The sequence below is a fragment of the Lolium rigidum genome, chromosome 3 (genome assembly GCF_022539505.1).
Source record: "Lolium rigidum isolate FL_2022 chromosome 3, APGP_CSIRO_Lrig_0.1, whole genome shotgun sequence".
NCBI classification, from domain to species: domain Eukaryota; kingdom Viridiplantae; phylum Streptophyta; class Magnoliopsida; order Poales; family Poaceae; genus Lolium; species Lolium rigidum.
Genome location: NC_061510.1, coordinates 3010786 through 3082874, shown reverse-complemented (window position 1 = coordinate 3082874; position 72089 = coordinate 3010786). Strand labels below are relative to the sequence as shown.

The window sequence follows — 72089 nt, the reverse complement described above, 5'->3', positions numbered from 1 at the left end:
TCGATGAAGGATTCACTGTAAATGCTCACAGACAAGTTTTCAGGGGGTTTTGATATAGCAGATAAATAAAGTACAAGTAAGTAAAATGTGAGAGTAACAATTGCAGCGAGTGGCACAATCCTTTTTAGCACAAAGGACAGGCCGGTTTGTTTACTTATAAAGACCAAACGTTCTTGAGGACACACGGGAATTTAGTCTAGTGCTTTCGCTTCATATAGTTGATTAATTTTCATTGTTTTGATAAGTGTTGTGTGGGTGAACCTATGCTAATGCACCGCCCTTCCTAGGACTAATACATACTTGTGATTAAACCCCTTGCAAGCGTCCGCAAATACAAGAAAGTAATTAAGATAAATCTAACCACAACCTTAAACTCTGAGATCATGCTATCCCTCCTGCATCGATATACCAACGGGGGTTCAGGTTGCTGTCACTCCGGCAACCCCACAATTAGCAAACGAATACAAGATGTATTCCCCTAGGCCCATAAAGGTGAAGTATCATGTAGTCGACGTTCACATGACACCACTAGAAGAATAACACCACAACTTAAATATCAAACCATTAAATATTACTCAACATAGTTCACTACTAACATTTAGACTTCACCCATGTCCTCAAGAACTAAACGAACTACTCACGAGACATCATATGGAACATGATCAGAGGTGATATAATGATGGATAACAATCTGAACATAAACCTTGATCCAATGGTTTCACTCAATAGCATCAATAACAAGGAGTAGTCAACACCGGGAGAGTTTCCCCTATGAAATAACCAAGATTCAACCCAAAATGTTACAGCGGAGACGAGGTGCAGCGGTGGAGATGGCGGTGTTGATGGTGGATATGATGATGATGATGGTCCCAATGAAGTCCAGCTCGATGACGGTGACGATGGCGACGATTTCCCCCTCCGGGAGGGAATTTCCCCGGCGGATTCCTGCCCGCCGGAGAGCTCTTTTCTCTCTGGTGTTTTTCCGCCCCGCAGAGGCGCTTGTGTCTATTCTCGATGCCTCCCCGTACCTTAGGTTTTCGGGTAGATGAAGTACGCGAAAGAGAGACAGCCGAGGGGGGTCGTGGGCCCCCTCCCCACATGGCGGCCCTCCTCGGCCTCCCCTCTTGGTTGGCTCCGTCATCTGGGAAAATAAGAACTTTATTGTATTTTTCGTCAATTGTTGATCTTCAGAAATATGGTATCCTGACGGTGCTTTTTACAGCAGAATTCTGACTTAGGTGAATAATTCTCCAATAATCATGAAACATGCAAAATAACTGAAATAACATAAGTATCATCTCTAAATATGAAATATATCAATGAATAACAGTAAATTATGATATAAAATAGTGATGCAAAATGGACGTAACAGACATCAATGTAATTTTCCCTCTCATGGAACATTTGTTCTTAAGTAAGGCATATGGCACTTCGACTATCACAAAACAAGTTAATGCAAGGATCATTTCCACAAAGCGCTCAGCATACAAACCTTTCAATCAAACACACTCTTTGCAAGCTTCAGCAATAGCCATATACTCCGCTTCGGTTGTAGATTGGGAAACAACAGGTAGTAATGTTTCCTTCGAACTCACAGCACGTCCACAAATAGTGAACACATAACCTGTGAGGAACCTCCTCTTATCCAAATTGGGATGAAAATCTGAATCCACACAGCCAACAAGTCCCTCGTCGGTCTTGCCAAATTTCAAGCAAGCTTTCGATGTGCTACGAAGGTAACTGAAAATCCACTTAACAACTTTCCAATATTCTTTACAGGATTAACCATGTATCGACTAAACAAACTCATATCATATGATAAATCAAGACCGGAACAAACCACTGGATACATAAAGGAACCAACAACACTAGAATATAAAACTCATGACATGTACTCAATATCTCCATCATTAGTAGGATATTGCAATGATGACAACTTGAAATGTGGAGCAATAGGTGTACTAATAGACTTTTACTCATGTATATTAAAACGGTGAAGAACTTTCTTAATGTAATTTTGTTGACTAAGAAATAACACACTAGATTTTCCGTCTCTTGTTATTTTCATACCTAGTATTTTCGTAGCAGCATCAAGATCCTTCATCTCAAACTCACTACTTAATTGTTACTTTAAAGTAGTGATCACTTTCTTGCTCTTGGCAGAAATCACCATATAACAACAAGTATATAGGTGATCCATTAACAAACTTGATGTAAACGCAGCTATCATACTGAGATCTCTTAAAATCATGTGCAAGCATAAATGAATCAAACCTTTTGTACCACTGTATTGGAGACTATTTCCGACCATAAAGGGTCATTTTAAACTTGCAGACAAGATCCTCCTTACCAGGCACACCAAAACCTTCAGGTTGGTCCATGTATATCTCCCTCCTCAAGCTCACCATGCAGAAAAGTTGTCATTACATCAAGTTGCTCAAGCTCAAGATCATGCATAGCCAGAATACCAAAGAATGCACGAATGGAACTATGCTTCACAACCAGAGAGAATACATTATTGTAATAAATACATGAAATTTGGCTAAACCTTTTGCTATTAACCTTGCGTTAAACCTTGGAGGCTCATTAGAAGTCTCACCTTCCTTTCTCTTGAAAATAAATTTACAGCGGACAACCTTCTTCTGTTTAGGAAAGCACACAATATCACATGTGTCATTCTTCTCAAGCGATTGCATCTCTTCTTACATAGAAAAAATCCACTTCTCGTGGTCAACGTATGTAACAGCCTCAGTATAGGTAGCAGGTTTAGAACATGCTCCACCTGTTTAGTGATACGTCGCAAACGTATCTATAATTTTTTATTCTCTATGCTTGTTTTACACCAAATGCTATATGTTTTGTTTACACTTCGTGGCACTTTTTTGTATTTTTCGGAACTAACCTATTGACAAGATGCCATAGTGGCAGTTCCTTGTTTTCTGCTTTTTTGTATTTCAGAAAAATTGTACAAGAAATATTCTCGGAATTGGACGAAACAAAAGCCAGACCTCCTATTTTTCCCGCGGCAAAGATGGAGTCCAGAGCAGAGACGGAGGGGGCACCGAGGCGGCCAAACCACCCCTAGGTGCGACCTGGCCTTGGCCCGCACCTAGGCATGGTGTGGGCCCCTCGTGCGCCCACCGACCTCGCCCTTTCGCCTATATAAAGCCCTTGACGCAAAAACCCTAAAACATCCAGGCTCCGTCCACGAAAAGTTCTGTCACCGCCGCCATCGTCCACATAAGTTTCGGGGTCAGAAGTTCCTGTTCCGGCACCCTGCCAGGATGGGGATTCACCCCCAGAGCCATCTCCATCGACTCCACAGCCTCCACTTTGACTCCATGATGGTTCGTGAGTAGTTCCCCCCTGGACTATGGGTTCTCGGATGTAGCTAGTTGGTACTCTCTCTCCCATGTACTGCAATACAATGATCTCATGAACTGCCTTACATGATTGAGATCCATATGATGTAATCGGTGTTGTGTTTGTTGGAATCCGATAAATTGTGGAATTGTGATTAGATTGTTCATCATATTGTCATGCTACTGTTATTTAAGATCTTGCATGATCTCCGGTACTTGTAGTTACCTTGATCAAGTAGTTGTCTGTATCTCCAAGAGGGAGTACTTATGCTCGATAGTGGGTTCATGCCTCTAGTTTTATAGAAGAGTGGCAATAACTTCTAAGATTGTATATGTGTTGTTGCTACTAGGGAGAAAACAACAATGTTTTGTCTAAGGATGATTCTATTGATTACTTTACACACATTGCTTAATGCGATAGTCTATTGCTTGCAACCTAATACTGGAAGGGGTTCGGATGATAAGCTAAAGGTGGATTATTAGTCATAGACGCAGTTGGATTACGGTCTATGTATTATTTTGTAATGCCCAATTAAATACTACAGTAACATTTATCTTATCATATCATGCATTGGTATGCCCTCACAATTATCAATTGCCCAACTGTAATTTGTTCACCCAACACATGTTATTTGGAGAGTTACCACTAGTGTAGATAGCTGGGAACCCTGGTCCTTCTTTCATCATCATTGCTCTAAAGACAACTCCGCACTGGAATACTTTCTGGTGCCATCTCCTCTGTGTTACTGCTACTGCTGCTGTGTTACTATTACCAATGCTCTCATATTACTGCTGCTTTCACATCACCCCCGTTACTAGTGTTTTTCCAGATGCAGCTGAATTGACAACTCCATTTTTAAGGCTTATAAGTATTCTTTGCCTCACCTTGTGCCCAATCAATAAATTTGGGTTTTACTTCCCTCGAAGACTGTTGCGATCCCCTATACTTGTGGGTCATCAAGACAATTTTCTGGCGCCGTTGCCGGGGAGGCATAGCTCTACTCATAAGTTCACCTGGGGAGTACACTTTACATGTCTCTCTATTGTTATTTTATTTTATTTTGTCTTGTCTAGTTTATTTTTGCTTAGTTTATTTATGTTTAGTTGTGTTTTTTTAGTTTACTTTTGTCTAGTTTATTTTCATCTTGTTTTATTTTTCTTATATACCCAAAAATCCATAAAAGTTTGAAAAACCGAAAATCTAAAAAACTGTTGTTATGGAAGAACATGCTAGACCCTCTATGGAACATTTTATAAAATATAGAGAGTCATATAAGGTTAAAGTCATGAGAGCCGTGTTAAAAAAAAGTTGGATCTAACTGCTAAAATTTTGCTTAAACGCCATGATATAAATTGTTGCTCTGAACAGGATACTAAACATCTTAAATTCCAATGTGGCTTTAGTAAAGAAGTTTTAATTGTAAACTATCATTGAAATAACTATATTCATCTTGGATTTGAAGAAGTAGAACAATTTTTTGTTTATGGGAGCTTCTGAAATAGAATTCTTCATGTCTGAAAATTATGAAACATGATTATTGCAGGAACCTGTGGAAGAAGAAATTGTTGAACCTGAAAGCTCATTAGATGAAAAAGAGGAGGAGAGTGATGAACAAAAGGAGGAAGAATGGATAAGCTACCCATGCCTACCTTCTAATAAGAGTAACTCTTTATCCCTTACATTATTTTATTGTCCCCCATGCTTACCAAAGGAAGATGAATGTTATGTTCCCGTGGATTCTCTTGAAATATATACTATGAGTAAAACGTGTGATAATAATTATGCTCCTGTTATATATGATAATCCATGTTATTTTGATAAATCCTATGATAATCCTTTATTTGTGCCTAACTTCGAAATGCATGGTACTAAAGAGTTTTGCTTAGAAAATATTTATGATAAAGCTCTAGATGATGGTCCTATATTGGTTGACAATATTAATTAAAATACTATTGAAAATGAGATTGGAGGGGTCTTGACTTTATCTTGGAGGCCCAAACCTCTTGAGAATGATCAATCATCCTATTATAAAATTGCTAAAATTGGGTTTGAATGTTTAATCCCACTATTTTTAAGCTTGATACAAATTCTTGTAGATCATGAAAAACATGATTTATGTGATAGTTATATTGTTGAGTTTATTCATGAGGCTACTGAAAATTATTATGAGAGAGGAAAACATGGTTGTAGAAGTTTTCATGGTACTAAAAAACATCTCTATATGCTGAAAGTTTTGAAGTTATTCTTGTTTTATCTTCCTATGCTTGTCACTTCGTTCTTTGAGAATTTATTTGCATACAATATTCCTATGCATATGAAGTGGGTTAGACTTAAATGTGTTCCATATTTTCTCCTTGATGCTCTCTTTTATTTCAATTCATATTTCTTATGTGAGCATATTCTCAAACTATCAAGCCTAGTTAAAAGGCATTAAAGAAAAGCGCTTATGGGAGACAACCCATTGTATTATTTCTGTAATTTTTATTTTTTGTTGAGTCTTGGAAGTTGTTACCTCTGTAATAACCTCTCCTTATCCTTTTTATTACGTTTTTGCGCCAAAAATAGCCTCTAATAGGAAGAAAGTAAGATTTGGGAAAGTTGTTGTCCTGAAAATAGTGTGTTGTCATCATAAACATTCATAAAAATAGCCAGAGAGGAATTTTGAGCTGCCAGTTTTTGTGCATATGCCCAGGTTATTATCCAACTTTCGTTAGTTGACCACTTTGCGAGCTAAGCAACAGAAGATTTTTGGAAAAATCGATCTTTACCTGTTGTTCTGCTTTGACAGATTTCTGTCACCATTTGCATTTGCCGCTTGATCTCTTTTTTATTTTTTTGAGTTCTTTTGAGAGAAGGAGATTTTCAAAGAAATTGCTACAGTAGATAAATGTTTAAGTGGATGTTTGATTTATTTTAGAACTGAACCAAGTGGATTTCTTATTTTGATTGTACTAATGCTGCTAATAAGAATTGTGTGAAGTTTCGTATGAAGGAAGTTTTGACGTGTAGGGAGAGAAGAATGATGTGATGAGATGAAGAATGGACAAATACTCAAGCTTGGGATGCCCATGTCACCCCAAGAAATATCCAAGAGGTACAAGCGTCAAAGCTTGGGGATGCCCAAGTCATCCCCTTCTTCATCAATAAAATATCAGGTCATCTTTCTATACGCTAAATTGTTATTGCTTCATATGCAGAGACGAAGTCCAAAGCAGAGACGGAGATGGGCGCCGAGGCAGCACCCCTAGGCACGACCTGGCCTTGGCCCGCGCCTAGGCATGGTGTGGGGCCCTCGGGCGCCCACCGACCTTGCCCTTCTGCCTATATAAAGCCCTCAACGCAAAAACCCTAAAACATCCAGCCTCCAGTTTAGACAAGTTTTGGGGGTCAGAAGTTCCTGTTCCAGCGCCCTGCCGGGACGGGGATTGACCCCCGGAGCCATCTCCATCGACTCCACCGCCTCCACTTCGACTCCATGATGGTTCGTGAGTATTTCCCCCCTGTACTATGGGTTCTCGGTTGTATCTAGTTGGTACTCTCTCTCCCAGGTACTTTAATACAATGATCTCATGAGCTGCCTTACATGATTGAGATCCATATGATGTAATCGGTGTTGTGTTTGATGGGATCCGATAAATTGTGGAACTGTGATTAGATTGTTCATCATATTGTCATCAAGGTAGTCAGAATCCCGATCCTACTACCGGAATCCTATGATTTGACGATCTTACATCACCGTATCGATCCAAATCCCACTATGAATCCCAATCGCGTAGAATCCATGTTGAGTCCCGATCCAAATCATAGAATCCTTTAGAATAATGTAGAATCTCGATCCCTTTTATGGATTTTTCCGATTCTACTAACTCATTATTTTTCCCATCCGCAAAACCATACAATGATACTACTTAAACATCCCAAGCCCTTTTCACTTGCTTTACTAACCTTTATTTACCTACCAAATCTCAAATGATCTATCGCTAGAACATTATTTCTAGAAACTTTATGTATTATAATTTTTTTATCTCAGTTATACTATTACAAAAACTTTCTCTATGATAAAAAGATCTTCTCTGAGTAAGTATGGTAGGATCCCAGATTCTACGACTCGATTCTGGCAGAAGAAAATCGATCCGACTCCGAATCCCGACTCTGACTACCTTGATTGTCATACTACTGTTATTTAAGATCTTGCATGCTCTCCAGTACTTGTAGTTAACTTGATCAAGTAGTTGCATGTATGTCCAAGAGGGAGTATTTATGCTCGATAGTGGTTCATGCCTCTAATTTTCTAAAAAGAGTGAACAAACTTCTAAGATTGTAGATGTGCTTTTTCTACGAGGGAGAAAACAACAATGTTTTGTCTAAGGATGATTCTATTGTTTACTTTACACACATTGCTTAATGCGATAGTTTGTTGCTTGCAACTTAATATTGGAAGAGGTTCAGATGATAACCTGAAGGTGGATTATTAATCAGAGCCGCAGTTGGATTACGGTCTATGTATTATGTTGTAATGCCCAATTAAATACTATAGTAACCTTTATCTTATCATAGCATGCATTGTCATGACATCACAATTATCAATTTCCCAACTGTAATTTGTTCACCAACACATGTTATTTGGAGAGTTACCACTAGTGTAGATAGTTGGGAACCCCGGTCCTTCTGTCATCATCATTGCTCTAAAGTCAAGTCCGCACTAGAATACATTCTAGTGCCATCTCCTCTATGTTACTGCTACTGCTGCTGTGTTACTATTGCCATTACTCTCATGTTACTGTTGCTTTCACATCATCCCCGTTACTCGATAAAGCAACAAGAGGAACCCTTAAGGGTGACTCGATCCAACAAGAGGAACTCAAAAGAGTGACTCGATCTTAGGTCAGTCTATTCCTTAGATGAAGGCAGGTGGTATCCCTTTTAAGGGATATCCACCGATCATATTGGTAAGTAGATGCTTGCAGCGTCTAGCCAAATAATGAAATGAGTTATATTAAGTGCTTTTCCAGGTGCAGTTGAACTGACAACTCCACTGTTAAGACTTATAAGTATTCTTTACTTCCCCTTGTGTCGAATCAATAAATTTGGGATTTACTTCCCTCGAAGACTGTTGCGATCCCCTATACTTATGGGTCATCGTTCAGCACAATTAAAGCATAATGAAAAGATTACATTCTTCAATTAAACGAGGACATGGACCTTTGTTATGTCTCGATCTATCAGCATGAATGGAATTATTTGTTTGCTGCAAAACAATGAGTGTTGAACAACTGTATTTTCATTTTTAGCAATTTCATTTTCTTTCTCCTCCATGTGCTCCACCTGCACGCTAATCTTATGTTGCTCATCATCAGATGCATTAGAAAAATCAATAGCATCAGAAATATCTGTAGAGGAACTCTTATGAAACATGACAATCTCATTAAAAACAACAGTCCTGCTATGCAAAACCTTCTTAGTTTCAAGATTCCATAACTTATATGCCCTAACTCCTGAACCATAACCAAGAAACACGCACTTAACAGCTCCAGTCTCTAACATTTCATTATCAACATGGGCATAAGCACTGCAACCGAAAACTCTCAACTGTGAATAATCAGCAAGTGAACCGGACCATACCTCAATGGGAGTTTTCTTATCAAGCGGAATGCAAGGTGAACTGTTTATCAAGTAACAGGGAGTGGAGGTTGCTTCAGCCCAAAAACATCTACGCATACTAGCATTAGAAAACATGCAACGAGCTTTGGAGATGATGGTTGATGAGTGCATTTTTAGCATGTTTTCACATCGTTATTTCATTAAGTTATCACTAAGTAGTAGTAGGATTTTTGTATTTACCGTGCTACCACACCCTTTTATGCTCGTCTACACATAATCTTGAACTAATAAGGCAATGATAAAATATCAATGAAAACTGGCATTTTCTGGCATTTTGACGTGGTATAAATCATTTTAGAACTTAATTATACACCTTGGTGAAAGGAGGATGCGAGGACAACTTCCAGTAAGTTTAGCGGGCATCGGTACAGGGGGAGGCTTCCCGTACCGTCCGCTTGTACAACATGTGATAACTGCAAGAACACATATCAACTGTAGCTAGTTTGGAAATAAGAGTATCGAACCATGAGGAGCTACTGGTTAGGGTCTTAATGCCCCTTGCTACTTTCCACTAAAGATTACTTATAAATTGTTTTCTAACCTCAAAATGTTTACGGGGGGTGTTGTAAATGGTTGAAAATAAAGTAAATAAAGAAGTAAAAAACGTTATAGGAAATGGGTTGAAACTTAATAAGACAAAGTGTTCTCAAGGATAATTGGATCCACCTATAGCATTAGGATTCATGTTAATCAAGATAAAGTATGATTTTAACCATATTGAGTGTGGGAGAGCTCCGTAATAAGATGCGCCCAGAAAGCCATCGGTCATCGCATCTCTCAATAACCACATCAGCCAGTCTTCTGCAAGCCACATAAGGCAAACCGCTGATACGATAATGTCACTTCCCGTCGTTCACTATTTCTATTAAGGGTTTTACCCCGTGGTTATTGATATGAGCTTAGTGAATCCCTCTTATCCCCCTCATTCATGTGTCAAAACACCGATACGGTAATGTCACTTCCCGTCGTTCACTTTACCACACTTCAAAGGGTAGTTCGTTCTCGAGACCATAAAGCAAATATTACATGGTGCACACCACATAATATCAAGAGAGAGAACTAAAACACATTAATATATACTTAAAACCAAAGATCATCTTAGATTCATCTCATATTCATGCTAGGGTTACTCAATCTCCCCAAGAACTAATAGGACTACTCACACAGGCATGGAAGGAATCAAGAACATCATCATAATCTTATGGAGGGGATTAAAGGAATGGAACGAATTCGAATAGAAATCCACAATTGCAATCAAGATTACAACTATGGTTGGAGGATGATGATGGTGATGGTGCAGCTTGATGATGATGAAGGGGGTGATGCCTTGTCCTCCGAGGATCCACGTAGCAGTCCGGATGTGTTGTCTTCTCCAAAGTTCCTTCTTGAGATCTGATCTGGAGCGGTGTTCTCTATTTCGTGGAGCTGTGTGTCTCTGATCTCTGATCCGTCTGCGGGGATGAAAGTATTTGACGAGGTGGTGCTTCTAGAGGGTGCTACGAGCGGACGGTACGGGCATGACTTGCCCGTACTGATGCCCGTTAAAGTTACTGGAAGTTGTCCTCGTGTTGTCCTTTCTCCCAAGTGCATAATTAATTACTCAAAGGATTTCTATCACGTCAAAATGCCAGAAAATGATAGTTTTTGGTGATATTTCATCATTGACTTATTATCTCAAGATCTGGAGTAGACAAGCATAGAAGGTCACGGTAGCGCGGTGAAATACACGAATCCTACTACTACTCAATGATAACTTGATAAAATAATGATATAAAAACATGCTAAAAATGCACTCATCAACTTCCTTAAGCTAGATCTTTCTCATCCCCGAGCAAGATAGAAGCTTAATGGACATAGTCATCTTTGTTCATGAAGCGAGAGTCATTAAAAAAAATGAGGTATTTTCAAGAACAAGGATTTTACAACATCAAATGTAAAACTAGATCATGAATGACACCATACTATTCTCATACTCAAATGACATAGAGGCCTCCAAACCTTTCAAGGTTTGATAGTACACACGAAGACTATTTAATCTAAATATCATAAAATCATGAAGTTAGCTTTTCTTCATGAAATCTACGAGCAACTCTTTTTCATTTTGTACTTTCTTATTATTATTATTATTATTATTATTATTTTACTTTTCTCTTTCGTTCTTTATTTCTTTCTTTCTTCCTTTCTTTTTCACATGAAGGAACCAATGATCATAAAATAATTTGTAAATAATGTTGTTATATTCTATCAAGGCTTTCTGGGGTGGAGGACCATAAAATCATTATCATGATGCAAGTATAATTATACTCATCCTAATTCATACATCTAATGCAATAATCATAATTAAATCACATTTCAGATAAAATAACGGCTTAAGATTCATTGGATAAAAATCCTTCACTCTCCAAGGGAAATAAAACAAGTGCTAATGTAATCCTTATCGAATTTCGAACTAAATGCATGCTCGAAAGTAAATGCAAACTAAAGGGGGATAGATTACATGGTGTTATAGATCTCCCCAAGCTTGGAATCAAGCTAGGTGTGGGATCAAATAATCCTTGCGATTATTTGATAACGTAATTTGTCCTTCTATTTCAAAGGGGTTTCTCCTTAAAGTTTACGGATCTTGGTCTGCAGCGCGACGATGAATGCTTCAAGGTAGATGATGCGGGCGGAACGCTCTTTAGCCAATTTCTCTAGAAGAGAAATGTAGTTGTTGCTCACTTCAAGTGTCTTTTTCTGCGTATCAAGAGAACAAAGACAAATATGAACGTTAGCCTCCAGCTCTTTAATGATCTTTTCGTCCATCTGATCCATGTAGCGTCGCAGAAGCCGAATATGCTGTGCGGACCCAGTGGGTTTCTCTTCGATTCTCTTGGTGCGCCTGTCCAGCTTATCCGGGGATTCCTGCATGTCCTGGTCTTCCATCTTCACCTTGTTGATGAGCCACAACCCCTCATCTTCTTCGATGCTCATATCGATTTCATCATAGTAATCATCCTTACCTACAACCAAACCAAAAGTTATCCGACTTCCAATGATCTTCTCTCCATCGTTTCGCATCCTTCTCCCTTGTAGCGTCCTTCCTCCAGACATCAGGGGTAGCTTGCTTCCCAAAAGCTGAAGACGTGATGCTCCAAGGATGAGACATGGCGGTCGTGGTCGGGATTGTGGTAAGCTTGGATGAAATCTGTTAGGATAGAAGAAAAGACTCGTCTAGGAGTTATGAGGGGTTATGAAGAGGAAAAACTCGTCAAATTAAAGTGACGGTCGCACAGAAAAAGAATCCCAACAATATGGAAAGATATACACTTAAAAAGGAAATTTTGGGCGGTTCTCGGTATGGCGCAGACCGTACCATCCGCCAGTACCCGACGTCCTGCCAAAAATCGAGACAAATGGAAGTCGGTTTGAGAGTTTGGTACGGGCGGGTTTGCACCATACCGTCCGTCCATACCGATTTACCGACATAAGAAAGGCGGCAGAAAATGTCTATTTTTACCTAGAGAACTTAAAATCAAACGAGGAAGAAGCTGATGTAACTTTTGCGACTGGCTGTACATGCATATATTTCCATACCACCCACCCGTGCGGGAAACGAAGTTAAAAACTTATTTCGACAAAGGTTTCCTGTAATATTAGCGACCACTAGTACGAGCAGAGTCGGTCGTACCGCCCGCCTGTACCGAGGTCGGAAAAACTCTATACAGCTTAGAAAATTGTAAGGACCTTGAAAATGTGTACAAAGGAATGGGAAACAAAAACTTCAAACTAATAAAATTAAATAAAACTCTCTTGCAATAGTTATGAGTAAAAGGTACCGTACTTTTTTGACCATCATAATGTTCCTCCCATTCTTCCATATACTCGCACCATCACAAAGAATAGGAGAAACATCTTCACAGAAATATAGTGTACATGGTGGGACAAAGACTGTGGATACGTTGCATGGTGATACTCCTTTGGTCAAAGATTCTCATTCTTCTAGTCATTCTTCACTTCTTTGTGTAGGGGTTCATATCATAGAAAACTTTTTTTTTTATATGTGTCACAAATTGTTTTTTTTGGATTTTAAATTCTAGATTTTTCAAAATTTAGTTTTTTTTCTTCAAAATTTTAGAGTTTTAGAATCTTTTCCAATTTTTGAACTTCTAGGATTTTTTTGATTTATTAAATTAGTTATTTTTCTAAAAAAGTAAAAATATATTTTATATTTTATATTTTTCTGATTTTATAATTTTTTGAACTGGTCTTTTTATTTTTAAATTTAGACTTTTTTTGAAGTATCATAATTTTTTAGAATCTTTTCCATTTTTTGAACTTTAAGGATTGTCTTGTTTTTTGGAAACAATTTAGTTTCTTTGAAATTTTCTAAAACATTATATTTTTTGAAATTTGATTTTTTTTTGGAATTCTATGAAATTTGTAAATTTTTGAAATTTGTTTTATTTGTAAATTTTGTAATGTTTTGAAAATTTTGAATTTCCTTTTGAAAATTTTGAAGTTTTTGATCTTTTAAGATATTTTAAAACACACATAAACACACATATATATATACATACCACACATAAACTACACACACATACACAAACAAGCCTTAAGAGGGTTGATATATTTTTTGAGATAATGGGCAGCACCCTTCTCATTCATTCATAATTTGTTCAGTACAAACAATGGTCCTAATGATAGCAGGTACCTCAATGAACCAGCACGAACCAACATCATGTTCTGCAGATTTTGCCAGGACATGGGCTGCCGCATTACAACTCCGATTTACATGAACGAAACTACATGAAACAAACTTTGTAGCTCTAGATTTAATCTCCTGGACAATAGCGCTTATAGCAGATCTACTAAATTCAGAGCCATTTACTTTGTTTATCAAGGAAATACAATCCGAGGAGACCTGTATCTTCTGAAAACCTGTACTCCCAGCAAAGATTAAGGTCTGCCGCATTGCAAGGGCTTCAGCCACTTCTGGTGTATGCACATGCTCAAGAGCGCCCCGATTTGCTGCTAGCATTGTCCCCTTATGATCGCGGGCAACGACGCCAAAACCAGCTTGTCCTGATTGGGCAAAAGTCGCAGCATCAACATTTGTCCGCACAACACCTTCCGGAGGCGGAGACCATTTCTGGATTGAAGGTGAAGTGTCACGCCGGTTGGAAATAGATGAACCACATAGAGTTTCTTTCCCAGCCCTTGACAATGGACGATCACTCCACCCCTTAAGGTGTTTCCATAGCCATCCAGTGAGAAAATTGAAGTTACTCGTTGGAGAGCGTCCCACCCATGTTGGCATGCCAAGGTATGTTGTCTGAAGCGTCTCATCCAGCACCCCCCAATTTTTGTTTTACCATATCCTTAACTTGTTTCTGACAATTTTTACTAAAGAAAATACAAGATTTTTGAAGATTTACCATCTGAGCTGAAGCCTCACAGAAGGTTTGCAAGGCAGAATTAAGAGCATGGATGATTTTATTGTCTCCCCTTGTAAAGAACACACTGTCGTCAGCGAATAGGAGATGGGAGATGGAAGGGCCATTTCTACCATTTTGAATACCCTTCAATTCACCAACGGCTTCTTTTTGCTGCATTAGACAAGACAAACCTTCAGCGCACAATAAGAAATATGGGCTAATTGGATCACCTTGTCTAATGCCCCTTGTTGGGAGGAAAGAGTCAGTTAATTCACCATTTACTTTGACTGCATATTTTACAGATGTGACACACCTCATAACATATTCACCCATTCAGCCTGAAAGCCCAACTTTAATAAAACCCCTCTAAGGCAACACCACTCTACCCTGTCATAGGCTTTTACCATGTCGATTTTCAGGACAAAGGAAGGAATCTTAGCCCTTTGTTTTCGAATTGTATGAAGGCACTCATAAGCAATAAGCACGTTATCAGCGATTAGCCGACCCGGCACAAAGCAGGCAGTTTGTTGTTCTGAGATAATTGCCGGAAAGAACAGTCTAAGACGATTAGCAATAACTTTGGAAGATATTTTATAAATCGCATTACAGAGACTTATTGTCCGGAAATTAGACAGTAAATCAGGTTTACTAACTTTTGGGATGGGGACGATTACCGAATCGGAGAAACCTTATGGTATTTCTGATCCCAAAAGAAAACCTTTTACTGCAGCACATACGTCTTCTCCAATCAGATCCTAGTGTTTCTGATAAAATAAGGCTGGAAATCCATCAGGCCCCGGAGCCTTTGTTGGTCCCATATGAAATAATGCCGTCCTAATTTTCTCATTGGTGTATTTCATGCACAATTTCTCATTCATCTCTTGTGATACCTTGCATGGTACAACATTAAGAGCAGTCTCCAGGGAAGCACAAGGTTCAGAAGTAAATAAGCTAGAGTAGAAATTGTGTACCATACTCCTGATCCCCTCGGGATACACGCAAAAAAGACCCATCATCTCTCCTTAAATGTTTTATTTTGTTAGTCCTTCTTCTTGCGTGGAAAAAGGAAGTATTTCGATCGCCCTCACGCAGCCAATCAACTCTTGAACACTGTCTAGCCATGATTTCCTCCCATTCGAATAACGTGCACACCCGTCTTTCAATCTCCTTTTCTTCTTTGGATCTGCTATTGTTCACATAATTCTTCCGGATTGTAGTTAGCTTTTTTTCCAGTTTTCTGATTTCCTTTTTAACTGATCCAAAGGACTCTCTGCTCCAGTTATGTAAGGCAATGGACACCTTATTCAGCGTTGTCCAAGTATTAAGCAACGAGGGAGGAAAACAACAAAAGGGTCAGAGGAGGTGGTGATGATATTCTCCACTGAACAGTCATCGTAGATTTGCATAAAATTCCAATTTGCGACGGCTCGGTCTAGCCTCACTCTAATATTGTGCCCATCTTCTTGTCTATTTGACCAAATGTATTTAGGTCCAGTATAACCCATATCTATGAGCCCACAGTCATCAAGGAATTTGCGGAATAGGCTCATTTGATTGTCATCTCTATCCCTCACTCCCATGTGTTTATCTCCACTTAGAACTTCATTAAAGTCTCCAGCGCATATCCATGGTCCATTCCACTGCGACTTCCATAAACGGAGTCGATCCCAAAATATGTTCCTTTGCTCCCTTCTCGGCTCTCCATATACCATAGTATTACGCCATTCTACACCATCATCTGATTTGACAAATATTTTAATTAATTGTGTGGAAAAGGCTTTCACAAAGACTGAAATAGAGGATGACCAATAGAGCGCCAGTCCCCCACTAAGACCTTCGCTGCTCACCACGAACGAGCAACTATATCCCAAAGACCACATTAAGTTTCGAGCTCTTGTATCCCTCATCTTCGTTTCAGATAAGAAGAGGAGGTAGGGACGAAATCTGCTCACGAGCCATTTTAGCTCGCCAACTGTCGCGTCCCTAGGCCGCGACAGTTCCAAACAAGGAACCGCATTGCGTGTGGCGGGGCTGCCCTGCTGCAGCCTCCGCCTGCTCCACCGCGTGTGGCGGGGCTGCCCTGCTGCAGCCTCCGCCTGCTCCACCGATCTTGAGAAGCATGTAGAGGTTTCCGTCTTCATTTTCTTGTATGAGTCGCTTTGTTCTTCTTCGCATTGAGTTAGAGCTAGTGTGTGTTTAGCAGGCATCAAGTCCATACTATGTGTGTTATGCGTCAATTTAACCTCTGTATTCTGAACTTGCCCCTTTGGCCTGCATACTTTGACTTGCTTTCTTTTCTGCACCATTGTCCGTGCAGCATTATTCTGCAGTGGAAAGAGTTCCTTTGTCACATGCTAACCTCCATGCTGATTATGTGTTTCGAAGTTCCCTCCTTCAGATTTGGTGTTGAAGCAATGTCCTGAGTTTCCTTCCTATAGATCCCTCCTTCCCCTACGTTTTCTCTCTGATGGTACTATGATTCACTTTGCTTATCTTCAGAGTGAGATCTTTTTCCACTTGTTTGGTAGTTCTGCCCAGATTTTGACATCGAGAAGCTTTTTTTTAATCCTCTTCCACACATAGCCTATCTGCATTATATGGTAATTTGCCATCGGCATCCCTCACACCAGGTGTTGGGCACTCTAGTGATGAGTGCCCAATTATGCCACATGAGAAGCAGTAATGAGGCAATTTCTCATATTTAACTTCATATCTCTCATACTCCTTGTTCTTCTTTCAGTATAAGCAGAAACCACCCTCATGAGTGGCTTTGTGATATCAACCAAGACCCTCACTCGTATTGCATTACCCCAAGCTCTGCCTTCGCTATCAACATCAACTCTTTCGACTTCGCCAATTTTTGCTCCAAGATATTCGCCCCAACGTTTGTTCATCAGCTCAAAGCGGGGGTTCTGGATCTTTGCCCACATCATAATTCTGTCAAAAGATACCTCAGAAGGTTTTTGCCTCTAGGCAAAATCATTGAGAATCACAGCATGTTTCCCTAACATCCAGGGACCACCTTCCTTAACCCTATCTCTGTCAGCCGAGGATTCAAATTTCACAATGATCGAAGACATTATCTGCTACAGGTTTCGCCATCAACCCTTTTGGGTTCCCCCAAGCTGGTTTGAGTGCTGACGTGATGGTTTGAATGTGGAGAGAATTGGGGGATAGTACCTTGTCGATTAGAGCCCAGTTAAGGCTCACCAAATCCTCTTCTTTTTCATCCTCTAAGATGACTGCGTCGGCCTCCTCCGAGGTGAGGTTGAGACGCTGAAGCATCTCAGACACTGTCTTCTACACCCGTAGGTGTTTCAATCACCTTCTCTTTTGAATCGACCACCGCCTTTGCCAAATCGGTGTTGACGTTGGTCTCCATCACCACATCCGCGCTTTCTCCCCTCAATCTCGCCATTCTCGAGCCCCAATTTCAACTCACCAGTGTACAACCAAGGGTGGGTAGCAAAACCAATTTTGCCCCTTATTCACCCCAAGCTGCGACCAGGGAATGAGATTGGGGAACGGAGAGAGGACACAAGAGGTTGAGAAGATTGGATCTTGGGCTGGATGCACACACATATGGAAGCACGATTGGATCATGTCCACCAGATGGGAGGCCTAGCCCTAGAATGTCCGTCGTGAGAGGAGACGAGAGAGTTCTTCAGACAGCCAGAGTTACCGCACTAGTGATAGATCGGAGCAAGCTCGCATGCCACATGCCCACGTGGTTAAGTGGGTTGATATGACACTAATATCAATAAAAACTTTAGTAGTACAAGGGTAACTCAATCAAATAGAACTAAAAAGTTAAGCGTGCTTATGCTGGAGGAGTTTGAGGATCGGTGACCTGACGGGGAGTTGTCATTTCAATATGATTTGAGATATGTTTGAGTGTTACTAGATGTTCAAAAAATTCAAATATTTAGATTTTTCCAGATTATTTCATTTTTTATTGTTTTCTTGATTTTTTGAATTTTTGGAGAATTCTGAGGAGCATATCGTGGATATGTTGTCATTTCAATATGATTTGAGATATGTTTAAGTGTTATTAGATGCTCAAAAAATTCAAATATTTAGTTTTTTCCAGATTATTTCACTTTTTGATTTTTCCTGATTTTTTTTGAATTTTTGAATTTTTCAAGAATCCATTGGAGCATATCGTGGATATGCGCCACATAAATGTGAGAATTCTGTGGCGCATATAGATATTATGTGCCACCGAAATAAAATTTAGTGGTGTGGCTTCTGTGGCACATGAAATATGCGCTACAGAATTCCAAAAACATGCGCCACAGATATGCAGTTTCCTAGTAGTGGTGAGTTCAATGTGCATTGTTCCATCTTAAATACGTGTGCTATCATTTCCTTATAAATACTTGTGCATAGTTTTCTACATGTAGGAAATAATTGCAATGGAAAGGAACAAGCAAATTCTATCCTGCAAAGGCAGTCCCTTCTTGCTTCATCGTTGTTGGAAATTTCTTGAGCATAGTGATAAATGGAAGTTTAGAGAGCAAGAAGCTCCATCGGTGAGGAGGTATTTGTCCAATTGGAGGATGATGAAGATGATGTGCTATCGGGAGGGAAAACAAGAGAAGGCCCGATGGAAACAAGAAGGCCAATTAGAAGCTCAAGAAGCTAGCGGAGGCATCAAGTTTGAGGGACAAAATCAATGGCTTGATGAAGTCCAAGGAGACTTTTGTGACCAAAACATTGGAGACATATATGGTCATGATGGAGAAGAAAAATCAAGAGAAACAAGCAAGGTAGGAATCACTCCAGGAAAATGAAAAGTGCAAGGCTGCCATAGAGGAGAGGGGACCAAGTGCCAAGTAGAAGAGGTCCATTGCAGAACTCATTGCCGATGAGAACAAGGTCATGATGATGGATACACAAGAGAGTGGTGGTAATTGGCACGGATAGAGATCTTAAAACGAAGAAGGGAAGCGGCTATGGCTCGTGATGTGCTTGCTAGTGTTGGTGCTCCGGATAGTGGTGGCGGTGGTGATGTTGATGGTGTGTTAAGTGGTGGTGTTGATGATCCGGCGAGTGGCAGTGGTGATGCACCTAGGGTATTTGGCGAGGCTGGTGATGCTTGATCTTGCATCGTTTGGCGTCATGACGGTCATTTTGGCTTGCCGAGCACTTGTACGACATGTTCTGTGTTTTATTGCACGGTCATTTTGGCTATTAAAACTATTTCTTATTATTGAAATATGTTTACATTTAACACTTGAGGGCTCGCGGGCTGCGGTAGACCCGAATATGTTGTTTTACTCTCTTTTTTTTGCGGGGTTCGGTCGAATATGATGTCATACCGGTTCCTTTTGCGGGGTGCGGTTTGCGGCAGCCGGCGCAAGCCCTCATAATGCGTTTACAACTTACCGTATTCTTTATCCGAGGTTTAAAAAGAGAAGTGCTCCTATGCTTTCCCGAAATTTTGTTTGCACGAAATTTAAAGCAAACTATGGTTGTGATTAGAGGTGCTGGTACACCCGCTTTCATTATTGGAAGGGTCCTGATATCCATCTGGGTTTCCATCCTAGCCCATCCACAGCCCAACAACAGAGATTAAGATCAGCGAGTTTTGTGTGCTTACTGCTTACAAAGTCACGGTCTTCGTCGGACGCGATGAAGATGAAGTCTATTGTTTTCGGCAAAGATGAATATCAACTATATCTCGCCGGCACGGTGGCACCGGCCGGGACTAAGACATCAAAGATGAGCTCTCCTGGTGGAATTCGAGGACCAGGTCGTGGGGTGGCGAGGGCCGAGGAGCCTAGGACGAACACCCTTTTATTTCATTGTGTTGGATGTGGGTTATGGCGTCGATCAGTGATGGAGTAGGTTAGGGCGTCAGTGCCGTGGCCATGCAGCCATGGTGTACTGGACGTAGGAAAGGATCTCAGTCTCGGAGCCACTTCACGATGGCGATGCAGGAAATGGATCAGCGGCATCGCTGGCCGGCGGCCGCTCTAGTCACGTGAGGCTGTCCGGTAGGAACAACGCAGAGTGGAGTAGTTGTGGATGAGCTGATGAAGGCTCAAAGTAGGATATCGTGGGGTAGGAAAACAACGTCGAGCCGGTCTAGACTTGGGCTTGGTGTCAATGGTAACTAATTTGTTCCTACGTAAACTATCTGGTTACGCTCTAAGATCTACTAGCAACGATGGTGTGGCGGCACATGATGCTAATTTTCTAACATAAGTAGTGCATTTCAAGCGCAATGTTCTAAGCGTTTGGTATAACATGTTGTTTCTGTTGTGGAGACTCTAGATTTGTTTTGTAAGTTAGTAAGACATATGCGGTAGATTGGACCATCTTTTTTGTTGAGACTATTATTGATGGCGGTACACCGCGCCTGTGGTACTTATCTTCGAGCAAGCATACACTAGTAGTAGAAAAAAGGCCTTTCATCTCAACCCATTAATCTCCAAACACTTTGACCCGGAACTAATGGGGTCTTTAGTCCCGGTTCTGCTGGTGAACCGAGACTAATGCTCACTGATACGTCTCCAACGTATCTATAATTTCTGATGTTCCATGCTTGTTTTATGACAATACCTACATGTTTTGTTCACACTTTATGTCGTTTTTATGCATTTTCCGGAACTAACCTATTGACGAGATGCCGAAGTGCCAGTTCCTGTTTTCTGCTGTTTTTTGGTTTCAGAAATCCTAGTAAGGAAATATTCTCGGAATTGGACGAAATCAACGCCCAAGATCTTATTTTTCCCGGGAGCTTCCAGAACATCGAAAAGGGGCCAGAGGGGAGCCAGGGGGCCCCACACCACCTGGCGGCGCGGCCAGGGGGGTGGGCGCGCCCCCCTATGGTGTGGCTGCACCAGACCCCCTCTGAGGCTGCCCTTCCGCCTATATAAAGCCCCTTACCTAAAACTTCGATACGAATAAGCCACGATACGAGAAAAGTTCCAGAGCCGCCGCCATCGCGAAGCCAAGACTGGGGGACATGAGTCTCTGTTCCGGCACGCCGCCGGGACGGGGAAGTGCCTCCGGAAGGCTTCTCCATCGACACCACCGCCATCTCCATCAACGCTGCTTCTCCCATGATGAGGAGGGAGTAGTCCTCCCTCGAGGCTGAGGGTTGTACCGGTAGCTATGTGGTTAATCTCTCTCTGTACTCCAATACAATGATCTCATGAATTGCTTTGCATGATTGAGATCCAAATGATGAGCTTTGTATCGCTACTAGTCTATGTGCTACTCATGTGATGTTATTAAAGTAGTCTATTCCTCCTGCATGGTGTAATGGTGATAGTGTGTGCATCGTGTGGTTCTTGTCGTAGGCTATGATCATAATCTCTTGTAGGTTATGGAGTTAATTATTACTATGATAGTATTGATGTGATCTATTCCCCCTTTCATAGTGTAATGGTGACAGTGTGTATGCTATGTTAGTACTCGGTCTATTTTGCAAATATCTATTATGCTCTAAGGTTACTTAAATATGAATGCCGAATGTTGTGGCGCTTGTTAACTCCGGCTTGAGGGAGCTCTTGTAGCCCTACACAACGAATGGTGTTTGTCATCCAACAAAAGAGTGTATGTAGCACAAATGAGAGAAGTTATTATTTATTATGCGATCAATGTTGAGAGTGTCCACTAGTGAAAGTATGATCCCTAGGCCTTGTTTCCAATACTGCAAACACCGCTTACTTACTGTTCTGTTGCATGTTTACTCGCTGCCATATTTTATTCAAATTTCTATTACCACTCATATACATCCATACTACTTGTATTTCACTATCTCTTCGCCGAACTAGTGCACCTATACATCTGACAAGTGTATTAGGTGTGTTGGGGACACAAGAGACTTCTTGTATCGTGATTGCGGTGGTTGCTTGAGAGGGATATCTTTGACCTCTTCCTCCCTGAGTTCGATAAACCTTGGGTGATCCACTTAAGGGAAAACTTGCTGCTGTTCTACAAACCTCTGCTCTTGGAGGCCCAGCACTGTCTACAGGAAAAGAAGCGTGAGTAGACATCAAGCTATTTTCTGGCGCCGTTGCCGGGGAGGAAAGGTAAAAGGCACTGCTTGCTGGCGTGTATAGATGTACACGTCCGTTGGGAACCCCAAGAGGAAGGTATGATGCGCACAGCAGCAAGTTTTCCCTCAGAAAGAAACCAAGGTTATCGAACCAGTAGGAGCCAAGAAGCACGTGAAGGTTGTTGGTGGAGGAATGTAGTGCGGCGCAACACCAGTGAAACCAGCGCCAACGTGGAACCTGCACAACATAATCAAAGTATTTTGCCCCAACGTAACAGTGAGGTTGTCAATCTCACCGGCTTGCTGAAAACAAAGGATTAAGCGTATCGAGTGGAAGATGGTGTTTGTTTGCAAAGAACAGTAAAAGCAGTAGAATGTATTCAGATGTAAAGGAATGGACCGGGGTCCACAGTTCACTAGTGGTGTCTCTCCAATAAGATAACTAGCATGCTGGGTGAACAAATTACAGGTGAGCAATTGACAAATAAAGATTCAATACATATCAACGATGATTACTATGTGATTTAATCAGGGCATTACGACAAAGTACATAGACCGCTATCCAAGCATGCATCTATGCCTAAATAATCCACCTTCAGAGTTATCATCCGAACCCCTTCCAGTATTAAGTTGCGAACAACGGATAATTGCATTAAGTATGGTGCGTAATATAATCAACACAAATATCCTTAGACAAAGCATCAATGTTTTATCCCTAGTAGCAACAAGACATCCACAACCTTAGAACCTACCGTCACGATCCCAGATTTAATGGAGGCATGAACCCACTATCGAGCATAATTACTCCCTCTTGGAGTTACAAGTATCAACTTGGCCAGAGCCTCTACTAGCAACGGAGAGCATGCAAGAACATAAACAACACATATATGACAGATTGATAATCAACTTAACATAGTATTCTCTATTCATCGGATCTCACCAAACACAATATGTAGCATTACAAATAGATGATCTTGATCATGTTAGGCAGCTCACAAGATCTAATACAATGAAAGCACAAGCGGAGAGACAACCATCTAGCTACTGCTATGGACCCATAGTCCAAGGATGAACTACTCACGCATCAATCCGGAGGCGGGCATGATGATGTAGAGCCCCTCCGGTGATGATTCCCCTCTCCGGCAGGGTGCCGGAGGCGATCTCCTGAATCCCCCGAGATGGGATTCGCGGCGGCGGCCTCTCAGTAATGTTCTCCGTATCGTGGCTCTCGGTACAGGGGGTTTCGCGACGGAGGCTTTAAGTAGGCGGAAGGGTAGGTCAAAGGGCGACGCGAGGGGGCCACACACCAGGCCGGCGCGGCCAGGGCTTGGGTCGCGCCGCCTTGGTGTGTCCCCACCTCGTGGCCCCACTTCGTCTCCTCTTCGGTCTTCTGGAAGCTTCGTGCAAAAATAGGACCCTGAGCGTTGATTTCGTCCAATTCCGAGAATATTTCCTTACTAGGATTTCTGAAACCAAAAACAGCGTAAAAAAAAGAATCGGCACTTTGGCATCCTGTTAATAGGTTAGTGCCGGAAAATGTAAAATAACGCTGTAAAGTATGTATAAAACATTCAAGTATTGTAATAAAAGTAGCATGGAACATAAGAAATTATAGATACGTTTGAGACGTATCAGGCACTCATACTCCGGTCCTAGGTAACTAAGTTATTTTCTGTTGCCGTTGTAAGTGCTCGAAGCTATTTCCTTTAGATCCTGCAATTGCATCTTTTGGTTTCTTGTTTACACTAGTTAGGCATAATGGAAAGCAACAGTGAGCTTCGTATTCTATTTCCTGAGTTAAGACATGGATTGTTTGCTGCGAAAATTAAAAAACCTATGGAATCTTATTTGCATGCTACCCACGTCCGTTGGGAACCCCAAGAGGAAGGTGTGATGCGCACAGCAGTATGTTTTCCCTCAGAAAGAAACCAAGGTTATCGAACCAGTAGGAGATGAAGGCCACGTGAAGGTTGTTGGTGGAGGAGTGTAGTGCGGCGCAACACCAGGGATTCCAACGCCAACGTGGAACCTGCACAACACAATCAAAATACTTTGCCCCAACTTAACAGTGAGGTTGTCAATCTCACCGACTTGCTGAAAACAAAGGATTAATCGTATGGTGTGGAGAATGATGTTTGTTTGCGAAGAACAATAGAGAACAAAGACTAAAGTAGATTGTATTTCAGATGTAAAAGAAAGGACCGGGGTCCACAGTTCACTAGTGGTGTCTCTCCAATAAGATAAATAGCATGCTGGGTGAACAAATTACAGGTGGGCAATTGACAGAATAGAGAGTAATATACATATCATGATGACTACTATGAGATTTAATCAGGGCATTACGACAAAGAACATAGACCGTCATCCAGCATGCATCTATGCCTAAAAAGTCCACCTTCAGGTTAGCATCCGCAATCCCTCCAGAATTAAGTTGCAAACAACAGACAATTGCATTAAGTATGGTGTGTAATGTAATCAACACAAATATCCTTAGACAAAGCATCGATGTTTTATCCTTAGTGGCAACAACACATCCACAACCTTAGAACTTTCTGTCACTGTCCCAGATTCAATGGAGGCATGAACCCACTATCGAGCATAAATACTCCCTCTTGGAGTTACAAGTATCAACTTGAACAGAGCCTCTACTAGCAACGGAGAGCATGCAAGAACATAAACAACACACATATGATAGATCAATTAATCAACTTGACATAGTATTCAATATTCATCGGATCCCACCAAACACAACATGTAGCATTAGAAATAGATGATCTTGATCATGATAGGCAGCTCACAAGATCTAAATATGATAGCACAAGAGGAGAAGACAACCATCTAGCTACTGCTATGGACCCATAGTCCAAGGATGAACTACTCACGCATCATTCCAGAGGCGGGCATGGTGATGCAGAGCCCTCCGGTGATGATTCCCCTCTCCGGCAGGGTGCCGGAGGCGATCTCCTGAATCCCCCGAGATGGGATTGACGGCGGCGACGTCTCTGGAACTTTTTCCGTATTGTGGCTCTCGGTACTAGGGTTTTCGCGACGGAGGGATTAAGTAGGCGAAGGGGCAGCGCAGGGGGGCACCTGAGGGGCCCACCCCACATGGCGGCGCGACCAGAGGTGGGGCCGCTCCGCCCTATGGGGTGGCCGCCTCGTGGCCCCTCTCCGTATCCTCTTCGGTGTTCTGGAAGGCTCCGTGGAAAATAAGACCGTGGGCTTTTGTTTCGTCCAATTCCGAGAATATTTCCTGTGTAGGATTTCTGAAACCAAAAATAGCAGAAAACAGGAACTGGCGCTTCGGCATCTTGTTAATAGGTTAGTGCCGGAAAATGCATCAAAACATCATAAAGTGTGAGCAAAACATGTAGGTATTGTCATAAAACTAGCATGGAACATAAGAAATTATAGATACGTTGGAGACGTATCAAGGACCACCACAAAAAACAAATCAAGATCAGCAGCCCCCACGCCGCCAATCTCTCCTGTCGGATCACCAAGGAAGAGGACAGCGACGCGGATCATGCGTACCACCGCCGAGCCGTTACCGGGGGCGGAGGCCCCCACCGGGTCCACCGAATCCTCCATGGGTACAGACAGAGAGCCTCGGGCCCCGGCCAAGCAGCCGTGCCGCCCGGCTTCCTCCACTGGTGCTACATCACCTCCCATGAAACGCCGCCACGGAAACCCTCTTCTCCCCCTCGTCGATTCGACGGAGGGGGTGCCGCCACCATCGCCAGAGCCAGGCCGGGACCGGGGCCATGTCCGGGGCCGAGGCACGGGGGCCAGGGCCGAGGCCAGCGCCGGGGTCAAGGCCGTGGCCGGCAGCGGCTGAGGGCGACGGGCGGCAAGTGGTTGTGGGGCGCGGGGGGAGGAGGAGCCTCCGCCGCCGCCCGGGAGGGGGGCGGGAGAGGAGTGCTGGCAAGCCGTGTGTCTGGTAGTCAAACACTCCTTTAGAAAATCTTCTAGATATTAATGACAAATATTTTGTTTCTATTATTACACTTATTGTCATTTGTCATCATGTACATGTGTGGTTCCCAGCATAACTTGACACACGTCAATCCATAATCTTTTATCAAATCTAACCAATAAATAGCCATATAATTACAAAAATATTTGATAATTAATGTGTCCGTGCTACAAATACTCCAGGGCAAGGCATGCTCGACCACACAGAGAGAACATCCAAGACATATCGGCCATGAAGGTCATCCTCACCCTCGTCGTCACCAGTGGCGGAGCCAGCATGTGTAAGGGTGGGGCGTGCCCCGCCCTAGCATTTCATCTTTGCACATATTTCAGTGAGAAAAAAGAAAAAAGAAAAAATCTAGCTCATATATACATGAATTAGCCCCCACCCTAAGAATTTGTTCTAGATCCGCGTGTAGGCTTAGATGTGCGTCAGTATCTTGACCCAAGAGAAATCAATCGAAATAAAAAAATTGGGATTCACTACCCGGTTCTACATTGGCGTATTACTCTAAAGTGTAATTCTAGCTACTAGTCGGTTGCAACTCTTTTCAGGCCATCCGCCGATTTGCGAGTATGCCATGTGGGCCATAAAATTGCATTTGACTTGCAGGTTTTCCTTCAATGTATCCACTATTCAGAAAAATGTTGCGGTAAATATTGTGCAAGTCACGTGGCACCGATCTCAAAACAATAATGCTCCATGAAAGTGGCATAAGGACTAGATGGCACGGGTTTTGAAACATGAATCAACGCCGGAAACCTTTTGAGTTGAAATAATATGCAGTATTGTTTTTTTCTTTTTGGCTATGGAGTAATGGACCTTTAGGAGCGTATCAGCACCGTAGGATCCTGTCATACGACCATATGGTAGAAACTTATCACACAAGCATGAATTCAATGCAATTAATAAAAAAATGTATAAAATGAATGCGCAGTCTCACACAAGCAGCCCTTCCATGCATATAAATTGACTCATGTACTGCCTCACAAGATCATCTTCAGAGTAGCCCTTCAGAAATATCATAGCAACAGAGCCTCTTCTTCCTCTGCCGGACAACCATGGCCTCCAGCCTCACACTGAATTTCCTCAGTGTCGTGCTCCTCTCCCTTCTGTGCAACACCCTCCAAGGTACCTAGTACGTCAAACAAAAAAAATGTTTACTGAAAATTCTGAAACAGACATATACCTAGATGGTAGATACGGCTGCAGAAATGCAGAATGCATGTGCTGATGAGTGATGATGGTAACTAATTAAGCAGGCGGAAGCGTGGCGGACGACGCAGCTGATTTGGTGCCAGTGTGGGAGCCGCCGCCGACGTCGAAGGGGCTGTGGCGGCCGTCGGAGCCTGCAATCTTCGGGACGTTTAGGAACTGCGGACAGTGCAAGTGCTGCTCGAATGTCGGCCCCCGGTACTGCCAGTCCATTTTGTGCTGCAAGGAGATTGTGTGCGGGAACGAGGGATGCACGCCTCCTAAGCCCATCTACTGCGGGTGCGACCCAAAAACGTGTGTGAATCACTAGGACATCGGGCCATGTAACCTTCCATCTCAGACACACAAAAAATAAATGCAAAATTTACAGACCGTGTGCCATGTCCAATAAATCGCATACGGCTCATTTTCTAGAGAATCATGTGCCAACATTCGCACCTACTCCCTCCGATCCGGGAAAATGTCGGGAGTGATCATTTTGCAAAGCAGTCCATATAGTTTCTACCAACCCCAGTCAACTGTCCACGGCCGCACTGCGCATCTCCTGAGCGGCCGCACACTAGCCTACCTGTTCAGCGGCTCGCACAACTCCCGCACCTCGTTCTGCAGTCCACGGGGAAGGAGGCAGCATCGGTCGTAGACCCCACAGCGCGCCAGCGCCGACCGGAGTTTCTCTTCCTCGAGCCATCCACCGCGAGGCCTCCCTCCTCGACCGTGTGGCTCAAGGCCCCTCCTCAACCGCTCGGAGCGGCCACCCCCTCACCTCCCTGTTCAGCCGCTCGCCGGTAGGATTCCCCTGACCCGGCGGCACCCTCGCGTGGAGCAGAAGGTCACGGCCCCTTGCCCCTTGGATGGCATGCATCTCCTCCTCCAACGAACCTAACGGGCCGGAGATCGAGCATGCGAGTGCGGGCGGTCAATCCAGATCTTGAGGTGGTCTTAGTCAGTTTCAAGTTACTACAAGGACTCTTTTGTAAATGGCTTTGTACTGATGGATCCGACTGTTTTTTCGAATCAGAGGGAGAACTTTTTTCAAACAAGGAGAGGCCCCAAGGGCCTAGATACTATTAATTTTCAAAGCGACATGTACAAGTTATAATAGAAACAATAGAAAATGCTAAAATAACAGAAAAGCCCCTAACTTTTACAAGGCAGGCTCCAAGAAGAATTACAACAATGCAATCAGGTCCTCCACCAAAGTTGTGGGAGAGAGAGCTTCGGTCACGGCCGTCAAGCTCGGCGCTGGGGATATCACAATTTAGCTCCAAGTTGACAATGAGCACCACAGGAAGCTCAAAACAGGGCTTCCTCCTGGAGGTTGAAGAAGCGTTGGAAATCATATCCAACGACAAAGACCACCAGTTGGCCAATAGGGTCGGTCGGCAATATAAGTCTACCGAGAGTGTTGCGTAGACCTTGGTATCTCTAATCCATGGAAAATGGACATCTGTCGGTGTAGTGGAACCGGGGGTACCATGCTACACCTTTTGATGGGCCCTCGCGGCAGCCCATTTGTGAAGAGCAAGGCTTCTCTCCTCGCGGGGCAGGAGGTCTCCGCGAGGGGGAGATACCTGATACGTCTCCAACGTATCGATAATTTCTTATGTTCCATGCTACTTTATTGATGATATCTACATGTTTTATGCACACTTTATGTCATATTCGTGCATTTTCTGGAACTAACCTATTAACAAGATGCCGAAGTGCCGGTTCCCGTTTTCGCTGTTTTTGGTTTCAGAAATCCTAGTAACGAAATATTCTCGGAATTGGACGAAATCACCGCCCAGGTTCCTATTTTGCCCGGAAGCATCCAGAACACCCGAGAGCCACCAGAGGAGGGCCCTGGTGGGCCCAGATGACATGGTGGCGCGGCCAGGGCTGGGCCCGCGCCACCCTATGGTGTGGCCGCCCCTTCGATCCTCCTGCGCCGCCTCTTCGCCTATTTAAAGCCCCTGCATCGAAAACCCTTACCGAGAGCCACGATACGGAAAACCTTACAGAGACGCCGCCGCCGCGAATCCCATCTCGGGGGATTCTGGAGATCGCCTCCGGCACCCTGCCGGAGAGGGATTCATCTCCCGGAGGACTCTTCATCGCCATGATCGCCTCCGGAGTGATGAGTGAGTAGTTCACCCCTGGACCATGGGTCCATAGCAGTAGCTAGATGGTCGTCTTCTCCTTGTTGTGCTTCATTGTTGGATCTTGTGAGCTGCCTAACATGATCAAGATCATCTATCTGTAATACTATATGTTGTGTTTGTCGGGATCCGATGGATAGAGAATACTATGTTATGGTGATTATCAATCTATTGCTTATGTGTTGTTTATGATCTTGCATGCTCTCCGTTATTAGTAGAGGCTGCGGCCAAGTTTTTGCTCTTAACTCCAAGAGGGGGTATTTATGCTCGATAGTGGGTTCATGCCTTCATTGAATGCAGGATCGTGACGGTAGGTTCTAAGGTTGTGATGTGCTGTTGCCACTAGGGATAAAACATTGATGCTATGTCTAAGGATGTAGTTGTTGATTACATTACGCACCATACTTAATGCAATTGTCCGTTGCTTTGCAACTTAATACTGAATGGGGTTCGGATGATAACTCGAAGGTGGACTTTTTAGGCATAGATGCGGTTGGATGGCGGTCTATGTACTTTGTCGTAATGCCCAATTAAATCTCACTATATTTATCATATCATGTATATGCATTGTTATGCCTTTCTCTATTTGTCAATTGCCCGATCGTAATTTGTTCACCCAACATGCTTTATCTTATGGGAGAGACACCTCTAGTGAACTGTGGACCCCGGTCCTATTCTTTACATAGCATACAATCTATCGCAATTGTGTTTTACTGTTTTCTTTGCAAACATCTTCCACTCGATACGTTTAATCCTTTGTTACAGACAAGTCAGGTGAGATTGACAACCTCACTGTTTCGTTGGGACAAAGTACTTGGGTTGTGTTGTGCAGGTTCCGCGTTGGCGCCGGAATCCCCGGTGTTGCGCCGCATCACATTTCGCGACCATCAACCTTCAACGTGCTTCTTGGCTCCTACTGGTTCGATTAAACCTTGGTTTCTTTCTGAGGGAAAACTTGCTACTGTGCGCATCATACCTTCCTCTTGGGGTTCCCAACGAACGTGTGAGTTACACGCCATCAAGCTCTTTTTCTGGCGCCGTTGCCGGGGAGGAAAGGTAAAAGGTACTCACACTCCGGTTCCAGGTAACAGTACTTTTCTGGCGCCATTGTGTGTGTGCTCGAAGCTATTTCCTTTAGATCCTGCAATTGCATCTTTTTGTTTCTTGTTTTTATTTTCACTAGTTAGGCATAATGGAAAACAACAAAAAAATTGGTGACCTTTTTAATCTTTTTCCTAATTTAGAATTGTTTGATACAAAAATTAAAAAACCTATGGAACCTTATTTACATGATAGTAGCAATGTTATTAGTATGAATGCAATTACTGCTAATGCTATGAAGAAGTCTAAGCTTGGGGAAGCTGGTTTACATAAAAATAATCTTTTTAGCTCCTCCGCTTTGGAAGAAATATTTTGTTCTGATAATGCTTTATCTCCCATATGCGATAACTCTAATGATGCTTCTGATACTTTAAATCCACCTGCTGAAAGTATTCCGTATAAAATACCTATGGAAATTATTGAACGTGTTATGGATAGCCGCTATGAAGGGGATGGAACTGTCCATCCTAGGAATCATTTACTGTTTTTGCATGAATTATGCGGGTTATTCAAGTGTGCAGGTATTTCAATGGATGAAGTTAGAAAGAAATTATTTGTTATATCGCTATCTGGTGAAGCGGCGCATTGGTATAAACTATTGAAGGACAGGCGCTCTCTTGATTGGAAGGATATTGTGCCTCTATTTTATTCCAAGTTCTATCCTCCAAGTGAAATTCACAAAGATCGAAACCATATATATAATTTTTGGCCTCATGATGGAGAGAGTATTGCCCAAGCATGGGAGAGATTGAAGACTTTAATGCTCAAATGCCCCAATCATGAGCTTCCAGGTAATATCATCATTGATAATTTCTATGCAAGACTTTCTTTTCAAGATAAGACCTTGCTGGATACTACTTGTTCTGGATCATTCACGGGCAATAAAGAAGAGTTTAAAAGGGACCTTCTTGATCGGATTAAGGAGAACGCTGAAGATTGGGAGAACGACAAAGGTAAAGAGTCAGGTATAAACTATGATTATGAATGCATTGAAACTTTTATGCATACTGATAAATTTCGAAATATGAGTGCTACTTATGGTCTTGACTCTCAAATTGCTGCAAATCTTTATAAAGCCTTTGCTTCTCATTTAGAATTGCCTAAAAAGAATTTTGATAAGTATCATGAACCTTTTAAAGAGGCTTGCATGAAGAATGACATTGTTGTTAATGATTGCAATAAGCATGCTCAAACTCCTAAGAATGCTATTTCTTATAAGCATGTTAATTTTTGTGGAATACATAGACCTTGTGGAATTAATCAAATAGAAGATGAATATTGTATCCATCACAGAAATGAAAAAACTAGAAAGTGGTCTAGAGCTCTAGATGATCTTGGAGAAAAAGTGTGTGCCCTCTATCCTTTTATTTGTGAACTTTGCCATAGAGTTGGTCATTTTAATTTTCAATGTTCCTCCAATGATAATTCAAACCCCATGAGTGCTGCAAATTTGTATTGTGATGATGAAATTATTCCTAATCAGCATGATGAACTTACCTTATTTTTGAAGTGTGAAGAGTTATCAAGAAAAATTTCTTTGTTAAATATTAATGATCTTGATATTGATGATGTCCTGCATGGTTGTCTTTCTTATTGCATTGATAATAGCCATACAAATACTTACATACAAAATATTTTAGAAGATGACACCTTGCCAAAATATGATAGGACCGCTGTGTGTTTTCAACTAATTAATGAAAAGGAGGAATCCTCCCAAGTTTCTTCTATTGTTTCTAAAAGTAAATCAGGTTATGCGGACAAGCCACCCTCCAAGCCTCTTCCTCCTAAAGAAGGGAATGAGGAGAAGGAAGAGAAGAAGAAGAAGAAGAAGAAGAAGAAGAAGAAGAAGAAGAAGAAGGGAACGAAGAAGAAGAAGAAGGAGAATAAAAAGAAAGAGGTAACGGCGTATCCCCGCGTGAACGAGATAACGCTAGGTAACCGTAAGTATGTTGCTCCCAATGATTATTGTGATAATGAATCTGAATACGATGATCTTTCTATGCCCTTTACATACATTAGCGATCATGATTTGAATGAGCACACTACCTTTGATATTGGAAATCTCTTTGGTACTGATTATGAAAGTAATGATGATAGCATTATTCATGTCCCCTTAAACGATGATATTGAAAGCCCTAAGCTTGGGGATGTTGTGCTTGAAGATCCTACATTTGAGACTTCTACTTTTAGTGAAAATGATGATATTACATATTCTGGTTTAGATAATTGCTATAGAGATGTATATGACACATGTTACAATTATCCTTATGAAACTTGTCATAGTTATGATGGGCTTGCTAAAAACCATTCCCTTAGTATGCAACTTGTTTACCATGTTCAAATTCTTGATAAAAATCTTGCTCCAATTACTATTAATGAGAATAACTCTTCTTATGCCAAAATCAATGATACTTCTATACATATGAACCATGATAAGAATGTTTTAAGTGACGGGTATATTGTGGATTTCATCAATGATGCTACTGAAAGTTATTATGAGAGAGGGAAATATGTTTATATGCATCTTAATAATATTAAGTTTCCCCTCTTTATGTTGAGAATCTTTAAGTTACTCGTGTTTTATCCTCTTATGCTTGTCACTTTGCTCTTCATGAATTCATTTGTGTATAAGATTCTTCTGCATAGGAAGCATGTTAGGCTTAAATGTGTTTTGAATTTCCTCTTGAAGCTCTCTTTTGCTTCAAATACTATTTCTTGCGGGTGCATCACCAAAATTGCTGAGCCCATCTTAATGGCTATAAAGAAAGAACTTCTTGGGAGATAACCCATGTGTTATTTTGCTACAGTACTTTGTTTTATATTTGTGTCTTGGAAGTTGTTTACTACTGTAGCAACCTCTCCTTATCTTAGTTTTGTGATTTGTTGTGCCAAGTAAAGTTTCTATGTCAAAGTTGATGTTATATTTGGGATCGTTGTGCAGAAACAGCATTGCTGTCTGTCACGAATCTGGGCACAGGCCTCTGTAGAAAATTCGAAAAAATCTGCCAATTTACGAGCGTGATCCTCAGATATGTACGCAACTTTCATTAGTTTTGAGTTTTTCCATTTGAGCAAGTCTGGTGCCAGCTTTAAATTCGTCTTTACGGACTGTTCTGTTTTTGACAGATTCTGCCTTTTATTTCGCATTGCCTCTTTTGCTATGTTGGATGAATTTCTTTGATCCATTAATATCCAGTAGCATTATGCAATGTCCAGAAGTGAAAATAATGATTGTGTCACCTCTGAATGTGTGAATTATTAATTGTGCACTAACCCTCTAATGAGTTTGCTTGAAGTTTGGTGTGAAAGAAGTTTTCAAGGGTCAAGAGAGGAGAATGATATACTATGATCAAGAGGAGTGAAAGCTCTAAGCTTGGGGATGCCCCGTGGTTCACCCCTGCATATTTTAAGAAGACTCAAGCGTCTAAGCTTGGGGATGCCCAAGGCATCCCCTTCTTCATCGACAACATCATCAGGTTCCTCCCCTGAAACTATATTTTTATTCAGTCACATCTTGTGTTCTTTACTTGGAGCGTCGGTTTGTTTTTGTTTTTGTTTTGTTTGAATAAGATGGATCCTAGCATTCACTTTGTGGGAGAGAGACACGCTCCGCTGTTGCATATGGACACATGTGTCCTTAGGCTTTACTCATAATGTTCAAGGCGAAGTTTCTTCTTCGTTAAATTGTTATATGGTTGGAATTGGAAAATGCTACATGTAGTAATTCTAAAATGTCTTGGATAATGTGATGCTTGGCAATTGTTGTGCTCATGTTTAAGCTCTTGCATCATATGCTTTGCACCCATTAATGAAGAAATACATAGAGCTTGCTAAAATTTGATTTGCATATTTGGTTTCTCTAAGGTCTAGATAATATCTAGTATTGAGTTTTGAACAACAAGGAAGACAGGTGTAGAGTCTTATAATGTTTACAATATGTCTTTTATGTGAGTTTTGCTGCACTTGTTCATCCTTGAGTTTGCTTCAAATAAACCTTGCTAGCCTAAACCTTGTATCGAGAGGGAATACTTCTCATGCATCCAAAATCCTTGAGCCAACTACTATGCCATTTGTGTCCACCATACCTACCTACTACATGGTATTTCTCCGCCATTCCAAAGTAAATTGCTTGAGTGCTACCTTTAAAATTCCATCATTCACCTTTGCAATATATAGCTCATGGGATAAAATAGCCTTAAAAACTATCGTAGTATTGAATATGTACTTATGCACTTTATATTTTATTAAGTTGCTTGTTGTGCGATAACCATGCTTCTGGGAACGCCATCAACTATTGTTGAATATCATGTGAGTTGCTATGCATGTCCGTCTTGTCGAAGGATCTATCATTTTAGTGGTTGGAGCATGCAAAATTGTTAGAGAAGAACATTGGGCCGCTAACTAAAGCCATGAATCATGGTTGAAGTTTCAGTTTTGGACATATATCCTCAATCTCATATGAGAATAATAATCATTGCTACATGCTTATGCATTTAAGAGGAGTCCATTATCTGTTGTCCATGTTGTCCCGGTATGGATGTCTAAGTTGAGAATAATCAAAAGCGAGAAATCCGAAATGCGAGCATTCTCCTTAGACCTTTGTACAGGCGGCATGGAGGTACCCTTTGTGACACTTGGTTGAAACATGGCATGCAAAGATCCGGTAGTCCAAGCTAAGTAGGACGAGGTGCGGGCACTATTAGTATACTATGCATGAGGCTTGCAACTTGTAAGATATAATTTTCATAACTCATATGCTTTATTACTACCGTTGACAAAATTGTTTCATGTTTTCAAAATAAAAGCTCTAGCACAAATACAGCAATCGATGCTTTCCTCTTTGAAGGACCATTCTTTTACTTTTATTGTTGAGTCGGTTTACCTATCTCCTTCCACCTTAAGAAGCAAACACTTGTGTGAACTGTGCATTGATTCCTACATACTTGCATATTGCACTTGTTATATTACTTTATGTTGACAATATCCATGAGATATACATGTTACAAGTTGAAAGCAACCGCTGAAACTTAATCTTCCTATGTGTTGTTTCAATACCTTTACTTTGATTTATTGCTTTATGAGTTAACTCTTATGCAAGACTTATTGATGCTTGTCTTGAAGTACTATTCATGAAAAGTCTTTGCTATATATATGATTCACTTGTTTACTCATGTCATTACTTTTGTTTTGATCGCTGCATTCATTACATATGTTTACAAATAGTATGATCAAGATTATGATGGCATGTCACTTAAGAAATTATCTTTGTTATCGTTTTACTCGCTCGGGACGAGCAGAACTAAGCTTAGGGATGCTGATACGTCTCCAACGTATCGATAATTTCTTATGTTCCATGCTACTTTATTGATGATATCTACATGTTTTATGCACACTTTATGTCATATTCGTGCATTTTCCGGAACTAACCTATTAACAAGATGCCGAAGTGCCAGTTCTCGTTTTCTGCTGTTTTTGGTTTCAGAAATCCTAGTAACGAAATATTCTCGGAATTGGACGAAATCACCGCCCAGGTTCCTATTTTTCCCGGAAGCATCCAGAACACCCGAGAGCCACCAGAGGAGGGCCCTGGTGGGCCCAGATGACATGGTGGCGCGGCCAGGGCTGGGCCCGCGCCACCCTATGGTGTGGCCGCCCCTTCGACCCTCCTGCGCGCCTCTTCGCCTATTTAAAGCCCCTGCATCGAAAACCCTTACCGAGAGCCACGATACGGAAAACCTTACAGAGACGCCGCCGCCGCGAATCCCATCTCGGGGGATTCTGGAGATCGCCTCCGGCACCCTGCCGGAGAGGGGATTCATCTCCCGGAGGACTCTTCATCGCCATGATCGCCTCCGGAGTGATGAGTGAGTAGTTCACCCCTGGACCATGGGTCCATAGCAGTAGCTAGATGGTCGTCTTCTCCTTGTTGTGCTTCATTGTTGGATCTTGTGAGCTGCCTAACATGATCAAGATCATCTATACGTAATACTATATGTTGTGTTTGTCGGGATCCGATGGATAGAGAATACTATGTTATGGTGATTATCAATCTATTGTTTATGTGTTGTTTATGATCTTGCATGCTCTCCGTTATTAGTAGAGGCTCGGCCAAGTTTTTGCTCTTAACTCCAAGAGGGGGTATTTATGCTCGATAGTGGGTTCATGCCTTCATTGAATGCGGGATCGTGACGGTAGGTTCTAAGGTTGTGATGTCTTGTTGCCACTAGGGATAAAACATTGATGCTATGTCTAAGGATGTAGTTGTTGATTACATTACGCACCATACTTAATGCAATTGTCTGTTGCTTTGCAACTTAATACTGAATGGGGTTCGGATGATAACCTGAAGGTGGACTTTTTAGGCATAGATGCAGTTGGATGGCGGTCTATGTACTTTGTCGTAATGCCCAATTAAATCTCACTATATTTATCATATCATGTATATGCATTGTTATGCCTTTCTCTATTTGTCAATTGCCCGACTGTAATTTGTTCACCCAACATGCTTTATCTTATGGGAGAGACACCTCTAGTGAGCTGTGGACCCCGGTCCTATTCTTTACATAGCATACAATCTACTGCAATTGTGTTTTACTTGTTTTCTTTGCAAACATCTTCCACTCGATACGTTTAATCCTTTGTTACGAGCAAGCCGGTGAGATTGACAACCTCACTTGTTTCGTTGGGACAAAGTACTTGGGTTGTGTTGTGCAGGTTCCGCGTTGGCGCCGGAATCCCCGGTGTTGCGCCGCATCACATTTCGCGACCATCAACCTTCAACGTGCTTCTTGGCTCCTACTGGTTCGATTAAACCTTGGTTTCTTTCTGAGGGAAAACTTGCTACTGTGCGCATCATACCTTCCTCTTGGGGTTCCCAACGAACGTGTGAGTTACACGCCATCAATACCTCGCGAAGTATCACCACGAGGGGTCTAGAACTTAGCCGTTTCCAAGCTATTCGAAGGCCTCACGGAGCTTCCCTCCACAAGAGGACACGCCAGAAGACACCATACAAGACCCCTTCGCAAGCCAGTTGCATGGGGATGAAGCCAAGAGGCTGTGACACAAGCAGTGACGCACCCAGAAGATAAGAGAAGCTCCAAGTTCCAAGTTTGCATGCATAGAGCATGTGGTTATTGCCTACTTTCCCTAAAGGTTCGGGGTGGACGGTGCAAGTACAACAGGAGGTGCCGACATCGTCCACAACCACTCCCTGTGGACCAAGGTTCTTGGTGTGACCATGGACCAAGTCCATGGTCTTAGCTATGGACAGTTGTTTTCTTCCTTGGGCACGCCTATGGTTACCCATCTGCCAAGTTTCCTTGGAGAGGAGGGTTGGTGTCGCTATAAAAGGAGAGGCAGCTGCCCAGTAGAGGGGACCGACTTTTGATCCTCTCGAGATACCATCTAGATACGATCATCTTCTTCCTAGAGCAGATCTCATCTAGATCTAGGAAGGAGCTCACTGAATCTCCACCTTGTAAACACCATACTCCCTCTCGGAGAGATATCAATACCACACCAAGGCAGGATGTAGGACTTTTACCTCACCACGAGGACCCTGAACCTGTGTAAATCCGTGTCTCTCTTTGTCGTGCTGCTCGCGCATCTCTCCGGCGTCGCCATGGCTTTGTGGAGCTTGGAGCGTTGCTTCTAGCCTCTTGTGGTCTGATAACCTCAAGGGTCTTGCGAAGGTACTTGTGTTCCTTTGCGATACCAAAACCCCGACAACTTCACAAACGAAGACGATTGTCTTCCTTCTCGTCCCAAAGCACCCGTTGTATGTACAGGAGATGGGTAGAAACTCGAAGGAATTGCACGTAAAACCAATGTTTGGTGCAGTTGTTGCACAAAAGCTCCTAAAATTAAAACACTAGTTGCAGAATACCCAAGTTTTTGGTCTGGTGAGTTGCAGCTAGCCCAAAAAGAATTATTTAGATCATTAATACGTATATTCATATGAGCCTATTGTGTTATACGTGTTAATGGTCCCACATAAATAACACGTACAATGTACCCACATGAATATACGTGTTAATTGTCTAAATCTGTATGTTTGAGCAAGCTGAAACTCATTAGACCAAAAACTAGGGTCTGTTGCAACTCGTGTTTTGTTTTTGGGTTTTGTACAACAACTGCACCAAACATTAGTGTTACGTGCAATTTCGCGCGATGAGGCATCAGCTTGGATTAGTGTACGCGCAAAAGGAATGAGAGATGTCACTCCCGCGACGTTATGTGCACTATATATTTTTTGTAATATAATGAGCTATACATGCGTGTAACAAATTCTACATTTTCAATGAAATGTGTTTTCTCGAAAAATAAAGCATATCTTTGTATTGGGAATCTACAATTTTAAAAAACACCTTGCCGATTAATAGTTAACCGATTAAAACAGTAAATTGGCCGATTTCCGATTAATTCCTAAACTCAAGCCCGCCGAGCAGTTAACGACGGGTAGATCTAACTTTATAGTTCCCTTTTTGAATCATTTATCAGCGGGTTTGGATTCTCGTTGGTTCTGTTGGTTCTGTCTTCCTCCTCATAGTCGGTCGGGTGGAATTGGGAGACTATTGTGTCAAAATTTAAGTTGAATATAAAAGTGATGGCTTTGAATGTGTTCTGGTACCTGTTTATGCTAGGGCACAAGAGTCCAATAAACCATATTTCCCTGCGGAACTCGTTGCATGTGTGAGATTGAAGCTCTTCCTATGTTGGTAGGAGGGGATTTCAATATTACTAGAAAAAAGGAGAAAAACAACGATAATTTTAATGCCCATTGGCCTACAGTTTTTAGTGCCATAGTTGAAAGTCTTGACTTGAGGGAAATTTTCCTCTCTGGCAGACAATTTACGTGGGCGAACCGCCCGGACACACCAACATATGAAAAACTAGACCGCATTTTGGCAGGTGTGGAATGGAACAAAAGTTTCCATTGGTTTTGGTCCAGGCCTTAACTCGCTCTGGATCGGATCATACACCACCCTATTTAGACTCTGGCAATCAAGCACACTCAGGGAAAAGTAATCGTTTTTTTTATTTTGAGTTATCTTTGTTTAGGCAAGAGGGTTTTTTCTGAAATGGTTGCAGCTGAATGGGCTGCCGTTTCTGCTGGTCATTCCCCTATTGAAAGGTGGTTGAATAAAATGACACACCTACGTCGTTTTCTACGAGGTTGGGCAAATAATATAAGCGGGAAGTAAAAAAAGAGAAGGAGAGATTGCTTAGTATTATTGATAAGTTAAATATTCAAGCAGAAATAATGCCGCTCTCTGATAATGAAAGAGAAATATTGAGAGATGCAAACCTACAAATTTCTAACCTTAGACGCAATGAAGAGACCAAGTGGGCTCAACTTGCCAAGGTAAAACACATTCAAGAAGCGGGAAACGACAATAAATATTTTCATTTCATTGCCAATGGAAGGCATCTGAGGAAGAATTTTTTTAGTTAGAACAAGATGAGGGAACAATCGTTGGAGAGGAAAATTTAAAGGTATATATTACTGCATACTACAAGAATTTATCTGGGCATCGACTCCAAGTAATATATCTCTGGTAGAAAATCATAATAACTATATACCACAACTATCGGCTCAAGAGAATGGTATCCTTAATGCCCCTTTTTTGGAGGAAGAAGTTTTTGAGGCTATATCAAACATGGAATACAATAAGGCGCCAGGTCCGGATGGGTTTCCGACAGAGTTTTTCAAAACTTTCTAGGAAGTTATTGAGGGATATTTGATGCCTCTGTTTTCTCAACTACAAGTTGGTGAGTTTTCGTTGTTTAAACTTAATTTTTGGGTAATAACCTTATTTCCAAAAGAGGAAAATGCAGTGCAAATTCAGCAATATAGATCGATATGTCTTCTCAATGTCAATTTTTTTATTTTTTACAAAGGTCGCTACTAATCACATTACTAGAATTTCTAGTTCTATCATTAGGCCTACACAATCTGTTTTCATGCATGGTGGACATATTCTAGAGGGAGTAGTTATCTTGCATGAGACAATCCATGAACTTCATTGGAAGAAAATGGATAGGGTTTCATTTAAGACTGATTTCGAGAAGGCATATGACAAGGTTAGGTGTCCTTTCCTACAACAAGTGATGTGTATGAAAGGTTTTGATCCCAATTGGTGTAATTGGATCAAGATTTTTATACAAGGAGGTAGTGTGGAAGTTCAGGTTAATGATGATATTGGGCATTATCTCCAAACTATGAAGGGTCTTCGATAGGGAGACCCTTTATCTCCTATGCTTTTCAATATTGTTGCCGACATGTTGGGCATCTTGTTTGCAAGGGCAAAAGAAGATGGTCAAGTAGGTGGTCCTATTCCCCATCTTGATGAGGGTGGAATATCCATTTTAAAATATGCAAATGAGACAATATTGTTTATGGAGCATGATTTACAAAAAGCCGTTAATATGAAACTTATATTATGCTTGTTTGAATATTTATCTGGTTTGAAAATAAATTTTCATAAGAGTGAAATTTATTGCTTTGGTAAGGCCAAGGAGGAAAACTTTCTATACAAAGATATTTTTGATTGTGATTCTGGGAGTTTACCTTTCCGATATCTAGGAGTACCTATTCATTATAGGAAATTAAAGAATTCTCAGTGGAATCCAGTAGAGACTACCATATGGAGATAGGATGGTCTTGATCAACTCGGTTCTCTCTAGTATGCCTATGTTTATGTTATCTTTTCTAGAGATACCAGTCGGTGTTAGGACAAGATTGGATTTTTATAGATCGCGTTACTTTTGGGAAAGTGATGATAAGAAGAGAAAATACCGTTTAACTAAATGGGGCATGATCTGTAGACCAAAAGACCAAGAGGGACTTAAAATTGAGGTTCTGTAAATGAAAAAATAAGTGCTTGCTTAGAAAATGGTTGTTCAAGCTCTTAACTGAGGAAGGGGTTTGGCAAGAACTTCTACATAACAAATATTTTCAAGATAAGATGCTAGAGCAGGTTCAGGTTTAACCTACGGACTCCCTGTTTTGGAAAGAACTTATGCGAGTGAAGGATGAGTTCCTAAAACGGGGTTCCTTTCGGGTAGGATCTAGAAGGCTAGTGAGGTTTTGGGAGGATGTTTGGCTTGGAGAAGGGGCTCTAGCTCATCAATACCCATCATTATATAACATTTTTATGCACAAGAATGTATCGGTTCATTCGGTTATGTTATCAAAATCACTGAATATTGGTTTTCGGAGGACACTTGATGGTTCTAAATGGGATGAATGGATACATCTATGTAACCGGTTAATAGTGGTTCAGCTAAATGATGAACTGGATTGGAAATTCACCAAATCTGGTATGTTTACTGTGAAGTCTATGTATGAAGATTTAACGAATTCCCATGAGCACTTTCCCACTAAATATTTGTGGAAACTCAAATTACCATTGTAGATCAAAATTTTATGTGGTTCCTTCACCGGAAGGTCTTACTTACTAGGGATAATCTAATTAGAATACAATGGAATGGAAGCAAGAAATGTTGTTTTTGTGATGCGGAGGAATCCATAGAACATTTATTTCTTTCATGTCCCTTGTCAAAAATTGTTTGGCGCATTGTCTTTAGCACTTACAATATTCCTCTGCCTACCAATTATTAAAAACATGTTTGGAAATTGGTTGAATGGTATTGACAGAGACACTAAAACTAGAATACGCATTGGGGTATCGGCTTTATGTTGGGCGATTTGGATAAGCCGAAATAATCTCGTTTTTAACAATGCAAATAATTTTAATTTTCTGCAGGTTATCCATATGGCTACACAATGGATCCAAGCTAGATTGGTCCCTCTCGCTCCCGGTGGATCAGTGGAAGCATATGCTTACTGGGTGCAATGGTCTGCTGACAGTTACTCGGGATTTTTACAACCAGGCTAGCTGGCGGCTTTCTAGGCGATTGACGGATGTTTAGCCTTCTTTTTTTTTGCTTTCTCTTTTGGCACGTGTGCCAATGCTATGAGTTGCTGGTGATGTAAACTTGATACAGTCTACTTTGATAACTACGCAATAAGAGAGCCTTGTGCATCCCTGGATGTAGAAGCTTTCCTTGAGATGTGTTTCTGATTTGGTAGGATAGTCTTATGTGGTACCAAGTACTGAGAAATAATCTTTTTGCAGATCAATAATATTTTTACACGAGATTCATGCCACTATAAAAGAAATGAGTCTGAATGTCACTGAGAAACAATAATTTTTTAAATCCACTAAACTATAATCGCACTCAAAATAGGTAACTGTTGCTGGACATTACCATGAAACGAAAATAAAAAGGTAAAGAATAAAGGAACGATGCTAAAAGAATCTCAAAAAAAAAAAGCAGTAGTGCGCACTCGTAATAAATAAATAAAAGTCTAAAGGAGCATCATGATGGGGGACAAAAGCTCACCTTCCCCACTTCATTTAGTTCTTCCTCTCTGATGCATCCCATCCTGTTCTGTACTTCATCTGAACAAGCACGAACACTCGGCACCTATGGCCTCCATCAAGATCACGCTCGCCGTGGACAGGTCGCGGAATCGCTTCCTGTTCGCCGACGCGGGCTCTGATTTCGTCGACGTCCTCCTCAGCTTCCTCACGCTCCCGCTCTCCGCCGTACAGTTCTGCGCGGCAGGTGCGTCATCGCCGGGATGCCTTTTCAACCTTTGTGACAGTGTCGACCGTCTCAGGGGCAGTGAGCTGCTCAAGGTTGAGGCCTGCCATGGCATGCTTCTCACGCCTTCGCACTACCACGAGTTTGGGTATAAATCACAGTGATATCACGCAATCACACGGTCGATGCATTATTTGTCTTGAATTCTTGCTTTAGTTAATCGGATCGTATGTTGTGATCACTAGGTGCCTTGGAATTACATGCACTCACAAAACCTTTGCCAAGAACCTACCAAATCAACACAGAGACGGCAAGTCCTGCAAGTGTTGGCTAGTCATGGCTAGACTTGTGCACGCCTATGAACAAGCAAGCCCTCGGTCTGGAACGTTTGTGAGATGTAAGGAACGTTTTTTAATCACCGACGACTGGACGATCAAGCCGGCATCCACCAACACCATAAAGTCGCTGATTCACAAGCTCAGTTCCGACGCCGTCTTCCATGGTTTTGAGGAGGTGGAAGTGTGCGTCAGCTGGGAGAAGGTAACACACGTTTTATTAGACAGCTAGCACACACATACAGTGCTAGGATTGGAATCATTCTCTCTACTGATATGGATTCTTGCGTGCCTTTGTAGGTTGTATCCATGCTGAAGGCTTCTCTTTCGTCAGATACCGTATTTGCTGATGTCTTTCTACCAATGGGAATTGATGATCAGGATGCTCCTGTCAATGTGAAACCAGCAAGCGTCGATCAGAACATTAAATTAACTTCAGGATCTTTATCACAAAGCAAGATCAAGCTTTTCTACGACAGGCAGGAGAAGAAGGTCATGTATGCTGAATGCAAGCATGACTTCGTCGATCTGCTCCTTGGCTTCTTGACTTACCCGGTGGGCTCTCTGATAAAAAACATGACTGACGGTGCTGCCATATCTCATCTTGGCAGCAGCAGGTTCAAAAATCTGTACACGAGCGCCGTTGATCTCAACGCTGCTGGATTCATAACAGAAGGCAACCGCAAGAAGGCGTTGCTGAATCCGCCCCTTAGCCCGTTGAGCCAGCGCCGTGAGTGCTTCACCCTCAAAGAAGGCGATCAACAACCGGAGAACTACATGGGTCTGTTACCATATAGCTCGTGTGATGACTGTTGTCATGACCTTGTCGAAGACCGAAGGTATGTTGTGGACGATGATCTACTCATACACCAGGCCTCTGCGATGTCGGTCGCGAAGCACTGGTGCAGGAGAGAAAAGGCTAACGTGATGGACATGGACATTACCATGGGGAAACATGAGGTAAGCTAAGGATTATAAATTTATGCTCAACACTTGCTAGATCCGGCTTACTTAAGTTTCCTTGTCTTCCAGGCTGTTGTGCTACTTCAAGCCATGCTTACCTCGAAGACAGTGCTGACCGATGTGTTCATCGACAGGCTGGAGGCAGTCCTCCCTCCAGAAGAACCCCAGGGCGTAAGACCATAACCGTGGAGGTCGCGAGATCCGACACCATTGCCGCCGTCAAGAGCAATGTCATGAATGAGTCTACGGTTGCAAATATCTTATGCACTGTTGGCGAATACAACCTCGTCAGAGAATGTACCACCATCTGTTGATTTTACAAGTGATAATTGTCTATTTTATCCAGACAGGTGGTGTGGTGCTCTGCTATAATAATGGTCATGTTTTCATGTGCGCTTAAGAACGATCGGTTGTCCGAGTTTTTGTGGTGGCTTAACTCGTTTGTCATTTGAATGGGAGATGAAATCAGATTCAGTTAACATATATAGGCCAAATGGAATTACAGTGTTAGTAACACTAGAAATGCATCTGAAGCAATGCTATAAACATATTCTTTTATTAACTTGCAAAGACAAATTAATCATTAGATACACAAAAACTTGATAGGCAACTGACAAGAAACTAACACAAATTTGCATGTCTACTAATGGATGGGCAAGGTTCAGTTTGAATGGGCCGGAGCACATTCTGGTATTCGGCCCACCCAAACAGTGGCCGATTGGCATGCAACCCTGTTTGATCAGTCCAGCCCACTGAAAATAGGAAAGCATGGTCAGCCCGTCTAAAAATGATCCGACATTACCGCAGCTAAGAACATCAATTAGGCTAGTATTATTATTAGTTGTTCTTATTAAAACTGAGCATATTATTGGAATTCACAGTTCTTCCTCGATTATCCTTTCAAAAAAGGATATTTGTTCCTCGATTCTGAAATCATCTCCAGATTTTATCTGACAAAAGTGGCACTTTGTTCAACACATAGTAATCCTACAAAACAATGTGATGTGATGACGAAACGACAAGAATAAACAACAGGGCAGAACAGAGGCAGCAACATGCGCGCGCGGCCACGCACGTCTTCAGTTCAGCATGCGCCCACACGGGCACACGGCACGGAGGAGACCGGCCGTGCCCGTCACCGATCAGCGACGCCGGCGGGGCGCGGGCGGAGGATGCGGCACTGCTCGGAGACCTTCTGCTGGAGGTAGTAGGGGTGGAGCGGGTGGTCGTGCGCCAGGAACCCCCACCGGCGGCCGTTGCGCGTGATCTTGAGCAGCCGCAGCAGCATCGCTTCGGCGAGGTCCCCGTCCCGGTCCCGCGCCACGTACCGCGCCACCCGCTCGATCCGGTGCCTCTCCTCCGCCGGCACCCGGTGGTCCAGCGACGTCGGCGGCGGCGGTGCCTCCATCATCGATCCGGATCTCTCGGCTGGCGTCGATGATCGGGAGCGAGTCTTTAGGGTCTGGATCGAGACGAGAGAGATTTTGTAGCCGTTTCATTTATATACAGCGCGCGGTTCACAGTTCACAGGACACTTGGCCCTGGAACGGGAATGTTTTCCTTTTATGGCGCGGAGTGATTCCCAGCCGTCGGATCCCGCATCTGATGGTCGACGTGGGTACACATGTTATCCAAAATTGGTCGATAACTTCATCAATTTTTTCCAAATGGTGATAATTTCATCATTATTGTCACTTATATTCTCCTAGGAAAAATTAATGGCCTGATACTATCTTTTCCCTCGGTTTTTTTTTTTGAGAGAATCTTTTCCCTCGGTTAATGGTACAGCTAATGACCCAATGCTCCTCCACTAATGTAGTAGAGATATTATTTTCTTTTTCTGCACATGGATGTTATCCGATCTGGAAATCGAGGGGCCGAAAATAGTGACACCACACTTGCATTCCTTGCTACTAAACGATGAGCCAGTACTTGCATTTTACATGGTCGTTTTTCAGGAACACTATTCTATCTCTGCTCAAACACTACAGCAAGCACACACTGATGATCACAGGCACCAGCACCAGCATGAGAACGAGGAAGGTATGTGCCCGGTCTTCCGGATCTGCGCCGCCTGCTCCTCCGCTCTCGCTGCTTCTTGGCTCCTCCTCGCCTCCGCCGCCTGCCTCTTTGCCTCCGCTCTGCGACCCGCCGATGCCAGCTTCCGAGCAAGCACGTCCTGCTCTCGAGCTCGCTTTCGTTCCATCTTCGCCTGCAATTCCAAAGTGGCAGTTCCTTCAGATGTTGCCATGTTGGATGCTTGAGTTTCTCTTTCGGTTTTTTCGAAATCTGTCTGGTTAACTGCTATGAACTGAACAGTTGTATTCAGAGAATGTTTCATATGCTAATTCAGAGAAATTAATCAGTTTCTTTGGCTGTTTTTATATTCAAGTAGGATTCTGCTTGATGGTGAGTAGCCACGCTTCTTGCTCTGCACCATTAGGCTAGCCATCAAAACCATGAAAGTGCATCGATCCTTTTCCGATGAGAAGTTTCAGTGGTATTAGATCATCAACTAATTAATTTGTAGTCAGCATCGCAAGGTATACCTCTATTCTCTTCATTTCAGCTTCATATTTTGCTCTCTGGTGGTTTTCCCAAGCTTGAATCTTTACCTCTTCTCTCTGAAACCTACAAGAATTGCAGGGTTGTAGAAGATGAATGATAGTATATCTGCTTTACGAGGAATGTGCAATAAGGATGATGTTTCACAAGTGTGCAAATGTCTCTCGCAAATAGGCCTAGCAAATAATGTCTATTAAATATATATTTCTACCAAATGACCTGAACATATTGTCAATAATGCAATTTTCTGAACTCAGTACTGAATTGAGGATTGTGTCATTACAGTTACACACTTATACTGATATCCGTTAGCAGATAGTTAGAAATGTACCTTGCAAGATATTTTGCTTTCTCTGCCTCCTGCCAATCTGCAGCACGGGTCTCTCTGTCGATTTCTAGAGCCTTATCAGCTGGAACATTTGCGAAATTTGCAGTAGCTCTCTCTTCCTTGCTTGCCCAAGCAGCTATAGTTGTCTTGCCTAGCCGTTCACCGAGATCCATGATTTCCTTCCTGGTGTTCAACTGTAGCTCCTCCTCAGACATGCACATCTTGCTTGAATCAACATTAGCACCACCGAATTCCACGCTGCGTTGCGGAGTTGGTGTCCGGGAGGAAGTAGGGCTAGATGCTATTATAGGAGTCCCTGTCCGAGAGGGCTCCTGGCTGGCAATTGGAGTCATTTCTGTTCCCATATCTCTCATCGAGACAGACCTAACTACGTGTTCTGGTTCATCAACTATTGGAGCAGTTTGTGCAGGTTTCAAGGAATCCGGCTGAGTGAAACCTGCATATATTGTATACAGAATATGTTATCATCACACTAAAATTTATTGATGAAATAAAAGCGCAAACAAGAAATCTCATTCGTGTTTTGCAAGTTACATAAACAAGAATATATTTATTACTATTAGAGTCATTATTTTGGGTAGGATTATAAATAGTAACTGACAGATCAGTATCCCTGAAATATATATTGGTCTGGTACAGCATCTTTTTCGCTATAAACTCCTCATTTCAAGAACAGTCAATATCTTGCAGGTATATTGCTTATTGTTTTAGTTGGAAAACCCAACTTGAAACTGTTTGTCGAATAAATTTAGAGAAATAAGTGGTGGATTGTGGCAGATTGGCTTTTCAGCAAAAGGAAACATCAAGCATACAAGAATGATAACATCACAGTCAGGCCTTTTCGCACCACCAACTAATGTATCATGATGTTATGTTCCACTTGTCCCCGACTCAGCCGGTGCCAACAGCTTCAAATTTTCCAACCAACAACATCAAATTTGCCAACCAAACACTTCCAAACAACCCTTGACCCAACTCATCATACTACATCATAAACAATGATGAAACATGCCAGTTCAACCTCCAAAGTTCAGACAAACATGCTAGGATATTCGAGACACATCAAGCAGAGATATTGTTCTCAAGTTACCGACACAGCAACATTTATCAGCTCATGATCACATCGCAACCGTTATCAAGTAAATCAGTGTGAGATAACAAAAGAAAAACATCAAAAAAGCATGTCAAGTTCTTGCTTACCAACTGAATTACCAGCCAAGGCTCCGGTGTTCCTCGGCACCTCGGCGACCACCTTAGCAACGGCCGGTGGATGAGCTCCGTGCTCAGGGAAAGCAAACGCCGACCTCTTCGGCGGGATCCCAGCGGCGCTCGCTGTGCGGCCAGTACGGTTCGCCGTCGGGCTGGAAATCCACTTCTCTGCGTCGTCCCACTTGGACGGCGTCGGTCTGGAGAAGGGCGGCAGCAAAGCGGACACTGCCGACGACCTCTTCACCGTCGTTGGACCCGACGAGCTGCTCTCGGAGTCGAAGCTGTCGTCGTCCTGAGCCCGGTTCCTCGATCTGTGGCCGCTGTTGCTCGACATCTCGGTGGAGGTGGAGCATTCCAAGCTCCCTGTCAAGACAATTGTCAGTGTTCAGTAGACGCATTGTAACCAGTGAACTGCATGTACAAACAGTCGGACTTACTCCGGTCGTCGAGCTCGCCGGAGTCGTTGGCGTCCGGCGAGTTGTCCTCGCTGTCGTGCTGCTGCTTCTCTAGCCCGAGGAGCATCGCCCGCAGCTTGGCCGGGGAGAATCCGCCCGACTGCATCGCGGCAGAGAGGAAGAACAGAGGAAGTTAGCGAGTCTGAAAGAAGGGGATCGAGCTACTCACATCTGCGGCGAAACGAACCAAGAAATAGCCAAACTTGATGGAACCACGCGAGAATGGACAAAAGGATCCCCAGCTTTTTCGAAAACCGTGCAGCCCAGATAGATACCCGACCCACATCAATCCCATGCTGAAAGCTACGGCACCACACTCACATCGTCGTCGCCGAATTGAAGACAAAATTGGGCAGAGCAGCAGCATCAACTGGAACAGGATGCTGAAAGACACTGCTTTTCTGCAAAGTGAGCAGCGAATTCAGCAGTGAAGCGTCGAAATGTAGGCCGGATTTTGGGGAGGAATGGAAGAACAGAAGCAGAGCTGGCGCTGCAGGGGAGCAGTCAAAACGTAGAAAAAGAAGTGGACCTATCGGCAGAAAGCGCATCGAATTCAGCAACGGCACGGCAGACATCCTGCTTTCCAAGAACTCACAAATCATTAAAGAGATGGATAGAGAGGTCACACCTCAAGATTCCCAAAACAACATTAGCAGCAGAAACCTCACGAACAGCAGGAATCCAAGATAGAGAGGACCAGCAAAATCTACCAAATCGAACCAAGATCGCTGGTGCCAATGGCATCTCGGGTAACTAAACCGTGCTTACACCCGAGGACAGAAACAAAAACCCGAAGGAGCCATCGAGACTGGGAGTCGGCCGCCATGATTCGAGCTCGGGAGCAAGAAGTACAGATGAAAACCAAGAAGAGCGCCCAGAGAAGATCCAAATGGAAAGGAAGCGACGGATGGGGGGAGGATCGATACCTGACGGTGGGGCGGGTCGTGGATGCGCTCGTAGTCCATCGGTGGCGGGCACAGCAACGGTAGCTCCTGGGAGTTGAGAATGGTGGACGATGAGAAGCGGGGGAAGGAGACAGGAAGCTTAAGAAGCGGCGAGAGTGGGACGTGCGAGACTGCGAGTGGTGGTGGTGATGGTTAATTAATTACTAAGTCTGATTGATGCCTCTCACGATGTCAATCAGCCGAGCCGATTAGGACCTGCGAGGAGAAGTGCATTTGGAGGCTTGCGAGGAGGATTTGCGAGTGGAGATCTTGTTGGATCCTTTCCCCCTTTCCCCCCGTGTTTCGTGAGTCAAAGGTGACACGATTTGTTTGCTAGTAATCATCATGTGCTTGGAATTTCATTCTGGAGTGTCATCCATTTATCCTCTCTGAACATTGTCTCATCCATTCCAAGCTCTCTGAAGATTTGTTCTTCTGCTTGGTGCATCAGAGTTGTAGGGGGGGGGGGGGGGGGAAGAAGAAGAAAATGTCGATGTTTGAATTTACTGCGTCTCGAGCCGTTCACCATTGCCGCTGCAGGAAGCAAACGGCAGCGAGCGCCGCAGCAGGTTACGTGCGCCGCAGGCTCCTCTCCTGACCTGACGCTCTCACGCAACACTATTTAAACCTCGTTTTGAAACAAGTCAGGTCAAGTCACACAGATATTGAGAGACCGACTCTTCGGTGTCAATTTTTTACTACTCCGTATATATATAGATTTTACTAATCACTCGCGAGAATTCTCGTGATCGCAGTTGTACGGACTGCAAGTCGTGTGGCACAGTGCCAGGCAGTGCACGTGTGGGGTGGTACAATCTGAATCTGGGCAATGTGCAGATTAATTCGTTCATTCATTAGCAGATACTATATAATGGATTAATAGGGGAACTTTCGTAGGAAGAGAAAATATTTGCGAGTGAAAACTGATGGAACGTGACAGGAGGAGGACCAAAGAGGCATACATGAAGCTGCTAGTGTAGGCAGGCACATGCTGCAGAGTCCTTGGTCCACGCCATGGCCGAGGTAGGGACACCGGCCACGCTCCTCTGCGACTTGTCTATTCTTCGCCCCGTTGCTATGCTTCAGTCAGGCCCAGCTTGCCAGTTCAGAATGCAGAGCATTGAGTATATTCTCTTTAGAAGATTATAAATGACGATAAACTGTTGGGCAACACTCAAAACTGATTCCAGGTGTATATACTCTCGATGTGTACAGAACATATTTTAAAATGTTTAAATACTAGGAAAAAAATTCACACGTAGAGGAACATGTTCTATGACTATGCGTGCATCTAGTGTTTCACATTAAACCGATAAGTTTCTGTCTCTGTAAAAAATGTACAAAAAATATCTCGAGAAATAGATTATTTTAGCACCAAAATGTCCTTTTTACACGGGCACAAAACATGTTGGCTTTTGGCTTAAACCACTTTGTGAGCATGTAACATGTCAATATATACACGAGATTTTTTAGCAAAGATAATAAGGTGCTTTTGATAAAAGATAATTTAGCAAAGAGACAATGTATTGGGTGTACTAAATGTGTTTTTTGTGAAGAGCAAGAGACGGTAGGACACTTATTCTTAACATGCCTTTTTGCTAAATTAATATGGCAAATTGTTAATTTTACTCATAATCTTCCTCCGCCAACCAATATTACAAATATGTTTGGAAATTGGTTAAATGGAGTTGACAAACAATCCAAGGCTTTAATTCGCATTGGTGTATCAGCCTTATGTTGGTCAATATGGAGATGCCACAATGATATAATCTTTAACAACAAGAAAAATTTCAATTTTTACAGGTTATCTTCTCCATGGTGCATTGGATCCAACTTTGGGCTCTCATATCACCACCAGAGCATCAGGATGTCATGGCTTCTGAATGCATACGGCTCCAGATGGTCGCTCAGAATATCTTGTGCCGGGCTGGCTGGCAGCATATTAGTCGACTAGAGGATGCTTAGTTGATTCATGTTGTTCTCCTTTTTTCGCTGGTTGATTCTTGTATCGACTTTACGCGATCTTTGAGATATAATAAGTACTTAACAAAGATTACTTTTTCTCAATAAAAGGTTGTGTGCATCACCACAATGCAGAAGCCGGGTTTTTTCCTATTCAAAAAAAATACACAAGATTTTTTTTGTATTTTTTAACATTTTAAAATATGTCCAAGATACATTTCAAATAAAGGGTGCATATGCACCCAGTGTAGAAACGCCATGTCCTGAACTCGCCATATTTTTTCTACGATCGCAATTTTTTTTTGCATGAGATCTGCGTCCAAAACCTTGTACAAGGTGCTAAATTCCAAGAGGTCCTTCCAAGTTCCAACCACAGTAATTTTAGTTTACATTCTACTATGCAAGTAACATTCTCTATTCAAGTGCAAACATGACTTCAGGAACACTGTTCTTGGGTTCTGGGTGTAAAGTGCACCACATTTCACTGTCGGTATTTTTCTTTACCCAAATTTTAGGATCAGGGTGTGCCGGCACTACTTATAGCAGAGTTTGATCAGATGTTTGGCCGAGGTAGGGACACCGGACACGCTCCTCTACAGTTTTCGATTTCTTTCTGAATGCGACTTGTCCTACTCTTCTGCCTCTGCAGTTTGGAGTGCAGAGCGTACAGAGATTTCATTAATGAACTATGAATATATTTTTCGTTATTTAGGTTCAATTAAAAAAATTCATGTACTCGCAGTGGAATGGGCTGATTAATTCGTCCAGATACTGTAATGGGAGTGCAATCTTTCTTGTAACCGCAGTGGAATTGACTATCCGCGTCGATATTTCTATAGAAGGTCCCAACTTCCAAACGGACATGTAAAGAAAAAACGTCTAAAAGGCGCCTCGCAATTCAATATCTAGACTGCTGCACACACGACACATCCATGTCCGATTCTTGTAGGATGCAAGATCTGATGGTGCGCTGCACTTCGAAGCCAGCTACACGAATGGTTCGATCTTGAGGAACCGGATGGAATCTATTATACGTGAGTTCATTCAATATATGTGAGTTTACTTTCTCCTTGCAACAATAACTTCAGGGACAACGTTCTTGGTTCATGGCTGTATACCCGACATTTCCATATCGGTGTTTTTCTTCATTTCAAAATGTATGTTTTTTTATCTGTCGGAACAGAGTAGTACTTGACAACGAGGACGTACGTACATGTATAGCTAAACATGCATAAATTGCTCCGACAAAGATGCCTAATCATTTGTTGGTGGAGAAGCATTAGACGGGATAAGATTGCTGAGTGGGTTTAGGTTCATGAAATCGCGCAATCACTTGATGATTGGCCATGTAAGACTTTGACCAAAAGGGTGTCACCATCAACGTGTTCATGTCAACACTTTTTTTTGGGGTGCTTGTGCATAGGCTTAATTTGTCCGGTTGTCAGATTAGAAAGTAATAATCCACTCCATTAGGTGCGATCTGATTAATCTACATCCACGCCGACCGGAAGTTGAAACTTAAAGGGACAACCAGATTCAAAAGATACACATGACATTTGTCATTGGTGCTGCGTGATGGAACAAGGCCGGCAATTACCTCCGTGGTCCATTGTTGCAAACGCATAAGTCCAAAGATGGAAACTCAAAGCATTTCCCTTGATAGTGATCTCCGAACTGCTACTGCTACCAGACGAGATGTGCATATGTAGGTTTTCGTCTAGTCGTCTTATTTCTCAAGGACGCCGTTACGTAAAGATGCACAAACTGTTGTCCTGAACAAAAGTAAACCCTTTGTGTTTGTCATACCTCAATTTTCTACTTTGAGCGCACTTAATTGCATACTTAGCTAATAATTTTGGTGGATGCTTAACTCAGCTACACAATATGCATGATACTACCAAATCTACGGGTTAAAACAGTCCATTAGCAGGGACCTCTTGACTCTCATATCATATAAGATTGATGCACTAGTGGCCTTAATAAAAAATCTAAATTAGTAAAAAGGGCTAGAAATATATTTATATTCCAACATCGGTTAAAGAGGAATTACACCCTCGTCTATTCCAGCTGGCAAGAGCAATGTCACTATCTATCTCTGATACCAAAGAGAGCACACTATTCTCTCAGCTCTAGCTTGAAGGGTGCCACATGTCAAAGTTGCTCACCCTAGAGCTAGAGCGGAAATCGTCAACACCTGTACTAGGAAACATGGACTATGCAAAACAACACCTGCCATGTAAGCGTGGGTAAAATGCAGACCACACAGCACCAATCTTCTATCTTTCTTGTCAACACTGATCTGCACGATATTTAGAGGCTTCACATTTTAGAAAATTGTCAATAAGAGAATAACTAACAGAAACTTTTATCAAAAAAGTATTTTAGAGCCTTACCATGGCTGCCACCTACTAGCCTGAAGTAGTGGTTCTTCGGGACATGCTAGACCGCTAGAGACTGTAGTGAGGTGTAAGCAATGGCGGATGATGGCAATGGATCTGCTCGGGTGCCAGCGATAGCAAGCCAACGGTAGCAATATATAATGGAGGGGAGACCTGCAGACGTCGTTATAGTGGCCGAGACAGGGGCACCAGCAGGGGCCTGCCCATATGCCTAGGTCCGTGCTATTTAGTACTACATTATGTAAATTAGCTGTGTATTTTGTGCTTTGGCCCCCCAATAGTCATTTTCTCTACTCCGGCCCCCCTTATTTGTTTATCCTACCTCCGTCTCTGGTCATGTAGTAGCACAACAAAGTCGTACGCGGCGCGAGTGGCAATGGATTTATCTTCCCTCGTCATGCTAATTGTGGGCAGCACGCCGAGTCCCACACTTCCGTCCGAATCTAATATGGTAACTCAACATTTGGCGAAGGCCCTCCCACCAATGATTTTTGCAAGACGCGGACGTTGTTGTTTCACAAGGTCTTGGGTTGATCTCTCGCCGAACCTAAGCTTTTGTCCCTAGTGGGCCCATGGCTAAATGAATCTTTGAACTGAAATCCGCTACTTAGAAAAAGATCAAGCCTTCTGAGGAGGCCCGACCAAAGCAGGGGAGACATGTGCTTCCTGGAGTGACGCACCGGAGTCAATGAAGTATGCGAGAAATAAACATTTTTTGCACGCATGATCTAGTCCAATAAAGCCTATTTTGTAGCTTAATCCCACCAGGATTGTTCCTGTGGTTGGGTTGGTCAGCCAGGGCGGACGCCCTAGGATATAAGGCCCCAACCGAGGGGGGGGGGTGTTAATCGGAGTGAATGGGAGGCAATCACACAATTGACGAAGTCCACCATGGCAGCTAGGCACTCTATGGTATTTCTCCTCTAACCACGCATGAAGCTTCTTAAGCTATGTTTTTTTTTTCTCGAAAATCAATGCCACCTTCACGGCTCCATTAATCCCCTTCCTACTTGGTTGCTCGTTGCCACCACAAAGGTGGGGGAGGGCGCCCACAATGTCGGTAAAATCAGATTACATCTCCTCCTAATCCATGAATTTTAGTACATGGTTCTAGTGCAAATTCTTCCATATACCCACTGCACACTTGCCCACACTCGCACGGTGAGTACTCCTGATTTTTATCCTTTCCTTCGCTTATAAATATGATCCACTCCATCCCATTTATTAATTCACTCACACGAAATCTAATTCTCAAGCGGTCTATTTCTAGAAAACGGGACCTAGGTGAAAGGACACGGATGTCGCCTAGAGGGGGGGGTGAATAGGCGATTTAAAACTTTTACGAGATGGGCTTAACAAATGCGGAATAAAACTAGCGTTTACTTTGTCAAGCCCCAAGCCTATAAACTATAGTTCACCTATGTGCACCAACAACTTATTCTAAGCAATGGTTCACCCAACAACTTATGCTAAGCAAGACAAGCAACTTATGTGATAGCACGATATATATATAACTTCAAGCACGATGGCTATCACAAAGTAAAGTGCATAAGTAAAGAGCTCGGGTATAGGAATAACCGAAGTGACGTGGAGACAACGATGTAGCCCGAAGTTCACACTCTTGCGAGTGCTACTCTCCGTTGGAGCGGTGTGGAGGACAAGTCACTCCAAATGCACGAGGGCCACCGTATTCTCCTCGAGAATTCCCACCAAAAGGGATGTCCTCGATCCACTATGGGACCTTAGGAAGGTCACCGAACCCGCACAAAGCTTGGGGCTATCTCCACAACTTAATTGGAGGCTCCCAACAAATTGCCACAAAGGCCTTGCCCTTGAAGATTCTCCACAACTTAATTGGAGTCCCCAAGAACACCACAAAGATGCCACAAAGGCCTTGCCCTTGAAGATTCTCCACAACTTAATTGGAGTCCCCAAGAACACCACAAAGATGCCACAAAGGCCTTGCCCTTGAAGATTCTCCACAACTTAATTGGAGTCCCCAAGAACACCACCGAGATGCCACAAAGGCCTAGAATCCGTCTAGGGTTCCAAGAACCCAAGAGTAACAACCTTCTTGCTTTCACCTCCACGAATCACCGTGGATAACTCAAACCGATGCACCAAATGCAATGGCAAGAACACCACAAAGATGCTCAAGTCCTTCTCTCTCAAATTCCAACAAAGCTACAAAAGCTATTGGGGGAATAAGAGAGGAAGAACAAATAAGAGGAGGAACACCAAATTTCTCCAAGATCTAGATCTAGTGGATTCCCCTCACAAAGAGAGGGATTTGATTGGTAGGAATGTAGATCTAGATCTCCTCTTCCTTTTCCCTCAAAAAGATTCAAGAAGCATAGGAGGAGTGGAGGGAAAGGGAAGCTCTCAAGGTCAACAATGGTGGAGAGCACAAAGGGGAAGAGGTAGCTGCCCAAGGAGGAAGAAGGGGGCTTAAATACCCCCTCCCATCGAAATATGACCGTTTGGGTCAGCTCAGCCGGATTTTCCGGGCCGGATATTTGCAAAATATCCGGCCCCGAAAAACGGCTAAGGACATGAGAAAACTGCTCTCAGGATGGGGGCCGGACATTTGGCCGGATATTTGCCCGGATTTGTCCAAAAACCGGATTTTTCCGGGGGCCGGATTATCCGTCCCAAACTTGGGCCGGAATATCCGCCCCCCTAAAACTGGCGTAAACATCAAACCGAAACGGGCATAACTTTAGCATCCGGACTCCGATTTTGATGATCTTGGGCTTGTTTTAAAGCTAGGAACAAGCTCTACAAGATCATGCAGGAAACCATCATAGTCCAACAAGGGAGGATAGAAACAAATGATGAAAGGTTTGACCTATCTAAAAAAGACATACCGGTAAAACCTCCAATCTTGAAAATGCAACAAGTTGCCCGTGCAAAAACCATTCTTGATGAACTAGAGCTTGTCATGAGAATAAGCACAAGCTCTAAATCATCACATGGATAATATCCAAATAATAACCAAGAAAGATGATGCAAGGATGCAAAGGTTTGAGCTTTCTCCGAATGATACGATCGAGTTACTCACTCGAGAGCCCTCTTGATAGTACGACAACTAAACTATAAACCGGTCTCCAACTACACTATGAGACCGGTGAGAAAGAAACCCTATCAAGAGCAAACCTTATACTTGCGCATTCCACTTGAGCTTGATGACGACGATCTTGACCTCAACAAGATGGAACGCCTTTCTTGCTTGTGCTTGCTTGACGAAGTCTTGTAGATTGCTCCCCCATAAACCACCATGGGAGAGCTTCTTCTTCGGCGCATCTTCACATATCCATGATCACCATATGGATGGAAAGACTCAAGCAAAGGATCTCTTCGAGATGGCTCATCTTGAACTTGCACATCATTTCTTCATTCTTCATCATGTTGATGTCTTGAAGTAACTTGAGGGCTCACTTCATCTTCATCTTCAAGACATACTTGACACTTGATATCCTTCATCAATTTCTTCTTATTGCAACCTTGAAGCCAACATATGGTTCAAGAATTGCCTATGGACAACTCCTACAAATATAACTCAATGCAAACATTAGTCCATAGGGATTGTCATTAATTACCAAAACCACACATGGGGGCTCCATGCACTTTCACTAGGCACCTAGCCAATTGCTAGTCGATTGTTTGAAAATTTCTCACTTTCCTACTCGATTTGACTACGTTATGTAAGTCTATTTGTTACTAAATTTCCAACCAGGATGTTTTGTTGTATCTTCAGAAGTTTCGGATATCTCTTGTAGTTGTTGTTGAGTGTTGACTCTGGGCATGTTCTCTTAGATGAATTCCCGCTGTTGGATCAGATCAAGGTAAAAGCTAAACTTGTTGTTCAGAACAACCCAACAAGAGTATGGGTATGAGATAAAATATTACCCATGGATCTGTAAATGAGAAAATATCATACCTATCGGGTAGAGCGGGTACGGTGTGGGATTGTAGAACCCATACCCACATACCCATCTAAATTTGATAAGTGGCCATCATGATATTCTAAATTACTTAATTTTCCCCCTAATCACGTCTTCGTGCTGCTAGGTTGAACCTCACTCTTTCCGGTCTCACAATCGCTAGTAGGTTAATGAGGATTAGACCCTATTTTGGATTGCTTCACCTGATGTCATATTTTGTAATCAATTTGATGTGTTGTAAGCGTGGGTATTTTTATCCGCGGGTATCCACTTACCCTACCTGGTGACGCGTATGTGAAAAACTTATACCCATTGACGGTATGGGTATGGGTGACGGGTAAAATTGAAGGCAAGGACATGTGATGGCTCTACCCGTACCCATACCCTGCGTGTGCCATCCCTAGCTGTTCTAGTACTATTTTTAAATTTGTGCAGTAATATGTGATCTAGAAAATGTTCGTCTGGAAGTGAAGAAAAGGGAAAAAACGATAAAGGAAAATGAGTTTATTTTTAGGATAGTAAAGGGAAAATAGTTTTTTTTTGAGGGAGTAAAGGGAAATTAGTTGATTGGAACTCAAAAGTATCAAAGGCTGTAGAGACCGTGGGCCGCGGCCCATTGCCATACTGGGCTCAACGTCTCTGCCACAGCCTCAATTTCTGAACGAACCCCCATTCTCCCGACACGATCACCTTGCCCTCCCCGACAGAAACCCTAAGTAACACCACCGGCCGGCGCCGCCCCTCTTCCCTCAAACCCCCGCCGACCTCCGCCGCAGAAGCCATGGCGGAAGAATCAGCCGCCGCCACCTCCACCTCCACCAACCACGAGGTGGACTTGGGCCACCTCATGGCGTACGACCCCTCACACCACCTCGCCGCCGTCCCGTCCTCCAGGGCAGAGCTGCGGGAGGAGTGCCTCCGGAAGGCCACGGAGCTGGCGCAGGCCGTGGCCGACGCCCTCTTCGCGCTGCCGGCCACCGAGGGGCGCGACGGGCCCGTCGTCCGCCTCCCCCCGCCCGCCAACCGCCTCCCCCGCGAGAAGCATGTAAGTATAACGTCTCCGCTCTCCTACCATTAACGATCAACCATTACATATGTTATATATAGAAAATGTTGTCTTCATTGGTATGGCTATACGGCCTACACCGATGGTTGGTATGCTGCAAAAAAAAAGACCAACTTGAATAGCAATCACCATTCGATAGAAGAATGTGAAGATTGGATTTCCAGATTCATGGTAAAAAACAGAAGAACTGGATCCAAGTGCAAAAACAAACACGAATATATATTTTTCCTACTCAAGTGCATAATTGTATATCTGGCTGCGTGAGACGTACTCTTTAGCTGACTGGTGAAGATAGGTATTAAGCTTACCTCAAGCTGAGCGAGGCTTTGCATTCTTTAATTGATAAATCTTCTACAGTTGTCAGTCCATTACATTTAGAACTCAGAATTATGCAAACAAAGCAAGCACTTACAAGATGGCCACACATGCCCTTAGACTAGTTATAGTGGGGAGTAACATAGAGTAGTAACATGCACATATTAGTAATAGACTGTGGTATTCCATTTACTTAATAGACTGCAGTACCATATTTTAAACACACTAATTGAATTTATTATTCTGTTATCACTTGCGGTGAAGTACCTGATGAGCCGAAATCATTTGGTCAAAGTTTGACAAGCAAGTAGGGGAGTGTATCTCAGTATCATTTCAAGTATATTATAAGAACATAGGAGTATATTGGATATCTTGGAATCAAGAACACTAACCTGTCTAGGAGCCATGGATGAACTTCTGACAGGGCTGCAATTAAAGTGAAGAGTCAGTAAGAGTGTAAGACTACCCCAAGTATTGACTTTGGCTTGAAACATTGTTCAGCTTAGCTATGCTATATACTAAAATTAAAAATCATTTAATGTTAATTACTCCATCAGTTCACAATTACCTCGCATTCTAGGTTTAGTCGAAGTCAAAATTTTGAGTTTGAACGAATATTTAGGAAAAAATATCAACATCTATACTATAAAACCTATTATATTAGAATCGTCATGAAGTATATTTTCAAATGCATTTGGTATTGCGAATGTTGATATTTTTTTTTCTTAGTCAGATTTTGCAAAATTAGACTTTGACTGAACGTAGAACGCGAGGTAAATAAAAACGGAGGGAGTACAAATCAATTTCAGAGAGTCAAGACAACAAATATAATAGTATACAAATATAGGCAGAGAATGAATGTAGTAACATCTTTACCTACAAATAAAAGAAGGGATATAAACATAGAAGAATACCTCTGCAAAAATAGATACAATCTTTGTAATAGAATGACTGTTATGGGCCAAAACTCCCATCAGACCTGTTCAGTCATCATACCAACAAAGTTAGTATGAGAGAAAAAAAAAAGCATGCTGCTATGTAAATGTAGGTTGACGTTTCTATACACCATGATTTGGTAAAACTGCACAGTCCTGTGGAAAAATTTGGCTATTGCTTACTTCTCAAGTATTGCACGCATCTGTTCATGGTGACCTCAATTAAGTCATTTTTTAAGGAAATAAACTTAACCAATCAGGTATACACCTAAACAGATTATGCTGATCCTGCTCTTGTGTGCTAGTACAAACTGAGCCGTCCTAAACTTAACTGAACTTCATGACTAAGCTGAATCACACTGAGATGGACTGCGAGTACCTGAAACACTGCTTTGGCTCGTTAATGCAGGTGACCGTGTGGCACATTCATCGAATCAGAAACATTCATCAAATCATAATGTACGCAAGGATACATCACAAAGGAGCAGCATGTACCAAAGAAATATGCACCACAAACAATTAGAATAAAAAATCAGCTTGTACAGAAGTTCAAGAGGTTCAGCATGAGCGACTGCAAGGTGCGGTAAAAAATGATCATCTCATTGTCCACATCTATTTTTAAAGTATGAATGCCATAAAAGGCCAACTGATGCAGCATCACAATGTTGATGCACTCGAGGTAGCATTGCAGGAGCATTTCCAATTTCTTTATTTTAAAAAATAACTTGTCAATTTAATGGTCTTGTTCTATCAAAGGCTACAAGAAAATAAATGGCAGTGGTAACCAACAATCACCTGAAGAAGCTGTTGCAGTTCATTTCTTACTGAGATTCATAAGAACAAGAATCCATCTCATCTGCAATTTTTTCCTGCCCATCTCTCTACAACTTTATAGACTATAGAGTATAGTTGTAATTGTAAACCTGAGATCGAAATTTTGTTTAGCCTGAACTTAGCATAAACTAAACTACTCTTCAGGCCTACAACACCACATCATAACAAGATGCAGTGTTCGCTATAATTAACTTTGTCCCTCTCACAACGAATTAGAAAATATAATTAACTTTCTTTGTATGAGGTACCCTTGTATGCATATTCATATAGGAAGAAAATGAAAACAAGAGATATGTATACTCAAGCTAATATTTTTCTTTCCTGTCACCAGTTACCAAGGCCGGCGCCTCCTACAAAATGGGAGGCTTTTGCAAAACAGAAAGGTGAAATTGTTATTCTTGCCAGCTCTTTGAGTGCTTTTGTTGGAATTCTATTTACCTGGATCTGGTATAAGTGCATAACAGTAACTTACTTCCAGGGATTGTCAACCGAAAGAAGAACAAGCGTACATGGGATGAGCAAACCAATTCGTGGAAGCGGAATTATGGCTATGATCGCGTTAATGACGACAGAGACATTCCCATCATTGAAGCCAAAATGACAGATGGTAAGCAATTTTCCTCCTTTATCTATAGCTAACAAAGCTTTTCTTTAGCATGTTGAGCAATCTTTGTGAGCTTCTCCTCTACTGATTATCTTGTGTGGTGATACAAAAGCTTAGCAGCCTGCATGCTTTTGCTTATGTACACATATTTTGTCCAGTAATCAGTTTCCAATGCTCTTTTCTTTTATGACTGACTGAATGTAACTAGTCCTCAATTTATATGTAATTAGTTATAACATGTATGTGTCTTCAAACCTATTTTCTCACCCTGTTACCCTTCTAATTAAATTTGGTTAACAGAACCAGGTGATGATCCATTTGCTAAAAGAAGGGAAGAGAAGAAGGGCAGGGTAGATAAGCAAGAAAAGAACAGACTTGGGAATCTAAGGAATGCTGCAAAAGTTGGTGCTCTGCCAAGGTAATCCTTTCCTGCTATCTAATATCATCTGCATACCTCATACGCTACTTTTGTCTGTTATTCATTACATTAGCAACTCAAGAATCTGATATAATAGTTTCTGAAAAAATTTATGCAGTCATATACAGCTCGCTGCCACAGCCATTCCGATCACAGGAACAAAAGCTGATCTGCCTAGAAAATCTAAGAAGGAAGACCTTGAGAATGTTGCTGGTATGGCTTCTTCAGCAACGGCTAGTGGTGGAAAGTTTGACAAGAAGTTGCCGGGCGAGAAACCTCTTAAGAAAGCTGGCAAACATAGAAAGGTTTTTCTGTCCTCCTATAAACTTGTTCACCTTCTGTAGATGATAGCTCCAGTAGCTTACCTGTTTATTTTCTGCAGTTTCTCCCCGTGGCGGAAGGAAAAGGAATGGGCAACCTGGAGAAGCAGCAAAATGACAAGATCTTGAACAGCCTACTGGCCAAGAACTTCGAGGAACCGTTGGATGTCAGCAAGGCAAGCTCTGAAATCAAATAATATCGTTAATTCATTTGTTTAGTCCACACCATCTATCTAACAAACAGCTGTACATAACTTCTGTTACCAGGCAATCACGATGTACAAGGTGAAGAAGGACAACAACAGAAGGAAAGAGAAGAAATCGTCGTCAGGATCTGATAAGTTGAAGCCTGGGAAGAAGATCCACAAGAAATCTTCAAAGAAGAGTGCTTAGGTCCACATTATCCATCTTTAGTGTAGGAGGCGATTTTGTATGGTTGTTGTCCTGTTTAAGTTCATCGGAGAAATATTGTCCTTCCAGGTGCTAGTTGTGACACAAGAACCTGAATGTTGCTGTGGCAATGCTGCACGGATAATGATGTGCACGTATTATATAATCTGTCAGAATATGGGAAATGTTTCTGGAAAGCTTTTTAGCGGTATGAAACTTAGCAACCTAACAAAAAAAGTCGTATTCCGAAATGTTTCAACGGTCTGAACAATTGGTGCTTCTGTTCTCCATGGTAGACCCATCTTAGAAGAGCACCGGTGCTTACGAGGGCCTAGTCATTTGCCTAGTGTAAATAAACACTGGTGCTTACACCAAACCCGGTTTATTTTCTTGGCATCCATCTAAGCAACTTACATTGTACATGCTCTAAGAGCATCTTCAACAGGTGATATATATGCTGTCATGTACATCATCTTGGGTTAAAAAAAGTGGGGCTCCAACAGCTGATGTATATGTAAAAAGTTGACCTGTATAATTTGTGTTGCAAATATACATCACCGGTGTGGTGCCGTATTGCATAAAAACGGTCACACACGGCTCCAACTGTCACTTTGTCGTCTTCTCCCGTGCGTGACCCTTCTCTCTCCACCGTGATTGTTGTCGCCTTAGCCACCGTCGGATCCCGCCGCTTGTAGATCCAGGCCCGCCGCATCGCACTATTTCCTCAAAAAGAATGATGTGGCACGTCCACACCCTACCGCGCCTCGCTGAAATGCCGCCACGCCGCCACATGAGGAGCATCACCGGCTACCTCGGAGTCCCGCTGCGGTCCTGCGGCGGTTGGGCCGCCAAGATAACCTGGGCCGGGAGCGACTGTGGCGGCTGGAGCTCGCTGCCACGTACGACGCGATAGTGTGGCGGCTTGACGGGCCGCGCAGCACATCACGGTGAACTTCAGGGACCTGTAGAGTCACGAGGAGGCGGAGTTCCCCGGGACCTCCTATACACCGACCTGGTCAGTGTATAGGATTTTCCGAGTTCCCCGGGCATTGTTTGAGGTCATCTCTCGCGCACAGGAGCGCAAAATCCACCGCGAGTACATGCGGATGAGCATCCACCAGACTGACTGGGGAGGCCATGGCACGGTTCTACGCCGCTCATCCGAAGCTCGTGCAGGCGGAGCTAGACCTCTATGCCAAGTTGGTCGTGAAGCGTGCTGATGTAGCGGGCGGTGCTTCGACTTATGCTGTCGGTTCTTCGACAGCGTTGCATGTGTCGGACCATCGACCGTTATTCAAGTCATCTCGTCGGGCATGAAGATGGACTCCGACTTTTGGGAGCTGATTATCTACGAGGCCGACGAGCAATAGGAGGACACCCGGTTTTGGGACTTCGTCGACAAGGTTTGTAGGTTAAAGAAGTGTCGATTTTTGAGTGTCAAGTTTCCATGTATGGGCGTGTCCTAGTACTATCTGGTGTCTGAATCCTCCATGTATGATATCTATTAATGGGACTATATGTGTTGAAATGGCAATGTCAAAACTATGTGTCCATGTCAAGTTTCATTTGAAATGTGCCAAAGTTCAGAACTTTCTCTAAAATTTTGTAGGACACGTAATGTATTTTACATCACATGGAATAGCAAAATTGTTTTTGGTGATGTAAAAAGTAAAAACACAAAGCAGGTTATGTAAAATTGCCTTTGTTGAATATATAAGCAAACTACCATATGATTTAATTCGAATAAGAAACTGATAAATCATGACTCCACAAACAGAAGGTAAACGAAACATGCAGATCAATAAAGTAGATGAACAGATAACATCTCGATAAAATAAATCTATCGCATCTACTCCAAATAGTAGTACTAGAAACTCTAGCAAGATCTGAAACGAGGAGGACAAAAACGCATACCGTCCAGCGTTGGCCACAGCAGCGACAACAATGTTGGCGGCAACAACAATTTTTTCCCATGTTGAGGTTGCCGAATAAGTTATCGATATCCGGGAAGAAGTTGTCGTTTAGGAACTCGTCGTCAGACGACGTCGTGTTGCTAGTAATCGCGCGTAAGTTCTCCCCAAAAACCTGATTGCCCCTCGTCCGTACAGGTCTACGAGAGGCAGGGTTCCGAAGGCCTATTGTCACACCGCTTGGTGCACGACGAAGGACGGGATAAGAAAGACGAAGACAATGGCGCAATGAACTGGAAAGAGGTAGTCACATATGGTGTCTCGTACAGGCTAGAGTTCTCTCCCGTGCAGTGCGGTTCGGGAAGGTCATGGGGCATAGCCCATGTCCGAGTCGGCATAACCAAGATCCAAAAAAATCGAAACGAAACGGCTGAATTAACACGTCCGTTAATGACTTATAATTAATCACACGATTAATTTCCTGAACAGCAAAAAGATAAGCTCGGCGATATTTCCTGGACGAGCCGAGACAGACGGACGAGGAGGGCGGCGGAGGAGGAATGCGCGAGGGCTCTCTCTTCTCACTCACTTACAAGGACTAGAACAACCTACCTTATATACCATTTCAACTCTCTCTAAACTAGCAATGTAGGACTAAACTTTAGCCCACCTCTTGTCATTTCCACATGTGCCAAGAGAATTTTAGAATTTATATTGAAACATGGGCTAAGGTCGAAGGCTAAATTCCAGCAGCCTTTTGGTGATGTATTCTACATCACCTGCCGGAGATGATCTAAGCTCCCTAGGATTGACGCGATGTGGTTGCTCCTTTGTTGACCCTACATGTCAGCGTTCTATTGTCATCTTTGTTTTTCTTTGCGAGCGGGCTCACACAATCTTTTGGGTTTTCGTGTGTGTTGGTTGCCAATGCGTTGGAGAGGCCGCATGTGTAGTCGGTTCAAGATCAACTCGCTCTGGATTGTCTAACCCATACAACTTTGAGTTGAGCATGTTTTTCTTCAGATCCTAATCCCTACCCTCCATTGGGTCATACCTTGCTCCTCGAAATTCGTTTATTTTGTTCTGATAGCTACGCAGAGGTCTTTCCTTACGACTGATGAGATTCGTAGCATAGAAAACAAAAAATTTCCTACCGCAAGAACGAAAACACAAGCCAAGATCTAATCTAGTAGATGGTAGCAACGAGAAGATCATGAGACTAACCCTCGAAGATTTCTAAAGCCTAACGAGATTAGATCTCGTGGTGGATGTAGTCGATCACTTGCCGCTTGCAAAAGCGCGTAGAAGATCTTGACCGCTTGCAAAAGCGCGTAGAAGATCTTGACCGCTTGCAAAAGCGCGTAGAAGAACTTGACGGTGCCACAATCGGGCAGCACCTCCGTACTCGGTCACACGTACGGTGTTGATGAAGATGACATCCTCCTCCCCGTTCCAGCGGGCAGCGGATGTAGTAGATCCTCCTCGGAATCCCGCCAGCACGACGGCGTGGTGACGGTGGTGGTGGAGATCTCCGACAGGGCTTCGCCGCAAGCGCTGCGGGAGAAGAAGGAGGAGGGAATAGCTAGGGTTTGGGCGCAGGGTGATGCTGCGACTTGGGGAGCTAGGGCTGCGACTTGTGGTGCCCTTGGGGTGCCCCTTGGCCTCTTTAAATAGGTGGCCAAGCCCCTTGGGTCGTCCAAAAACCTGCCCCCAAGTTTGACTGAGTTCCGATAGGTTTCCGGTTCCGAAAACCTAGTCCTACTCGGACTCTTTTGCCAATTCCGAAATTGCATTAAGGAAAGACTCCTTTTCCCTTAAGGCAACGTGGTTGCACCTATTATGGAACCCTCCGGACTTCCTTAGACATCCCGGGTCGTCCCGGACACTTCCGGAACCTTCCATAATATTCCGGACTATTCCGGTCCTTCCAGAACCTTCTAGAAGCTCCGGTCAAAACACCGGACTTTTTCCGAACCCCGGAAAATGACTTCCCATATATGAATCTTATTCTCCGGACCATTCCGGACCTCCTCGTGATGTCCTGGATCCCATCCGAGACTCCGAACAAAACTTCGAACTCCATTCCATATTCCATATCTAGTTAAAACGACACCAAACCTTAAGTGTGTCACCCTACGGTTCGAGAACTATGCGGACATGATCGAGACTCCTCTCCGATCAATAACTAATAGCGGGACCTGGAGATCCATAATAGCTCCCACATATTCAACGATGACTTAGTGATCGATTGAACCATTTACATACGATACCGATTCCCTTTGTCTCGCGATATATTACTTGTCCGAGGTTTGATCATCGGTATCTCTATACCTTGTTCAACCTCGTCTCCTGACAAGTACTCTTTACTCGTACCGTGGTATGTGCTCTCTTATGAACCATTCATATGCTTGCAAGCTAATTAGACGACATTCCACCGAGAGGGCCCAGAGTATATCTATCCGTCATCGGGATGGACAAATCCCACTGTTGATCCATATGCCTCAACTCATACTTTCCGGGTACCTAATCCCACCTTTATAACCACCCATTTACGCAGAGGGCGTTTGATGTAATCAAAGTACCCTTCCGGCATAAGTGATTTACATGATCTCATGGTCGAAAGGACTTGGTAACTATGTATCGAAAGCTTATAGCAAATGAACTTAATGACGTGATCTTATGCTACGCTTAATTGGGTGTGTCCATTACATCATTCACATAATGATATAACCTTGTCATTAATAACATCCAATGTTCATGACCACGAAACCTTGATCATCTATTAATCAACAAGCTAGTTATACAAGAGGCTTACTAGGGACTCCTTGTTGTTTACATAACACACATGTATCAATGTTTCGGTTAATACAATTATAGCATGGTATGTACACATTAATCATAAACACAAAGATATATATAATAACCATTTTATTATTGCCTCTTGGGCATATCTCCAACAGTCTCCCACTTGCACTAGAGTCAATAATCTAGTTTACATTTGTAAAGATACAACACCTTGGCCTTCTGGTGTTTTATCATGTTATGCTCACTGGAGAGGTTTTAGTCTACGGATCTGACATGCTCAGAAACGTATGTATTTTGCAATTCATTTGCGTCTCAACGTATCACTCATTTTCCAAATGAGTCGGCATATATGCTTAGTCCGCTGGTGGAACCTTAATTCCGCGGTCTGAAATATGTCACTAATATTGTCACACACAATATAGCTGAAAGTGCATGGAGCCCCCATGTGTGGTTTTGGTAATTAATGACAATCCCTATGGACTAATGTTTGCATTGAGTTATATTTGTAGGTGTTGTCCATAGGCAATGCTTGAACCATAAGTTGGCTTCAAGGTTGCATTATGAAGAAATTGATGAAGGATATCAAGTATCAAGTATGTCTTGAAGATGAAGATGAAGTGAGCCCTCAAGGTTAACTTCAAGACATCAACATGATGAAGAATGAAGAAATGTAGTGCAAGTTCAAGATGAGCCATCTCGAAGAGATCCTTTGCTTGAGTCTTGCCATCCATATGGTGATCATGGATATGTGAAGATGCGCCGAAGAAGAAGCTCTCCCATGGTGGTTTATGGGGGAGCAATCTACAAGACTTCGTCAAGCAAGCACAAGCAAGAAAGGCGTTCCATCTTGTTGAGGTCAAGATCGTCGTCATCAAGCTCAAGTGGAATGCACAAGTATAAGGTTTGCTCTTGATAGGGTTTCTTTCTCACCGGTCTCATAGTGTAGTTGGAGACCGGTTTATAGTTTAGTTGCCGTACTATCAAGAGGGCTCTCGAGTGAGTAACTCGATCGTATCATTCGGAGAGAGCTCAAACCTTTGCATCCTTGCATCATCTTTCTTGGTTGTTATTTGGACCTTATCCATGTGATGTTTTAGAGCTTGTGCTTATTCTCATGACAAGCTCTAGTTCATCGAAAACGGATTTCGCATAGATCACTTGTTGCGTTTTCGAGTTTGGTTCATCATCTTACTTGGTTTTATTTGGATATTATCCATGTGATGTTTTAGAGCTTGTGCTTATTCTCATGACAAGCTCTAGTTCATTGAGAATGGTTTTTCCATGGGCAACTTGTTGCATTTTCAATCTTGGAGGTTTTACCGGTATGTCTTTTTGAGATAGGTCAAACCTTTCATCATTTGTTTCTATCCTCCTTTGCTGGACTATGATGTTTCTATGCATATTGTTGTAGAGCTCGTTGTTGTGATTTCAACGAGCCCAAGATCATCGAAATCGGAGTCCGGATGCAAAAGTTATGCCCGTTTTAGTTTTGCTGTTTCTGCAGTTTGCTTAGGCCGGATATTTCGGAAATATCCGGGCCGGATTATCCGGGCCGGATATTTCGGAAATATCCGGCCCCCCCGAAATCGGCTAAGGACCTCAGGAATTGCTGCTCAGTATAGGGGCCGGACATTTGCCCGGATTTTGACCAGGTTTTGTCCCAGAGGCCGGATAATCCGCCCCCCGGATAATCCGGCCCTTACTTAGGCCGGATTATCCGGCCCTGGTTCTGCCCAACGGCTCGATTCTCTTGGGGGGTATAAATACCCCCCTTCTTCCTCCTTGGGCTGTTGCTTCTCTCACTCTCTCTCTCCTCCATTGTTGTTCTTGAGAAGCTTGCCCTATCTCTCTATCCCTCCATGATTCTTGCTCCCATTTGAGGGAAAAGAGAGAGGAGATCTAGATCTACACTTCTACCAATCAAATCCATCTCTTTGTGAGTGGAACTCTCTAGATCTTGATCTTGGTGTTCTTTGTGAATTCCTTTGTTCTTCCTCTCTTATTCCCCCAATAGCTTTTGTAGCTTTGTTGGAATTTGAGAGAGAAGGACTTGAGCATCTTTGTGGTGTTCTTGCCATTGCATTTGGTGCATCGGTTTGAGTTCTCCACGGTGATTCGTGGAGGTGAAAGCAAGAAAGTTGTTACTCTTGGGTTCTTGGAACCCTAGACGGATTCTAGGCCTTTGTGGCGATTTGTTGGGAGCCTCCGATTAAGTTGTGGATGTGTGCCCCAACCTTTGTGTAAGGCCCGGTTTCCGCCTCGAAGGAAATCCCTTAGTGGAACCGTGACCTAGGCCTTTGTGGCGAGGGTCACCGGAGATTTAGGTGAGGCGCCTTCGTGGCGTTCGGTTTGTGGTGTTAGTACCGCATCTTGGGGTGAGGCCTTTGTGGCGTTGGTGTGCATCGAGCAACCACACCTCAAGGTTCGGGAGCACTAAGCAACCGCACCTCTCCACCGGAGATTAGCACTCGCAAGAGTGTGAACTCCGGGATAAATCATCGTCTCCCCGCGTGCCTCGGTTATCTCTATACCCGAGCTCTTTACTTATGCACTTTACCTTGTGATAGCCATCGTGCTTGAAGTTATATATCTTGCTATCACATAGTTGCTTGTATTGCTTAGCATAAGTTTGTATATCTTGCTATCACATAGTTGCTTGTATTGCTTAGAATAAGTTGTTGGTGCACATAGGTGAACAATAGTATATAGGCTTTGGGCTTGACAAAGTAAACGCTAGTTTTATTCCGCATTTGTTAAGCCCATCTCGTAAAAGTTTTAAATCGCCTATTCACCCCCCTCTAGGCGACATCCGTGTCCTTTCAATTGGTATCGAGCAAGGTCTCTCATTCTTAGGCTTCACCGCCTTGAGAGTAAAGATGTCGGCTAGGGGATTAGCGCACAATAACTTGTTTATATTTGATGGCACACATTATGATCTATGGAAAATTTATGTGCTTAATATTTTGCGGCGTATGTCCCCGCACATGGAGCGATTTCTTGACATGGGTTTTTCTTCTCCTAAGGATCCTCAAAATTTATCTCTTGAGGAGGAGAAAAACTCTTGTCTCGATGCTCTTGCTTCTCATGTGTTTTCCATTGTTGTGAGCAATGTAGTTACTTCTTCAATCATGCCTTTTGGGAGCGCTCATGAATTATGGACAAAGCTTCAAGATAAATATGATGTGTCCAATATTATTGAGGATGATTGTATTGCTTCCACTTCCGGCCGTGATGAGTTCTCATCTTCATCCACTTCACCAAAGTGTGGTAAGACACAAGGTAATGATATGGTGAGTGGTGATGAAAATTGCAATGTTGATATTGAGCTTACTATTGATGATTCTTCATCTCTATCTCATTGCAATGCTTCATCTTTGGACTTAAACACATCTAGCACTAGAAATGATTTACATGCTTGTGTTGATAGTCCTTGCATATCATGTGTAAGTTGCTTGAATAAATCTAATGATGATATGCTTGCTTTGTCTTGTGGCCATGATAAAAATGCTTATATTTCCTCTAGTTGTTGTGTGACTAACATTGTAGAGGAAACCAAAGATTCTATTGGTCAAGACAAGATCTTGAAAGGAGCCTCAAGTAACTCCTCATCTTTATCTCACGGTCCTCATATATGCCTTATGGCCAAGGGTTCCACGGTACCTCCTACCATGGAACCTAATATGTCTCGTGGTGATAAGGATGAGGATGAATATGAAGAAGAGGATTGGGTTGTCTCTCTACGCGATAAAGGTGAGAGCGTATTCAAGGTTATTTGCAAAGATAAAATTGCTAGCACTCACTTCTTTGAAATCTTGACTACCGCTATTGAGAGCCAAAAACTTATTTGGATGCATGAGAACACCATTGATA

General features: G+C 42.7%; 4 protein-coding genes across 4 annotated transcripts; 2 read left to right on the top strand and 2 right to left on the bottom strand.

Annotated features, from left to right (window-relative positions):
* Positions 1-43379: 43379 nt before the first annotated feature.
* Positions 43380-44978, top strand: LOC124704717. The gene is made up of 4 exons (XM_047236987.1): positions 43380-43639; positions 43743-44037; positions 44133-44792; positions 44865-44978. Exons 1-4 carry the CDS (start codon positions 43380-43382, stop codon positions 44976-44978), a joined length of 1329 nt encoding a protein of 442 aa, XP_047092943.1.
* A 952-nt stretch (positions 44979-45930) lies between these two features.
* On the bottom strand, positions 45931-46203 carry LOC124704715. The gene has a single exon (XM_047236986.1). The coding sequence runs from the start codon at positions 46201-46203 to the stop codon at positions 45931-45933; it is 273 nt and encodes a 90-aa protein (XP_047092942.1).
* Positions 46204-46679: 476 nt separating this feature from the next.
* On the bottom strand, positions 46680-49473 carry LOC124694179. Its single transcript, XM_047227196.1, has 5 exons — positions 49356-49473; positions 48910-49281; positions 47692-48145; positions 47345-47426; positions 46680-47007 (listed from the first exon to the last, which is right to left on the bottom strand). Exons 1-5 carry the CDS (start codon positions 49438-49440, stop codon positions 46804-46806), a joined length of 1197 nt encoding a protein of 398 aa, XP_047083152.1. The 5' UTR covers positions 49441-49473; the 3' UTR covers positions 46680-46803.
* Positions 49474-59403: 9930 nt separating this feature from the next.
* Positions 59404-63744, top strand: LOC124694178 (ribosome biogenesis regulatory protein homolog). The gene is made up of 7 exons (XM_047227195.1): positions 59404-59667; positions 62104-62155; positions 62251-62379; positions 62677-62794; positions 62913-63099; positions 63177-63290; positions 63382-63744. Exons 1-7 carry the CDS (start codon positions 59404-59406, stop codon positions 63505-63507), a joined length of 990 nt encoding a protein of 329 aa, XP_047083151.1. The 3' UTR covers positions 63508-63744.
* Positions 63745-72089: the final 8345 nt, after the last annotated feature.

Coding starts and splice junctions, on each gene's coding strand:
- LOC124704717 (XM_047236987.1), top strand. CDS start 43,380: ATGGCCTCCATCAAGATCACGCTCGCCGTGGACAGGTCGCGGAATCGC. Junction 43,640..43,742: donor ACGCCTTCGCACTACCACGA/GTTTGGGTATAA, acceptor TGTGATCACTAG/GTGCCTTGGAATTACATGCA. Junction 44,038..44,132: donor TGTGCGTCAGCTGGGAGAAG/GTAACACACGTT, acceptor GTGCCTTTGTAG/GTTGTATCCATGCTGAAGGC.
- LOC124704715 (XM_047236986.1), bottom strand. CDS start 46,203: ATGGAGGCACCGCCGCCGCCGACGTCGCTGGACCACCGGGTGCCGGCG.
- LOC124694179 (XM_047227196.1), bottom strand. CDS start 49,440: ATGCTCCTCGGGCTAGAGAAGCAGCAGCACGACAGCGAGGACAACTCG. Junction 49,282..49,355: donor CGGCGAGCTCGACGACCGGA/GTAAGTCCGACT, acceptor TTGTCTTGACAG/GGAGCTTGGAATGCTCCACC. Junction 48,146..48,909: donor CTTGGCTGGTAATTCAGTTG/GTAAGCAAGAAC, acceptor CAATATATGCAG/GTTTCACTCAGCCGGATTCC.
- LOC124694178 (XM_047227195.1), top strand. CDS start 59,404: ATGGCGGAAGAATCAGCCGCCGCCACCTCCACCTCCACCAACCACGAG. Junction 59,668..62,103: donor GCCTCCCCCGCGAGAAGCAT/GTAAGTATAACG, acceptor TCCTGTCACCAG/TTACCAAGGCCGGCGCCTCC. Junction 63,291..63,381: donor AACCGTTGGATGTCAGCAAG/GCAAGCTCTGAA, acceptor TTCTGTTACCAG/GCAATCACGATGTACAAGGT.